General features: G+C 34.2%; 1 protein-coding gene and 1 long non-coding RNA gene across 4 annotated transcripts; one reads left to right on the top strand and one right to left on the bottom strand.

Annotated features, from left to right (window-relative positions):
• Window positions 1–3,050: 3,050 nt before the first annotated feature.
• Window positions 3,051–7,383, bottom strand: LOC124353920. Of its 2 annotated transcripts, none has more exons than XR_006921643.1 (2): window positions 6,793–7,383; window positions 3,051–3,648 (listed from the first exon to the last, which is right to left on the bottom strand). It is a non-coding gene; the product is annotated as an uncharacterized LOC124353920 (long non-coding RNA). The 2 variants fall into 2 exon arrangements; XR_006921642.1 differs by having other exon boundaries at window positions 7,124–7,383.
• Window positions 7,384–18,155: 10,772 nt separating this feature from the next.
• Window positions 18,156–60,774, top strand: LOC124353919 (fatty acyl-CoA reductase wat-like). Of its 2 annotated transcripts, none has more exons than XM_046803975.1 (11): window positions 18,156–18,285; window positions 43,017–43,136; window positions 45,000–45,188; window positions 51,928–52,176; window positions 52,792–52,937; window positions 53,576–53,685; window positions 54,933–55,125; window positions 56,044–56,283; window positions 56,994–57,114; window positions 58,452–58,588; window positions 59,875–60,774. In XM_046803975.1, the coding sequence occupies exons 2-11, from the start codon at window positions 43,017–43,019 to the stop codon at window positions 59,963–59,965; spliced, it is 1,596 nt and encodes a 531-aa protein (XP_046659931.1). In that variant the 5' UTR covers window positions 18,156–18,285; the 3' UTR covers window positions 59,966–60,774. The 2 variants fall into 2 exon arrangements, with proteins under 2 accessions (XP_046659931.1, XP_046659932.1); XM_046803976.1 differs by lacking the exon at window positions 18,156–18,285 and adding an exon at window positions 18,320–18,398.
• The last annotated feature ends 11,315 nt before the right edge of the window (window positions 60,775–72,089 follow it).

The raw sequence follows: 72,089 nt of genomic DNA, 5'->3' as shown, positions 1-72,089 counted from the left end.
TGTAATTTGCTAAGTAGAGTTGAACTGCTTCGTTTGTACCAAATCTTAGTGGTCTCAATAAGTCGAGTCTTGTTCGAACGTTACATCCGAAAAATTTGTCAAGGGTTTTCCTACAAGCCAGAGGAGATACTAGATACTTCTAGAGTAATAAACCGAGTTCCTGTTTGAGAGATTCTTTCTAACTTTTCATAGATGCTAATTTCTGTTTGAATATTTGAACATAACGTTTCGCTTGTCCATTAGTACCAGGATGACCAGTAGCAATTAACCTTTGTTTATTATCATCCCGATTACATAATACTTTGAATTCCGACGAACTTAAATTTATGGGATTATCACTTATGAGTATTTCCGGCAAGATATTGCACAAAATGCTTCACAAGCATCTACTGTATGCTCAATATTCCTGTCAATATTTTTCCAATAACAATGTCTCCGAGCAAGAGCCTTCATTTTTAAAATTCCAGGATGAGTAATATGTAATTCAGAAAGCATTTCAGGTTGCAACTTTAAAGGTTGCAACTACTCTTCCCAAGAAAACTTGCTCCCTCGTGATGATTAAAAACTCGGTGTTCCGTTCTCATCCAGATTCTGTCTCTTTTAAAATTGGATCTTCTTCTGTAACTAGAACAATAATATCCTGGGTTCTCGTTGAAATAGCATTTATAGTGTTCTTAAGAGTTTCTTCATCGGACTTTTCATGTTTGCCAACCAAAGGTGATCTAGATAGTTAGCATTGTGATAATCTAACTGCCTGTGTACAGATGCGTAATTAAACACATTTAGTAGGAATGTTTTATAGTGAAGTAAGCGTGAAGCTGTTGATGCTGGCAGAGTCTTGTTATGGCAGAGTTTTGGATGAAAAATGGTAGGTATTAGTTCCACAGCAAGTGTAAGCTTCCTCCTAAACAAATATTGGTAACTTTTAAAAGGACCAGAAAACAGACGTACACCGTTGTCCATCCGTGAATAGCCCCTTTCAGGTGATTGACAGTAATCTTCATATATACAATTTAAAATTTGAATTCAATTTGAGCTGTAATGACTATTATGTAGGCTGGAGTGTTTCTATAAATAGTACCTTTGCTAATATTATAATTTAACTAACTAAATTAAAACTTCATCTTATATTAGTAGATTGGTTCTTCGTTGTTGTGACTAGGGGTGTTGGTTTATAACTATTTTTTATTAATATTTTTTTTTATTCTCTAGTTATATTATACGCTGCATTATGTAAGTACTTATAATACGTAGTATATGTGTACTTTTATATTGATTTGAAATATTCGGACAGCTTCCCCACAACAACCGATGAAAAAAACTTGCAGCTCTAGCACAATTGCTGTTTTAATTACATGAACCTTGCTATTTAAATATCAATACATATGGTGTTAGAATTACAACACTATTTCTTGGTAATCAATTTTTTTTAATTGCTATCGTCATTGTTTATTTTTCCTTGTGTGCTTCGCTTTTCCATTTGCATCTTTAAGTCGTGAGGCTCTCAGATTTGTACATGACTGAATACTGGATTTCCCAGACAGATTTATCGTCATTGCAAGGGTTAGGCGTAATGGAAATTGACGCATGATGAAGGAAAATGTATTCTTTTGTTGTAGTTATTTATTAATTTATTATTGGATGAAATATTTATTGCCCTTTGTTTTTGCCAGTACATTTTTCCAACTGTAATGATTTTCAGGCGTGGCAATTAAACAAAAACTTAATTCTTTAACAATTAATGTTACTCCATTTATCAGTTCAGAAGACAGAGTAACATATAACAATAGCTCCAAATTTTATTTCAAACTTTTATGGTGGTATTCAAGATAGTCTTATTCAATTTAAATAGTCCAGAGGTATGTTAACTTTTCTGTTTCATCATCAGATATTATCGAGTCTAATTAAGTGAGACTGTTCTAATCCAGGAATCATATTAAGAACTAACATAGAAATTCTTGGCCGATTAATAACATAATTGGCTCGCGTATTTAATTTTTTCTCTCATGAACTTTGTAGCTGCCGTTCCCGCTGACGAGAAACACCTCGCGCGGCTTGTCCGTAAGTAAAATTTATATTTTCGTATTATATATTAGCCCTTTCATTCAAAACAAAAGGGCTGTTGAATGTAATATAAAGTAAAATTGTAAATAGTAAAGTAACTTACCTTGGTTGATGTTTTATTTGGCAGATTAATATTGGCAATATTGTGGTGATGTCCTTCTGACGAGACCACGTCGTCATGAATCTTTTATCTCGATACATGGCTAATACCGTCGTGGTTTTGTTTTAGGCTTGGTTAACTTCGAGTGTTTCCAGCATTCATGCTTTAGACTTCTAGTCTACTAATCATCAATGTTTTCCGACTACAACTTTAATATCGAGCCAAGCTGATGCTCGCGCTTTTGAGTCGACATCAACGTGAAGGGAAGTAAATTTTACAGTTTTAATAATTATTCAGTTCGAATGCAAAATTCTCATTGAACATTAGAACCATTAGACCCACCCCCATTGTATCATTTAGTTCATTATCACTCTATTTGGCAGCGACGTGGCAATACATTGTTTTATTTTTAACACCTAGAAGCGATGGTTTATTTGCCACAATTAAACATATAAGTAAACTTTACAAATCGAGTATTCTTTACTACGACCTCTGCGGTATCCAACTCCATGTATTTCGTCCATTCGTTACACGTTTAGATCATTAGTGTTTAATATAATCTTGCGTTGTGCTTTTACAAATTAACCTTCAAATATATTAATCCACGTACAAATTCCCATTTCAAACAACGGTCAGACAAGAAATATATTTGTCTTATGACCAAATCAGAATAGACGTTTACAAAATTTATATTATTTATAACATCAGAATACTGTAGTACATTATAAAAATATTTTTCTGAAATGCCAATAATATTTACAGATTCAAGTAGTTTGAAAGAATATCTGGTGCAAAATTTGCTTTTACAATAGTGTAAAAAGTAATTTGTATAAATTGCTATATACATATTATACAAACGTAACAAGACATGTAAATAAAGGTTTTGTGTGTTGAATAACAATTTTATTGGTTAAAATGTTACAAAGCATTGTAAAATAAAACTTGAACATTGGTTTTATTTGACTTTGTTTGTGTGGTGTAATATAAGTTTTATTTTGATGCGCGTCTTTTGGAAGATACTAGGCTACAGTATTTACTGCAATAGCGTGACGGCATTTGTATAAACACCTGTAGGGACGAATTTATTGTCTGGTTTTCTTGTACACACAAAACAATAATAACTGAAAGATTAACGTTCTTGAAACGTGTGGAATTTTATAGATATATATTTTTCTGTGCAGTCTGGATTATATAAAGTTTAACACAACAAGAACATGTACGCATAGGCGTCATTAATATACCTTGTGTATTATATTAATATGAGTATCTCCGAGTCTCGTATATCGGAAATTTCAGGGTTCACAGTTTTTGTGCAGCGCTGCTGTCTCTGGACCAGTGAGGACGCCAACTCCAAAAACAGTGGTCAGGCATTGATCATACAAGGTCATTCTCGTAAGATTGGGAGCAAAGCGTGGAGGCAACGATGAATGCCCGAGGAGCTTCACCTTCCCGTCTAGGCTGGTTGAACGTGTAGTATAATGTGCCTGTACAATAAATATCTGGATATAACAACATATATACTAGGTCTTGAATAAGTCCCATCATAAAATCCTTTTGCTCTTTGCACAAGTATTGAATAATTCCAGACCGGAAGCGCCCCGTGATATGACAACATCCCAAACTCAAGGTATGGATCTGATAAGTTCACAAATGCTTCCTTTCAGATCCACAGGTCAATACAGTTAAACTCCCGTTTTTATTTATTGTAACAACAACAGTTAGAGAACATTAAACAAATTTAGAAGGCCTTATGTTGAACGACTTTCTTGAAAAACTAGGAGTTTTATTAAAAACTTTACGTTTTTAGAGAAGTGAGTGTTTAAACGTATAAAACATGTGCTTTTAGTTATTGTTATCTGTTTTTTAAAATTCTTGTAATTATAGTAAAGAAAAAGATTTAAATTGGTTTGTTTTCTTTTATTTTGCTTAAAAATCATTCTTAAGAAATTGGAGATTGTATGTTGAATGTGCTCTGTTGGCGGAGTGTTGGAGGGATAGGACAGGCGTGCAGTGAGACAACATGTGTATAATATCATAATGCCCTTATAACGAAAGTGAGAGGGAGACAGTCCCGACAACAAAATCAAGATCTTGTCCACTGATCTACAGAACTGAATGAAGGAACTTACAATCAAAAGAAAACCACGTAAACATTTTTATTTTCTATAATACAAGATAATTTAATACCAAATTAACAAAGTTGCAATCCTTCAAAAAAATATTCTTTTTATAGTTTGTTTCAATAGATGTTCTTTATTTCAAAGTGAAAACCCACAGAAGTTTTTGTGTTAAAGAAACGGAAATGTTTTAACCCCACCAAACAACCGAATTCTTCTAAATTTTTATCACACGTTCAAGTAATTTATTAAGTTTTCTAATATTTATGTATTTCGTACACAAAAGCCTATATACTATTTGTAAGACTATATTTTACTGACAACATAGAATTATATACAATTTTTAAATAACAATGGCAAACATTATTTTATTCCAAGTTATTTTTATATGTCAAAGACTACCTTTGTTTTTACTTGAGAGTGTTATAGAAATAAATATGTATTTATCCATGGAAACATAACAAAAATTAAATATTCCAGTGTAATAATTAATAATTATAATAATTATTTCCAAGGATACCAGGTGTAATTTTAAAATGTTTTTCACTACTGTGGACGTTCTTGACTCTCTCTTGCTAACACTAGTTTTTTTTTAAAGGAATCCAAGTAGCAAGGACTAATCCATCAGCCGTTTTTCGTTGTTAGTCCTTTTTGGTTGAAGAGACAAGTAAAGGAAGTGCAGTAAAGGAAAAGGACATTTCTTAAAGAGAGTCACCACAACCGTAAGTGTTCTCCAACCACTCCTACATCGCAAAGACCGAAGGGTCTACATAGATTCCAAGAGCGTATTCCTGAACAGCAAACCCTAGAGACTTAGAGGAATCTAATCAGATCTGTTAGCTGTCATCAAAGTCAACCTGAGTCTTGTGCTTGCTGGAAGAATGCTGGTTGTTGAACGGCTGTAACAAATCCTGGGAGCGATGCTGAATTTGCGAGAGGCTGACCGCTACCTAAGTCGCGTTGGACGGAGCGGGATACACTGGGGGAGGTCACACTCCCCCACAACAGACGCACACTCACCCATTGAACACTACCTATTTTCTTCACAAACTTTCTCGAATTGTCATTGCTAATGGAATTTGTCAACAGTAATTGAACGTTTTCTATTATTTTATAAAACAAACTCACAATTCTCCAATAATTTCTATATTTTAACACTAAGAACACTAAGAATTGTGAATTTCTTTTATAAAATAATAGAAAATTGATATGTCCAATAAGAAGAGCTCCTCCTCCTTCATAGTAATTGAAAAGTTCTTGATCTTAGATTCAAATGAAACTTTGTGTATTTTTAAGATAAAAGTAATAAATTGGCCGGTCATTCAACTGAGATCGGTTATTTCTTTTAGTCTGATACATAGTATAGAACAAAACTATAAAATAATTTACTGAGACTAAATATAATTAACACCTTTGTATGAAACCAAGTAGCACAATGTTACTCAAGAATTTAAGCTGTTAGAACAGAGATAAAGTAGCATTTTATTCCTTCCTCAAACATTTTTCAATGTATTCACTATATTCAAAACTTTATCTAGTTATTAACTTTAGTTTGAGAATCCTGATATATTTTAAGAGGGTTTTCATCAAATACACAGTGTTTGCGAACTCTGGAGCGTAGTCTAAGGATTTAAATAGGACTTTTACTTCCAGTGAATGTGGGTCCACAATCGATTTCTTTTGTAATCACGCAAGTTAACTATTGAAACGTCATTTTGATATCTGGAACTATTTTTGTGTAATTCTGCTTATAGAATACCAGAAAGGAGGTTTGGGAGTTCCTGTTGGGCGGACGGTTTGGACAAACAAAATTAAAACTTGGTTATCATATTATAAATAATTTATTACTTCCGTTGTAGTTAAGAAATATAGTTGTTGCAGATGGAAAGAAAAATCTTACTGAGACTTCTAGATTAAAATACCATGAGCTATCATACAGGTTTAAAATACCGGGTTTTGACTTATTATTTGTATGAAAATTGTTACTAACTATGTCAAAAATCTTTGGAAAGTAACAAACCGTCTACATGGTCCGTGGTGTAGACCTTCAAATTGTCAATGATCATCAATGGCCCAGTGCGGCTCTAATCGCACCACCATATACGAAATCACAGGATTAAAGATACATTACCTATTAAATAAAAAAATTTGATCGAAGATCGACAATCATCATGTCAAAATAAAGCCCTTTGATTTTAGATGTGCGTAAAGGGATTAGAATTTCAAATTTCTTTTATAAGAAGTTTTTATACGGGATTGAGGGATATCGAAATCTGAACTGTAAAGAGTTCTCATGATTGTCATTTTTCGATCTACAACAAATTCTGGAACCCCTTCAAGACATCCGTATTGAGCTTTGAAAACCAAAGCAGCATCATTGGTAGATTGTATCGGCACAGATATTTGTTTCTGTCAGAGTACATACACCTCACGATGTACGCTAGGAGTTTCTCTGAGGACTTGACTTATTCAAATGGTTTAGAATACTCATAGTATACCTCATCTAATTACCTTATAAGTTGGATTACAAACTTCATTCCTTTTGCAGCAAAACGCATCTTTGCCCCTTGCTCTGTATCTTAAAATTAAATTTGCGCAAATTGATTGTTTTCATTGCCTAAGTTTTTATTGATGCCTGTTCGATGGTGAATTTATCCATTGACAATGTACATATAAAATAAGTCTCAATCAATATACTAGTATATAACATGTCTTTACTGATCGGCAACCATCGCTAAAGCATTATAATGTCTGCCTTATTTTTTGTAACTATTGGATTTTGTAAATTATTGGTGATCAGTTGCTTCAAAACTTCATTTGTACGGGAATTTGGGATACTCACCTTCCTGTCATAACTACACGCAGAACACGATAAACTCCCCTAGGTCACTTTACACTATTAAAGTTCAACTCGAAACAAAATCTGCCGTGAGTACTGAGCTTACTTCTTCGTTTATTCCTTTGGGAGGTTTACTCTCATTAGCTCACAAACCACTTAGCCTTATTTTATTTTCGATGTTTGCTCTACCCCTTGGCATCTTTCAAACGTTATACAATTTAAATAACTTTCATAACTTTGACAAACACAAGCAGCAAAATACCTATGTCACCCTACAGATGTTAATTGTTTACATTAAACGTTATGCAATTTCAACACATGTTACTTTCAAATAATATTCTGTTACGAGTAAACTCCAAATCATATTTTTATTGTCGTCAGCTAGATGGCACGAGGGTCGTCATCGTAAAACATGCAATAATTTATGGAATATTATATTCAAATTCAACAATCTCATAAACTACATGTTCAAAATTCCATGTAGTTTCAAAATAGCCCTGTCCACTTTGGCCGTTTTCTAGAAAATTGAGAAAATCCAAATCAATGGCACCGTTACCATTGTAGTTACACCCTGTAACTAACCCATAATAAAATAGTTTAGGAATTTAAATTGTATGTAAAGAATTTGATGTGAGAAAATTGTATGTAAAATATTATTCAACTTATGATTGATGTGGGTTTTTAGAGTAGTTTGCAACGTTAGCTTTTTATTTCTTATATATATATATATATATATATATATATATATATCCTTATTTACTAGTATATAACATCTTGGGTAGCTAATTGGTTAGAGTCTCAGCCGTTTACCTCAAGGATCCAGAGCTGTTTCTCTTTAGGCACGGTATATTCGTTATCCAATAACCATATGAGCCTAGGTGTCTGCCATTAACCTGGTACTGGTACTAGACGTAGGCTAATTAATTAATCATGAGCATTGTTCATACTAAAAACAATTTCTTACTGGATAGAATTGATAAGAAATATTTACTATATTCTTTGTTTGAAGGTTATTTTTGACGATAGAAGGATTGTGAAGGAAACAGGATTTTTCCGGACATTTGCCATCGTTCAGTGAAACAAGAAATCAGTAACACTACGTTTCGAGATCTGCAATCTGATCTCTTCTTCAGGTAAATAACTAACCTAATACATAATTACAAACTAGGTTAAAATAAACAAATCTTACCAAAGCGTTGTGGCAGCCCTTAGTCAGGAATCACAACCTACATGTTGTTTGTCATATTCACTAACTCTATAAACATGCACTTAGTAAAACACTATACAAACAACACACACACACACACACACACACACACACACACACACACACACACACACACACACACACACACACACACACACACACACACACACACACATATATATATATATATATATATTATTTATACATTTTTCCTAAACATATTTTTGCTATACAATAGAAACTACGTAAAAATTACTTAACATTTACTTCATATTGGAAGCAACTACACTCATAAATCACCTAACTCAAAGCCTTAAAAGTACGCTTGGTTTAAAGTCTTTACGTTATATCCTTTATAATTCTCGTGAAATTTTAACTTTTTGTCTATTCTCTCTCACTCTCTTTCTATCTCTCTCTCTTTCTATCTCTCTCTCATCTTTCTCTCCTCTATGTTCTTGTATGGTTAGGAGCAGCAGTGGCCACGACAACAATCCACATCTGCATACATTAACACGTGTTATGGTGGGTGGGGCAGATTTTAAGGCACGGCTCTACCGTTTAATGGCTTTACACATTGTCTCAAGTTTTCAGCCCGACTGCGTACATTTTAAATAGTTTTTAAAACGTCTAGAGGACCCCGTGTTCAGTATGTATTTTTAGAAAATCTTCACATTAAATTAATATAAAAAATAGAGTTAAACATTTTTTTATAGCTTTGTAAACAATCCCTCTCTTAGAATAAATATGAGTTTGAAAAAAATCCACATCTCCCACTATAAAAAACATCCATCTCTTTGTCTTAAAAAAATGTGTAAAGTTTTCAAACTATTCTATGAATAGTTTGGCTAGTCATGTTGATGGTGTTTTGGGACGCGTAAGGTGTAGCTTTGTGTTTATCTCGAAGAACAGCGGACAATATACTACCACTCAAATATGTTTTCTAAGAAGTTGAAGCAAATCATGAGATAGAAACGTCGTGAATTTACCAGCGTACCTGGAGGAGGCATTAGGTGGGAATAAGGTCTTGGAAACGAGGATATCATAGCATCTGTGGGAACTTAGCTCAAACTACAGACAAAGAGTTCTTTGGAGCCGGTATAAAAAGCTAGTAAACCCGTTGGTGGACATTATATTAAAAAGTAAAAAGTCCCAATTCGTAAAAATAAACGGGGCTTCTCCAGACCAATCTTTTTCCTTAGTATTTAAACATTTACAAATCGTTTTATTTGGATAAAGATTTGTTTACCTTCACAAACGACAGTAGTAATTTATCTCAATTCTCTACTAACACGTCTCCCTATTATTCAAATTTCGTTTTCACATAAGAAAAAGAAACATACTTTGTTAAGAATTGTTATACAGGTATGGCTTATAGCATTTCTAACGGATTAATGGACTAATTAAAATTTACCTGGAGATGTTTATTAATAAGATTTTATCTATACGTATAATAATGAAACGACAAATAGACAATACGCATGATCTCTATTGCAGTTTAGATTACGTTTTCTCCAAAAATACATTTACATAGCTTAGAGTACTTTACCTTTCTGTTACGAAGGATTAGAGATATAAAATTTATTCCAGTTCAGTAATTATTTAATGGTCTATAAAAGTTAAAATATATTTCCTATTTGTTTTGGCCTTTTTATGGATCATCTTTATAAAATATACTATAAAAACATTTAGAAAGTAAACAATTTGAAAATATAAATTCAAAAACTAAAATATACAAATAGATTAAAACAATAGTATGTTTTGTTGGACCTACAATATGTGTTTTAGAGTATGTAAAGTGTTGTATAGGAGCAGGATAAAAGCAATACGAGCGGGATGAACTAATACGCATCTTTACTGAGACCGAAAACTGAGCTTAGCGATTTAAGATGTCAGTGCATCAGTTACCTTAATTAAATACTTAGCTCGACTTCACTTCAGTGCGGTAAGCTCAGTTTGTAGGTTATCTTAGCTAACCTTGGAGAGGCCTCGGTTGTAAGTGGAAGCGAACTTCCTCGCCAGGATAAAGTGAAATCAGTAAGTTGTTGGCTTTTAGCGAAAGACAAATACTTTCATAACGTTTACAGCGTTTCCTCACACACTGCTTGCTCAACAATCTTTCCAGAAGAGCACGGACGCATAACATACTAATTGTTTACATGCCCATAAAACTTTCTTTTGCCCATTCATCATAGCCTCTTGGCATTCATTGCCCACCAGCTGTTAAATCTTGAATTCAATGACCAGGAAGACATTATCTTTCAGAATGAGGCAATCCTGACAATTAGATTACTCAAGTTCTCATAGATTCATTATCAAAAACACTATCGTTATATTGTGTATCCATGTAATAAATATATAACTTAGCATCCCACGACATAAAAGTTCCATTATTTAATTCCCTAAAGCCATATAATTTTAGTCTATTTGGCTACAATATTTTAGATATTGCCGATAGACGTATGGTGGACTGCAAGTAAATGTGAAATAGTAAATAAAAGAGCTACTTTAGATTTCAAAAACGAAGCTGTGATAGATCGGTAATTGGCAAGTAATATAACCCTAAAAAATAATCGTAACTAACTTTCTTCATAATTCATTTTCAATTATTGCTAATTTCAACTATCTATGTAATAGACAAACAGCATAATAAAAGAATAAAATAGTTTACAAATATTGAATTTGGTAGAATACTTTACAATAAATAGTTTTATATTTGTTTTTAATAATTTTTATCTGTGTATGGTTTGTTTCACATGGATAAGTAGAATCTAGCCGCACACTCTCAATTAACAGGTAGCGTTTCGGGGGAAGGTTAAGAAGGGAACCATAATTATCAACCAGGGATGCCAACATGGTAATTATGCATTATAAATTAATATAGAAGGGTGAGTACAATGCATGAGAGATTAGGGGTAATACAATTTAATGACACGAGCAATAGTTTCGGAAACGAAGGTAAAAGTGCGACAGGGCGGTAGTGTGCCAACTGAGTGTATCGCCTTCCATCAAAAGTAGGCCGATCGTAGTGGTGCTAGCGCTTACATAACCCCGGTCACCGACGACTTTCCCTGCAAAGTCGAACCGGTCATTCCCAGTCATAGTGTTAACTGGGTTGTGTTTACAATCTCAGATTCAGACTCACGTCGTATACGAACCATATACTCTCGAGCCAGTGCTTCTGGCAGTACTGACACTTGAGCTGGCACTTCCTTGAACAGTCCTCGCCAGTCTACTGTGAGACCTACTCTCTATTTTCTAAATGATTCTAGGCAGACAAATGTGATCGAGCGTACTTTTTGATGATTCAAAACTTTGCATAACACACCTCAAAGGAAGGACTGCTTCCAGATCAAAAGACAAGGTTTTGTTGTACACGTAGGATATAACTTAAAACTAATACGATTGATGTTTTTACAGAAAGGTTGACGTATTCGTGTGTTTAGAGAATGAAGTTCATAATTTAATTAAAACAATTTAAAAATTATCAAAATTCACATATACACACATTCGGAAAAAAGATAAATATTTGGGGTTGTGTTTTTCTCAGGTAGATAGATGTTCCTGAGTCTAACGCCCTTTATAAACTCTTGAAGGCACGAGTCTTCGTGTGTGTACGTACTCTTGCTTTAGAGACTGTATTTCTCTGATTTCGCATCCTACTAACATGGGAGACGTCTCATAGAACTGAGGACATTTCTTGGCTGCTATTGGTTATTGAGCTATTAAATAAATGGCTATTAAACTGTCGTTAAAGGTATAGGTACACATGACATTCTTCATTCATATTTAACATAAAAAAAACTCCTAGACAATTCTCTCATATTAGTTCATCTATATTCAGTGCTTCCCAAGAGTATAGGAAAGTGTAATATCCTATAATTGCTTGACATAAAATTGAAACTCATCTCATAATTAATACCTTAAACGCCATCAAAGGTCCCTCACGTACCTATGGATAAGGATAATTTGTGAAATTTTCAACCTAAGCAAAGGTCAGTAGCATATTATTCTGAAGGTCTTAATGACATATACAAATGTCTTAATTAGTATCGTAATAAGAGAAACTAAAATTCTCACTCTATACACACACACACACACACACACACACACACACACACACACACACACACACACACACACACACACACACACACACACACACACACACACACACACACACACACACACACACACACACACACACACACACACGCACACACACACACACACACACACACACACACACACACGCACACACGCACGCACGCACGCACGCACGCACGCACGCACGCACGCACGCACGCACGCACGCACGCACGCACGCACGCACGCACGCACGCACACACACACACACACACACACACAAAACTTGTTTATGTCAGGGTGTTTGTTAATATCTCATATCTAAGTAGGTGTCATTTTATAACACAATTAATTATACTGTTATTGTGATCATACTATTTTGAGGGTTTAGTCATAAGTTTTGACACAAAATACTGAGTATTTACAAAGAGATGAATTCTTTAGATCTTTATCTTGTTTTATTTTTAGAAAAAGAAGAAGCGCCCTCATTTTTCCCGTCCTCATGGGCCACTGGCCTGTGCGAGGGTCTTACCACTCAGAAAGAGGGTCGCTATATAGCAATCTGTAGAGTTGCAACAGTACAAGGTCGACAGTACTGAAAAAAAGTGTTCAGTCACAGACATGATTTAAATCAACCTATCACAGTTTTACGTTTTAGACCGTGCGGCGACATGCTCTCTCAAATTCTGAAAGTTTTGCTCTTCTGATTATTTTAAGAAGACATATATTAAAAAATATAAGTACTTATATAAGGAGTTATTTAAATAAGAAATAAGTTATTACAGTGTTAAAACAGAGATTATACTTTACATTATTTAATACCATATCGCTTCAGAATTTTAATACTTAAATTAAAGACAGTTCAGTGGGAAATTAACTTACATTTTTGTATTAGAAAGAGTTTAATTACTTTATAAGAAAACAACTTTATAATTTGAATCCAATGTTTTAAAATATTTTGGGTTTCCTTTCTATTGAATATCACTCGGGTAAATACAATTGTTATGTTACGCCTATCTTGGCTAATCTATAAAAAGTGTAAGGTTTTTTGAAATTGTCGAGCTCCACTAGTCTAATTAGAACATACATTTTTAATTGATAAATTTTTTAGATCATCACGAATTAAAAAAATATGTTGGAACATGCGTTCTTGTAGTAATGCCCGGGCGTGAAAGGGCGAAATGTGTACAACTCGTATATCGTAAATAGAACAAGCCTTGAATAGTTTTCAAATCTGTGACCATGCATATATGCATGCATGCAGGTAAGCGTGTGTGTATAATCACAGAAAAAATGCTGATATACTAAAAAAATTGTTGGAACATGCGTTCTTGTAGTAATGCCCGGGCGTGAAAGGGCGAAATGTGTACAACTCGTATCGTAAATAGAACAAGCCTTGAATAGTTTTCAAATCTGTGACCATGCGTATATGCATGCATGCAGGTAGGCGTGTGTGTATAATCACAGAAAAAATGCTGATATACTAAAAAATTGAATAGTTGGAACATGCATAATGCATGCATGCCGGGGCGTGAAAGGGCGAAATGTGTACAACTCGTATCGTAAATAGAACAAGCCTTGAATAGTTTTCAAATCTGTGACCATGCATATATGCATGCGTGCAGGTAGGCGTGTGTGTATAAACATACCAAATACATCATGTCTGTGATATATCGTATATGTATAATCACCGAAAAAATTCTGGTATACTAAAAAAATGCCACACTCCTGATTTACATTGAATCCGAAGAAAAAGTTCAAGTATAGTGGAGGTTATTTTTTCAGTTTCATAGGTTTTTGGCCATTTTTAAGTTTGAACAAACGTTTAGCCTGATCGACTAAATGAAACAAAAAAATCAAATATGTTTCAATTCCTTCAGTGTCTCTTTGTTTCAACAACAAAATTGAAACTGAATTTTACGCTGCTAGAAAGGATGTGGGCTGCATGCACTCGTTTCAGAGGACCATAAGCTATTGTTTCCTATTTGAAACAAAAATTAATAGGATTTCGAACAGTCGCTCGCTCCTATGTCACAGTCCAAAATAACTTAGGAGCCAATACAGACATTATTTGGAAGTTGCTTCATTCCTTCAATGTTTCTGATCTGATAGCCTAATGATTTCATTTTATATTTAATCATCCCCCCTTCCACCTCTGCAAACTTTGACAGTGTACTGGATTCGATGAAACACTTTTCAAGATCAAAAACTCCAACCATTTTCTTAAATCAGCAGCTGCAACAAGCGGCTTCCACATAGTTCAAAACAGACTTTTACTTTCTCCGGATTTCAAGCTCGGGGAAAGTCTGGTATCCGAAATAGCTGACGGCTTTGACCTTGAGATTTTGCGACAGCTTCGGTGACGATTCCAAACTTTCCCCGGTAGTTCTCTTCTTCTTGTAATTGTGTAGGGATGAAAGTTATGTCAATCTAAGAATGTTTCTTGTATTAAAATAAACAAAAAATATTTCTGAGAACATAATTGTACATTTTGACGTTTTCGTGCCTCTTTTATTTGAAAATGCATAATTCATAAACAAAATTCATTATTGTTTTAATAGTTTTAACATTAGAACATTACAGTACTGTATTTTTCTGCATTAAGAACTAACTAAGAAGAATGCTAATAATTTATGGTTTCCACTACTAAACTTTGCTATCGAATGCCACAAAAATCAGCTAAAAATTAGAAAGTCAGACAAGAGACATACAATTGCACAGCAAATAGAACACATTTTACCTCTTGTTTATGCTAAAATTGGACCAAAAAAGTTTTATTTTTAAAGTGCCATTGGACGATTCAGTTAGAAGGAGAAAATACCTTAAATACATCTCCTCTGGTTTCGAATGGCGATTATATTAGAATGTTGATGTAATAATGTCATGTCGAAAAATGACTAAAAAACATACACGTTAATCAAAGCTAAGTAACCTCCAAAAAAGATTAACTACTTGATACTTTATTTATTAGATTTATGTGAGAAATAAACCGGAGCAACTGAGTATAGATGAATCCGACAGGACGTAACGAGAGAGAGAGCGAGTTTCGCACTGAGGACGGACAGACGGGTAAGACTCCTTTTGACATTTTTGTCCCAAAATCATTAGAGTTCTTTCTTGGATCAAGACGAACCTATATGGCAAGCTTCAAAGCTCAAATATGGCAAGCCTTTATAAAGTGTTAAAACACACAGACAGAAGTGTTAAAACACACAGACAGAAGTGTTAAAACACACAGACAGAAGTACGGACAGGCATACAACGACATGATATTAAGAAGAAACTCCGTGTATTTAATAATTGACAAAATTCAATTTTACTATTTGTAGCACCAAATTCCCCTTCACCACGTTTCTAGTCACGTGAACACTGTGTGGTGATCTTGTATGTAATATGGTCTCTGGTTAGACAACCAAACCACCCCATAGGGACTGGCATTATATGTTAGACAAATCTATAACATGTGTACCGTACAGTCAACCAAACTTTGGTGGACTTCGCGTTTTTCCCTAAATGATAATATAAATGTTTAGAAAGAACAAACTTAATTGAAAATACGCAGTGAAGGTACATAATTCATTTTCTATTTTACGACTTCGATATTGTAATGGGCAATAAAATGTAACGCTTGTTAATGGTGTAATATGGTCTCTGGTTAGACAACCAAACCACCCCATAGGGACTAGCATTATATGTTAGACAAATCTATAACATGTGTACCGTACAGTCAACCAAACTTTGGTGGACTTCGCGTTTTTCCCTAAATGATAATATAAATGTTTAGAAAGAACAAACTTAATTGAAAATACGCAGTGAAGGTACATAATTCATTTTCTATTTTACAACTTCGATATTTTAATGGGCAATTAAATGTAACGCTTGTTAATGGTGTAATATGGTCTCTGGTTAGACAACCAAACCACCCCATAGGGACTAGCATTATATGTTAGACAAATCTATAACATGTGTACCGTACAGTCAACCAAACTTTGGTGGACTTCGCGTTTTTCCCTAAATGATAATATAAATGTTTAGAAAGAACAAACTTAATTGAAAATACGCAGTGAAGGTACATAATTCATTTTCTATTTTACGACTTCGATATTGTAATGGGCAATAAAATGTAACGCTTGTTAATGGTGTACCAATGAGAGGTAGAAATTTATTAGAGGATTCAAGCTAGATTAATGCGGTCACACTTGTGCAGTCACACCCAAGCCCGCCCGTAACGGTCAAATGTGGGCCGATCCTTTGCTAGGGTGTAAAATAATTTTTGAGTAAAATCATTATATGAATCCCATACTCTCTTCCCCCATCCGGATTTCACCATTGCGCGAACGTATCGAAAAAGGTTAATATTGAAGGTGAACAAAATTAGTTTAACACTACCGTACCTTAAAACCACACACGCACCAAAAAATGCACTAAACATTTGACACAAATAATTCTTTCTGAATTCACTGGGATATCTGTAAATTGGCGAAATCGGTTTTGTTTGTGTTATTATTGGGTTAATCTGTCAGATGCCCTAAGTCCCTAAGTGATATTCCCTTAAGACAGGGAAAATAGAGGGAAATCATTTCAGAACCTCACGACGAATAAAGGTATTTAAAGTAATCATTTTTAGTAATTTTGTAACAAGGCCTAAAAACAAAGGGCTGAATTAAAGGATATGATTTTTATAGTATGTATATGATTGGTATGATTAGTATATACTAATCATTTCGCAAGTTATTCCCGAATATGATGAGCAGTTGATATTTTTAAAACGAAAATAACTTAATCAAATGACGTGTTGTTATTTAAAATTAACTTGAAGAATTATACTTTTCAATATAAACAGTATGTTAATCGCTTCAATCATATTTCAGATTCTCAGTGGAAACATAAAAACTTACTTTCACCCTTGTTCTGTGAGCCTTATTTCAAAATGGCTTGCATTATAAAGCTATTCCTCGTGGATTGATCGTACTCTTTCTATTTTGATCTTCAGGGAAGTTACGTAAAAGACTGCAATAAAACATATTTATATATATAATTTACAAAATTAACCCCATGTAAATTTACTTTGGATGTTGATAAGATTTTTTCGCTTCAATAGTTATAGGCCTACCTACCACAAAATGAAACAAATTGGAAACTTATTAGTCCTTACAATATCTTTTTAAATTAAACGTTCTTGGAAAAGTGAAGATACAATTTTTCTTGCCATTGTTTCAAATTAGAAAAAAAACGGATGATGCAGAGCTGGAACAATTGCTCCGAAATTGCTCCACAACTATTCCAGTTAAACGGTGCAACAAAAGTTCTCGGAAAAGTGAAGATGGACTTTGTACTGATAAAAACGGAGAGGGACTTCTTGTCATTGTTTCAAATTTGAAACAAAATCGGATGACGCACAGCTGGCACACTTATTGCATCGAATTGCTGCACCTGTTATTGAGGTGTAACATAACAGGTAAATCACTAAAATCATTGAGCACCTTTGGGTTGCAAGATGGATATGTTATTTTATAAAGTAAACACAAAAGTTCCTGCACTGAACTCTGGCAAAAAGTAATGGGCCTTGATTTGCCTACGGAGCCCAAAACAAGGCGAACCGCATCGACTGAAATGAACCGCGAACCAAACCTAACCGTAACAGATCCTTATGGGAATTCCGCGGTCCTGTGGCGACCCCAAGGTTAATCGGAGGATGTGCCGTGGAGGTGGTCATGTTTAGGTAAGCTCCTAGCCATATCTGCCAGGCAGTAGTGTGGGTAGGGTGAGAGGGGGAGAAGAGAGAGATAGCGAACAGTTCAGTGTAGTCCGCGCACACGAGTGCTTACAACACCTGCACACTTAGGCTAGCACTGTCTTGTCGCCCGTATACGAGGTAAGGATGGCATATCAGTCTCATATTATCCTTAGTTACATTCTACCCTCACATACGAGTGCTTACAACACCTGCACACTTAGGCTAGCACTGTCTTGTCGCCCATATACGAGTTAAGGATAGTATATCAGTCTCATATTATCCTTAGTTACATTCTACCTCTCACACAGTTTAGTGTTGTCATTGTCTAAAGAACAGTCTTTTGGTATCAATAGGAATGCCTGTTTGGACTCTCTATTCAGAAAAGTTGTTTTAGTAAAAATATCTGTACATAATTGTAGTATGCGGAAGTGCATTACCATACGAACGTTTGTGAAGATATTTGTTTTCTAGGTATAATTTGCAAGTCCAACATATGTTTTTTGTTTATCAGAATGTTACATCTTTTACCTGAAAACATGTTTTACCTGTAGGCAATAACAGAAATCGTGAAAAAGAAATATAAAAAAACTATTTAAGCACTTTATAGCCAGAAGTTTGGTAAAAACTGCGCAAACTGCATATCTCTTTAAGTTTACTTCAAAGATTATGAAAGCCAAGTTTTATTTTTCGAGGGGATTGCAGTCCAAACAACGGTAGACTTGATATTTTGATTTCATTGATTTCTAATTGCATGTAAGTATTTTAAAAAAGTAATGAATGTGTTATTTGACCAAGTTACGTTAGGACTAAAAGAAGCATTCTCTCACACTTAGCGATGTTTACAGGTGCACATTGATGAGACAATGAGAACACCTCTTCACCTAGATTACACTATGTTTTGTGGTCTAGGTGTCTCTCTGATGTCGAAACAATGTAAAGAGTTCATTTTGAGCTTCATCATCAGTGACTTTTTTTATCTCTTCAGACTAACATGACTCCAGATTCCAGGAGTCAGGTCTGTAAGTGTCAGATTCCAGGCGCTACTCTAAGAGGATGGTAAACGGGAGCTAAACTCTACATTCACATTGTACTTGCCAACCATATGTACGTCAAAATATTGACATTGATCTAGCAGTTTTAGTAACGAGCACGTTTGGAGTAAATGTTTAAAATTAGATATTACAGAACCCGTTATAGTGTGAAACCCTCAGAATACCATGTGTAGTGTGAACTGGAAGGGAAAGATGTCATATTATTGTATTATTTATTTCTTATTAACGAATATCATTTTCCCACAGAACCTGAATTACTACTAAAATGATCCTTTGATTCTCGTTTTACAAACCAGTGACGTAGTCATGAATTCGGGGGGGCCTTCCCAAAGCATTTGACAAAACATTAAAATCCTTTTGTAAGTCACGGTTTGTTTAATAATTGTAATAACAAATAATATTGCATATTTTTGATTGTCAGTTTAAAATATTCCAATAAAAAGATAAATTTTGATTTAGAGACTATTTGAAACATACTTTCTCCTAACAACCCTATCCTCTCCCATCACAAATCGAGAAGCTGTAAATGCGATCGGTTAAGAGGTGAGTGCTCCCTCGGAACCAGACATGACACTTGTACAGTAGTCAGTATAAGTTTAGTCATCATGAAACTTGTAGTCAGTATTACTGTAGTCGTGATGCAGACTCTTTTGGCCTTATTTAGACCTTCTTGTCGTTATAAACGCAATACTATACATACCAAAAGAAATATATACATAACATTGGGGTTTAATTTTTATAATAAGACACCAATTTTAATCTAGTGGTTTTCATTGCCTGCTTGGTTAGTGTAATATTGATGCTTAAGAATTTTTATTATCGTTGTTACATAGATATTTCTAGTGAAAAATTACGTTAGATACTAGATAGATACTTGCAATTGGGTAGTGTTATAATATTTCTTAGAAATATTTTTTTTATTAGTTTTTAAGATATTACTAATCCCTGAAGACAGGGCAACATTAGAAAAACTATGACTGTATGAGACGTTATACAAACGAAATATACTGATCATTATGCGTGGTGTATTTGCAATAACAGTCACATTGTAATACTATTAGCAATTTTAAGGTTAATGCGTGATATAATGTTAGCCTTTGCATTTTGGTTTAATTAAAGTGATTCTGATAGATCTATATTTATTTAAAGTGTCAGGAATACAAGTTGTGTGGATCAATTCGTCCAGTAAATTTGAAGAAAAGACTTCTTTTGAGACAATATTTAACATTTTGTGAATCTACGTAAACAGTGAAATTTAAACGATTTTGGGTTTGGAATTGAATTAATTAAGAATTTTAACTGTTCAAAAGATAATGACATGCATAATATAATTTTGGTAATACAATTTATCAAAAGCTGGTTCCTTACATAAACCAAGTTAGTGTGACAGGATATTTCTTGCTCTCTTCCACAGGTTCGCCTTGGTGACAAAACCTGTCAAGTAGTGCATCGACCCTAGGCGGCGGAATGCAACTTTATCACACGTTTGACCTCGCAAACTTTATCAAACTAGGGACAATTATAGGTCAAAGTCTTACAGGACTTTGTCGTCTTGTAGCAAACAGTGAGGTAGATAGTTTGTGTCTCAGCTCACCAGAGTTTTGGATTGCAGGACTTGACATTGTGTTCGAATGTTAATGCACTTTGGATTGCGGGACTTGAGCAGGTGTTCGAAAGTTAACGCACTTTGGATTGTGAGACTTGACCAGGTGTTTAGAAAGTGAATGCAGTTTGGATTGCGGGACTTGATCAGGTGTTCCAACGTTAATGCACTTTGGATTGTGAGACTTGACCAGATGTTAGAAAGTGAATGAAGCTTGGATTGCGGGACTTGAGCAGGTGTTCGAAAGTTAATGCACTTTGGATTGCGGGACTTGATCAGGTGTTCCAACGTTGACGCACTTTGGGTTGTGAGACTTGACCAGATGTTAGAAAGTGAATGCAGCTCGGATTGCGGGACTTGAGCAGGTGTTCGAAAGTTAATGCACTTTGGATTGTGGACTTGACCAGATGTTAGAAAGTGAATGCAGCCTGGATTGCGGGACTTGAGCAGGTGTTCCAACGTTAATGCACTTTGGATTGTGAGACTTGACCAGATGTTAGAAAGTGAATGCAGCTTGGATTGCCGGACTTGAGCAGGTGTTCCAACGTTAATGCACTTTGGATTGTGGACTTGACCAGAGGTTAGAAAGTGAATGCAGCCTGGATTGCGGGACTTGAGCAGGTGTTCCAACGTTAATGCACTTTGGTGGTGAGACTTGACCAGATGTTAGAAAGTGAATGCAGCTTGGATTGCCGGACTTGAGCAGGTGTTCCAACGTTAATGCACTTTGGATTGTGAGACTTGACCAGATGTTAGAAAGTGAATGCAGCCTGGATTGCGGGACTTGAGCAGGTGTTCCAACGTTAATGCACTTTGGATTGTGAGACTTGACCAGATGTTAGAAAGTGAATGCAGCTTGGATTGCCGGACTTGAGCAGGTGTTCCAACGTTAATGCACTTTGGATTGTGGACTTGACCAGAGGTTAGAAAGTGAATGCAGCCTGGATTGCGGGACTTGAGCAGGTGTTCCAACGTTAATGCACTTTGGTGGTGAGACTTGACCAGATGTTAGAAAGTGAATGCAGCTTGGATTGCCGGACTTGAGCAGGTGTTCCAACGTTAATGCACTTTGGATTGTGAGACTTGACCAGATGTTAGAAAGTGAATGCAGCTTGGATTGCGGGACTTGAGCTGGTGTTCCAACGTTAATGCACTTTGGATTGTGAGACTTGACCAGATGTTAGAAAGTGAATGCAGCTTATGTCTCAATAAACTATTGTACAGTGATTAATACTGTAGTTCCTTTTTATCAATTATTGTTCAAAATTCATGGTTAATAGTCCCGAAACTGTGTAAATAACTAAAAAATATGGTCCAGTGGTAAATAAAATGTTTTGGAACTTATTTCTCTTTTTTGTCTAAATATGCAAGATTTATTAGCGATTTTACATTCAGCGTTTTCTCCATTTGAAAACACATATACATGAACATTGAAATGGCGGTATTTGCCATAGTTATTTAGCGTAGGTTTGTACTGCAAAAATGAGGTAAAGACATTACTTACTTGAATATCATCCAAGTTTTCGAGTTGAAACCTCGTTCAACTAAACAATTAAAATAACACAATTAAAATCATTAGATGTCCGGCCTTAGTGTGAAGGGCCATATTCTGCTACAGCTCTTCAGTTTTCGAGATACGAGATTCTGTATTACAAAGGCGAGAAGTGTCGACTTGTACTGCAACCATTGAACATTGAATAGTTATTTGTACAATATAACGACAAGTTTGGAGATAGCCGTAGACAAAATTACTTTTTATCATACAATTACGTAAATTATATGCACAGTTGTATGTATTATCGATACAGTAGGTGATTATTCCATGTTTATATACATGATATAATTTCCCCTAATGTCCTGTAGGTTGTTTTGTAACAATCGATGACATACTTAAAATTGTTCTTTGTTACAACCACAATATTTTCTGAACTAGCAGTCCCTGACGTCGGTCGACCAGTCGACTACCTCTACTCGCACTACTTGTTTATACCTAGTTTCTTCGCTTAATTACTCAACATTCATCGTAGCGTATCTGAAACTGTCTTTCGTGTCCTTAATGAGTGCGATATATGGCGTTTTAAAATATGTAAATAATATTTCAGTGTCCGTTGCGTGTTGTGCATTGTCGTGATAAACTTGCTGGCGAGGTTTGTTACTGTTGGAGTTACTTAGTTTACTACACTATATTTAATATTACTCTTTTATCATGGGAAATTAACTAATATTGTACTTATTGATTTTGCTTACATACTTTGCCATATTATGCAAACTAGTATCTAATTAAAAAAGTACTTCTGTTATATTAAAAAAAGTATACGTTGCAAAACTAAGTTGTACGTTTGACTATCCGACCTTGTTAATCGGACAGGTTAAAATTATAATAACCAACAAATAAATAAAATTTTCGTCGTAGCTATTAAATCATTTGTCAGTGCAATAAATATGAAATTACGTGATATTTTAGTATAAATAAAATGTTTTAGAAATAGAATTTAAAAAAATGATATCAAGTAGATGTAATCAAACATCAATTTACATGAATCAAACGTTATCATACCTTGAATTTATGTAATTTGAAAGGTAAATGTATAACAATGTTATAGACAGTTACATTTTTCCAAATATCAAGTTGTATGTTCAAAACACCAGGAAGCTAAAAATACGGTTACGTCTATTTCAAGTTTCTTTTTATATTTTAGGAGACATAAACAAAATTTGACTTTCGCGTTTCACTTCTTTATCATTATAACATTCTTATACTTTTTTTACATTTCTATCTAAATTTTAGGAATTCTAACAATTTAGTACTTTTGAAGAAAAATTTAGCCCCTAATCAAGAAACAAGTCTATTTACAAGTTGAAATATTTGGATATTTCATATGTAAGATAATACTTTCCTAAGTCAAAATTCAGTACTTGCAAAATTTCCAAATTTCTGCACTGACTGACAAACCCGCACAAAGAGGTTGAATATTTTAACGCGAGCTTTACTGTGGACAGCTAATGAATCCTATCATTTGTAAATGTTAGCCTAACATTTAATTTTATAGGCTAATATTTAAGCTTTCATGTATTATGTATTTATAATATTCATTTCCTAAAATATAATTGTAACGAATTTTCGAATGAGCTCCTTGAAAAGTGTCATTTTTCACATAAGACAAGTTTTCACTGCCTCAATAATCATATACGTAAAGTGTAATTAGTAATGACTCATTGCCAAATACAAAAAAAATTATGAGAATAGTTTTTAATACTTCTTTTATAAAATCAACATAAGTACAAACGATTCTAAGATAGGTAATAATAATCCAGTACTTTCTCAGGAAATGTAGGATCAATTTGAAATTGATACTTGCGTCTTGACAGTATACCCTAATGATAAACGTATATAATATCATTACATTTCCAATAACAGAATGCACATAAATTAACAGTAAACATGAATGAATATTTATGTAAACTCCCACGGATTACATCCCTCATATTAGCACCTTGGGTTTGAGTAGACTTTTCCTCAACAAAGAGAAAGTTTACTCAAGGAAATACCAACGACGCGATTGATATACACCTTCTCTTTCAACATCACAAGAGATATTTGCTATTCTGCGGCGCTCTCGGCCACTTGGCCACTAGTCCAGACAGACGGGTTGCGGGGAGTTGGCGACATGTGTACACAAGCCAGTGGCGTCCTACTGACGGCGCGGCGAGTGTGGCGAACATTATTTCAAAACAAAATAAATTTTAATGTAAGTTAAAACGTCCTCACGTTTAAATTGTTAATACAATTTAATTGGATGTGAGATTTGTTAACGCGGAATTGTTAAAAAAATTACCAAGACTTAGCTTATATATACGCTCAAAATGAGTTTTGTGAATGTTTTCATAACCAATCGCGAGAACTCGTGGAAAACCCCTCACTTGAACTCAACTCTTCGTAAATATCGTAAATATACCGGAGCCATATATACAGTGTTCCAAATTTTTTACACACTAGGGATCTTGAAACCTATAAGAGATACAGATAGTTGCGTCAAACATTTAATTAGGTTGCTAAATTAGTTGTATATGATTTTTTATTATTGATAAGATTATGAAATGTGATACAATTTGAAACTAACGTGCTATTATGCTAATCATTCACAAAAACTGTAGGTAACAGTTATTTTTAGATTTTGTTATATAATTTCTGTTTCACTAAACAACTAATTTTTACACATGTACAGAGAAAATAATATCAGTCAGAAGTACCTACCATCCTAATAATTTATAAAAAATTCTCTCCAAACAACCTTACAAAAACGGGTTTATATGAATAATTTAATGAAACCTATAAGGAAAGTATATCATACATGGTATTCTTGAAACCAGTAAAGAATTAATTTCTTTAAATTAAGTACAACATTGGTCGTTGCCTTAAAAAAGGTAACTTGAATCCTACACCACCTGATTCTTCATATATTAAAAAATATATTATATACAAATATAAAAATTGTCATTATAATATTTAAGAAACTAGAAAAAATTTCATGCAAAAACCTCCCATTTAGATACAGATAAGAGACCTGTGACAGTGAAAAAGTTGACCAAAACAGTTTTTTGAGCGCAGCGCGTGAACAACGCAACCAATTATTAACTTAACCAAATTGATTTGTTGGTTTTGTTATGATGCACAATTAATCTGTGATTGTCTAGCCGGTTTTTCATTGTCTTATGTTTTGTTGTTCTGAAGTAATTTATTTCACTATACTAAACTATTTATTTCACTGAAGTTTATTTATTTTATTAAACCTCCTGTATGATAAATAGGATTGCTACCATGATTAATATGGAATCTATTTAGAATCTAAGAAAAACGACTGAACAATCCTACGTATAAAAATTTCAAAATCTTAAAACCAGGACTGATTCAAAGTGAATTCCTTGTGGTAGTCCAATTACACTTAGAACAATTAAAAGGTTCAATCAGAATGTGTTCAAAGAAAATATTATTGGTCCCAAGAGTACCAAGAGATATTCCCAATGACTAAACGTCTAAGATTTACTTTTCTCTAAGGAGGAAACACTAGCACGTATTTACGGCCGCTCGCCAGCCCTATTCATTATCAGAGTTCCGCATTCTCCCTGTCTAATGCCCTGCAGAAGTCAACCAAACATCAGTATGTCTAGACTTGCACAATCGGAGCAAGTGCGGCCTAATCACCTCTGCTCCACTGAGAGCGAAACTAGACCGAGTGGTTATTCTAAGCAGACGAATTCATGACCATAAATTACCAGGGAAAGTTCACAGCAGCGTGATGGTGAAGGCGCTCTTTGACATTTCGCGTCCGTTATGTCCACAGGCGATTTACTACATGTATTGCAGTACATGGAAGTGAGGAAGGGTGTGAAAAGATCATTAGCATCAGTTACTTTCACTTAATTACGCTCTCACTATTCGGTGGTCTGGTTAGCAGTAATTACACACTAATGTATAGCTGTTTTATTTCATTTGATTTTTGCACTGTCGTTACTATTTGACAATGTGTCATCGTTTTTATAAAAAAATATTTTATATTTTTAACATAATGTTTGTTTCTACCGAAATGATACATTCTTTCAAAACAATTTATCTAGTATAGAATTATTTACACGATATTACTTCAAGAATCCGTACTCAAATAAGCCATGCGATGATTCATAGTCAGGAATCTCTGTTTTACTTCAGTGTGTATGAAGTAATATTATATATTGTTAATTTAATCGTTCCTGTATACAAAACAACGCCATAATTATCGTCATGTATTATTATTATGTCCCTTGTCGTGATAACACAAAGGGCGGAAAAAAAACATGGAAGTTGCTAGACCTATGATCAATCGCAAAATCACCAATAATGTTAAAGCTGATCTTAAATATCTGTTGGCGTCGAATATAAACCCCAAATCAAATATGTTGTTGCCTTTTACTCTGTGCAAGGTATATTTGATTTTCGCTGAGAATATTCATTAGCGTTAAAAGAGCCTGAGAATAGTTTGTGATTCATGACTTGATGAGTCGACTGTTTTACGTATGTACGTAGGTTAGTATGGTACATAACAGTGTGTTTATTGAGGTTTGAATCATATACCTTAGTAGAGTTTTTACTATGGGTTTAATCAAATAAATTGAAATTATAATTATTTAAATATTTTTGTCCAACGAAAATTTAAAAAATATACATGCCCAAATAGATTATTATAGATCTAAATGTTTTGACCATCTCCTTACTGATGAAAATATGGATATCAGCCAAAAGTAGTTTAAACAATAATGGTTTAAAAAGTTTTTTCACACCACCTTTTAAAAATGTAGAATTCTTTGTCCAGGAAAGAAGGACATTTTCGACTTTTATGATTATTTTTTGTAAAAACTTAAAAATAGGCCTTTCCACAATTTTGGAATGTTGTGTAAATTTTATTATTCTGCACACGGAGCATCTACATTACTATTTACCAGACTACTAAGTATAATATTCGAGGCTTAAACAAGGGTTAAAATATGAGTCAGAAATATAATTTAACTGCAAGATATATATAATAATATGCAAATTTAATTCAAATCATACCTTACTGCCGCTGTTTCTGAGTGGACGCGGAACGCTTGAAGGGGAGCCTAGTTTTCGTCCGATTTTACAGCGTAAATCGATTGCTAAAATTGCAGGCCTCAGTCACTTATTATAGAACATATGTCGGACTGGTATTTTGTAAAAGCGCCGCTGTAATCAAAGCCTATACACTGACATTATAATACGATGAAGAGCAGAAACGCTGTTTTCCTCTCACTGGAAATAATATTTCAAGTTGTCATTAAATGGAAGGAACGAAAATTAATGGCGCATCACATCAATTATTATTCCGGTTTTGATTTGAAAAAAGGTAGGTTGCTAATTCCCAGTGGCAGATCTAGACATTTTTAGAGGGAAGTTATTTATAGCACGGGGGATCTACCATTTGGAGGACAAATTTTTAATTTTTTTGCTAAATGGTGTGATAGTAAGACGATTAGGTTTGAATTTCCATTGAATTTAATTTGTGGATGTGGATTTGAGCTTTAGATTCCTCCACCTGTTTACCACTGCTGGTTCTGGCCAGTTTCATATTATTAAGAGCTATTCAGGTTAGCAGTAGTAGGTTAGTCACTGTATTATCATATCTGATAGCATGTGTTGGAAAGGATTTGGTACCAATACAGCGAAATCAAGAAAGGGTGTAAACAAGGAAATTTCAATGTACAAAATTTCCATTTTAGGCTCAACTATACTTATTTTAGATACCCTAGTATAACTAAGTAATCTTTATCTCGCCTCTGAATTTCAACTGTGTTAATTGACACGTGAAAGTTCAAAGAGTTAACGATCTTTAATGAACATCATATTCTGTGATCTCTGAGGTCCTTTTATGTTGGTAAACGTTTATGTACTTTTATATTTTTAAACATCTTCAACATTTAAAACAATTTTTGTTCTAAAACAATTGTTTATATATTTGTAAGTTTGAAAATGGTCGTCTTTCGATCTTTTGAAACAGGACAATTTTATCTCTACTACTCAGTGACACAGAGTAAAATTTAAAAGTACTTTAGTATTCTTGGTATTATATAACTTATACACTTGTGTAATATAAACACGATGCTACCTTAATTCCCAGTTAGTCCAAACCTAATCTGGTATAGAAGTAATACTTGCCCATTTCTAGGATAGCATCGTTTGCCAACCTCATTCATTGAAGGTTCTCAAGACGACAACTTATTTGCTCCAATATTTCACATAGCTAATTAAAAACTATAAAATATTAATTTAATAGTTTTAAAAATAGTTAAAACGTTCTGTACTTGTTAGATAGGTTGTAGGGCTTTGCGATAATGAGAATATTGGAAAAATTTTATGGAATCGTAAAAAAATCTCAAAACGCCCCAATTTGTATTCGGTATGATATTTCATGATAAATACCCGTATTCATCCAGTGACTATTTCATAGTCATATTTTCTCCACCTGCTCCGTACTGCAATGATTGTGAACATCCTGTCCAGTAACATCTAAAATGTATAAATGTTGGATGGGATGGTGTGAGCGTCGTTTAAAATCAAGTTGGCCTATTTGTGTAACGAGAGTAGTCATGGTGAAATCTGAGTTTGGTGTAACATTGTTACAGGAGGAGCGATTAAATCTTGGTTAGGTTTTTTTTAAATTTCACAGCCTCCAGTTTTAATATAGCTTCCCTGAATACATGAGAAATAGAACAGAGTTATCGATCACTATGTAGTTAATATCGTTATTTAGGGCACTCTTATAACCATGTGCACTGTTAAAAGGCTTGAGGATAAATAAGAGCAAAATTGATTTTTAAACTGGTAAAAAAGTTGTGGCTTCCATTCTCTGGGACCATTATCAGTGCTCGGTCGTTAGATTTCAAAACCAAAACAGTATTGCAGAATCAAATTTGTTGCATTATATTTCTAATGTGGTTTATAAAAATTTGAACTGCCAATATCAGACTATATATTTACGTATTCGCTCCAAACACACTAAAGATTCTGATATTCGTTATGTATTAATTGGTTTCTCTTCCTGTCACCTTGTTTGTCGCCCACAACACCTCAGGCGGAAGTAGTCCAAGCGCTATCGTTGTCGTCAACATCACTTATCACCACTTTGAACGAAGTATGGCGGATATAAAACACTTCTTTGAAACACTTCTTCTGAAGTCTACTTCAGAACCCTACATCATAAAAATTAAAGTAATCATTTATATGATGTAGAAATGAAAACTTATGTAGACATTACAAAACTCTGTATCATTCCAAAAAGCTATATGACACGTATTAAAAAAAAAAAAAAAAAAAAAAAAAAAAAAAAAAAAAAAAAAAAAAAAAAAAAATAGACACTCATACGAGAATTAAACTTGGGTGATCCAAAATGACGATTACTTGAAGTAACTTTGCTTCATTGCTCATCCTAATAGTTGTAATTTAATATTTTGAGAAATTTTCGTTGGCTTAGCATAAATAAATGTTTATATACATTTAATATTATAGGGAGGATAAGGTTGAACTGCAACAATCTTCATTGAAGTAAAATATAATGTTTCGTTTCTCCATGTTCATTTTTTTTTTATCAAGACGTGAAATCTGATCTATGTTTAGGCTTTCCCTCCAACACACCTAAGCTAATTAATGAAGAGGCATAGTCACTGGAAGCGTGGTCCTTGAAGCAATGTTCTTGGAGGATGGATGCTTTCAGATTAGACTCTCGTAGAATCGACCTTTTTGTGTTCCCTATTGCCGAGGCATTCCTGGATGTTTTGGATGAGACTAGTGGAGTGATGTCAAGTAATTTCCGTGGTTCACATTCCATATACTACTAGAATATGCCGTATTCTCATAGTGGTAATTACAAAAGTTGTGTTTGGTTATAGCAAAGTTTTACATATTTCCTGTTCAAAACAACTATTACTCTGAGTTTGAACGATTCTTTTCAGTTCTGAAATTGTATCCAAATTCTCTCAAATGTAGTAATAACCCAGACTAGAAACGTACACCAAATTAACATCCTACAACTTTCTTAGGAATTGTTATTGCCTTGCCCGAGGTGTTATTCTCATGTTTACCCTTCCCCGCCTGTTATTGTCGCGCGAACAGTCTCGGTAAACACCGAGAGCAGGGCGGTCTCCAGTTCTGGTTCCAGTTCCAAGTCCAGCGACAGCTAGATAGACGATGCATCCCTCTTTACATCACACACCTGACGGTCCCTTAAAATACGTGAGTTACACCACATAGTCATTCTATTTGTTAGAATTGTTATAATTTGATGGTTGGGTTATGTAAGAGATAGTTACATCTCTTCTCGTAATTCCGCTAAAACAAGTTCAAATTGATCTTAGAAATATCTTGACTTAGTTCATTGGCCAGTTTGGTACGCCATTTTATTTCTGTATGGTAGCCACTCAGACTTAAAACGAATTAAAAACTTCGTTATTTGTAAACCTAGAAATGTTCTGTGTTGCTTATAACATAAAACTCCGTTGTTATAAAGAATTGTCTTTGTATATTAAACAGTTTTCTAGATATAAGGTACATGTAAATCCAATGAGGATAAATTAATAGTGTAATATTTCAGTTGTCACGAAATCTACCTACTTCCGACCTAGCTGTGAGATCTAGGTATAATAATATCGAAATAACCATTTATTAAATCCTTTTATCAAATTTTGCTCTAGTCCTAAATACTTTTCTCCAACAATACAATACCGTTAATTGAAATATTTCAATTGTACTCGTTGAAAGGTTTCGAACCACTGAGAATAATTCAATAATAAGTATTAGAATAATTTCGAATTGTAAAAAGGTCACCATAGTTCAAATTTTCTGAATTGCCTCAACTAATAACCCAATTAGTATTAGTTTTCTTGAACAGAAACAATCAAATTTGTCAAGGCGTTACAACAGTTTATTCGAAGGTGAGAAATAAAAATCTGGAATGGGAATTAAATTACGCCTTTAAAGATTTGCAGCTTCTAAAACCCTATTTTTCTCAAAAACATAATACACCAACTTCAAAGAAAACGTAATTATTATTGAGACTACAAAATATGAAAAAGTTCTATAAAAATAGAGACTTTTAAATTAAAAAAAAAAACGAATTATCTCTTAAGTTCGAATTGCTAGGACTTAACTATCAAATAACCTTATTATAACATTGAACTCAATTTGGAACAAAAAAGCTCAATTGATTACTTCACAAAAAAAGAGAGAAAGTTTGTTGCTGATGCTTCTTTTTTGTTAGTGTTTGTAATATTTTAGAGGATAGAGGATGATGAGACTTTTCACGACGTTGCCTAAAAGACACAACGATAGGAGAAAACAGGAGCACTAAACAGATAGGGGAGAAGGGAACATAAGGTAATTAGAATGTTCTCCTGACTATGCCATTCACAGCAATTAAAGTTCATAAAACCTGTGACAAAATCATGACAACAGGTACAGACAGCAGGCGACAATGGAGATATGCGGAAGTTAAGACACCTGGTTGCTTTGGTCAGAGCGTAACATTTTCCACGGTTCACCTTTCGTGTCAGTCATCTTCTCGTGATGCACTCAAGAATCTCACGCCAGGTTGTCACTTTCCCCCTTCCCTCATATTTTGAAAAGTTTCCAACCAACTCCTCTTCTAACGAGTCTACAAAAGGCCACGATTTCTACAGTATACAGTAGTGTATACATGATTTTCGTTGACTTTTTAGTCTCATCGACTGTGGATTCGTGTACAACAACTAACTTCTCATAGGAAAACCCATATATGTGTTATTTTCAGCTCGATTTCACAACGCCTATGTTGAACTCTATGTCGCACGAACTTTTAAATTTGTCCTGTAATTCTTGAAATTACGGGTTCGTGCTAGACATGGATGTTTTAAATCTCCGAGCTTTAATTTTAAGATATTGCTATTGAAAGAAAGTTACTGGCTGAGCATTAGAGAAGCCCATCATTCACGGGGCTGGAAAATTTCATTTCTGTCTGTCAGAATCGGAATTGTGCATTAAGCTTCATTTCTATATCAGCAACACTGAGTTATAGACTATGGTGTATGTCATTCCATGAAATTTGTCTGAGGGCTAGTGAGTATTTTTACATTGGTATTATGGGTAACCATAATAGAATCGAAAAATGACTTTGAAACAGAATAAATTAATTTATAAAGAAAATCAGATGACTTACTGAGATTTTAACGTGTTACATATTTACTTATGTTTAAACAATATTAACGAACAAAAATGTGGATGTTCATGTGGCAAGATATCTCGAGAATGATTTAACCTGTAGATTTGGAATTTTGGATGACAATAATGGGTTTTAAGATAATGCGTGTCAAAACATGGAATTTCACTGAGCATCGTTAGAGCCTAAATCAATTTCTCTTTTGTTTGAGACAGGATTTAAAAGTTTGCCGTATGGTCGTCTATCGTTTTATCTATCAGAAATGAAATGAGCTATAGAATTAGCTAAATATAGCTTTGAAGTTCAGCATGGAAACTCATTGAAGCCTGTTACACGATACGTGGTGTTGCGTACTCCTTTATTTTAATGATGTTTTTATTTTACTTTATTTTATAATTATTCTGCTCTTATTACATTTTTAGAGCTATTGAGCTGGATATTAAGAATGAGATAGAACACTAATTTATTTTAAAATGTACAAATACATATTACGAAACCTACAGAATTTTAAGAATTTTAAAACAATGTTTTACGAATAATATACATATGCGTCTATAGAGACGACAATTGTGCTTGAATTCTACCGATATCATTCATACCTTATTGGAAGTCATGCTGTTCACCTATAGTTTTAGAAAACTGTATCTAATAAATACAAGCAATGTAAATTCCAATTGCATTCTTGGAACTAAATAAGTTTAATTTTAAACTCTGATGAATATTGCAGCTATCTACGAATAAAATAAGTATTAAAGGCTTGACACCAAACTTCCTTCAATCAAACGTGTACAGGAAGTGTGAAACTGGTTCTTGACACAAAATATCGAGAAGAAAAACTGGAAGGGAAGAGGGCGTCCTCAGATGCAAGGTCTAAAACCGGTATTCTTGTTCCGTTGACACATCACAAGATCGTGACTTACGAAATTCGATTGTGGCTGTTGTACTACGAAAAAATATATATTAACTAATACAATCGAACAATTGAATATTTACTGTACAAGTTATTTGAAATATAAATGTAATAAGCACCAAGAGGATGTTTTAGATATTATTCGTAAGTACAAAACTGCTCGTAATTAAGAGTAAAGAGTATGTGTTGACAAACGTGCTGGTTCATTCCAATGGGTCCCATTATAAATGCGACTGAAATTAGAATAAATCGATACATTCTCCCGTTTGCACAACTTTCCCCTGTAAACGAAGACCAATACGAGTGTTGTAATACGAGATTCGTTTCTACTGAGAAAACGTATTACGTTAAAAAGACGTTTAAATCACGTTTAAATTTTAGTCATGTTTTAAATTTAATTTTAAATGAATATTTTAAATGGATAATTTTGTTTGGTATTGTTCTCACTCCGTAGCCTATCTGTTGAATGTCATCGTACTGCTTGTTTGTACATATTTCATGTCAAAATAACAGTTTCATTTGTTTTGCCCTGAGCATCAGCGCTTTATTTTCTTTATTTTAATATTAAAATGTATTCAAGTTAAAATATTTTATTTCACGCAGTACCTATAATATTAATAAGTAATCAAACATAGAGTTAACAAAGAATTGGACCTACACAATGAGAGAATGGTATCGAATTTTAAGTTATTAAATTATGTTTTAATTGACACACCTCCCATTGACAGTGGCACCCAAGTAACAAAAATGTAAAAAACAAAGTGCTCATAAAGCAAGCAATATTGTAACAAATTAGACCTTTAAACAGACTAAGTTTGACTAATCAGCCGCGTACAATCACAGTCACATGGTTCCGCAAGAACTAAAACTTCTTATTGAAAATCCAAACTGAAAGAATTTGCTGTTTCATACATACATTCAGAGTTGGGTACTAACAAACGGTTCTCTCTTAAAATAAAGAAAATTCTGAATTCTTAGTCCTATATTTTCTGTTGTTACACAGTAACCGCCCAGAAATGTATTGAAAAACAACTCTACCACACTTTGCCTAGCTGAAAGAGCGGAAGGAAAATATACTCACATCGCATGTCCAACAAACCGTGCACGAAACTAATTTCCTCTGCAACCTTAGCCTCTGTTTTAAAATATTGATAATAAAATATGTAAGTATGATAAAACTGTTGGAATGCAGTCTATCTGACGCGAACGAAATTTTTAGTTTCTACTTTTGGTTTCATGCTTCGGTTTAAATTTTTAATTAGAATAATAAAACAAAAGTGAAATAAAAATGGACTTAGGATGAAAGATTGTTAAAATAATCGCGTAACAAATTTGATCACAACAATGAATTGTAATGTATCAGATAACAGCAGATCAGAGAAGGGCTCCTACATTCCTTGATGAAAGAACATTCAATCAGAAGACAATCGTTTTTGAAACGCAAACTTACGAAAAAAATATTTATAAATAAGTTAGTTTATGAAAAGGAGTAAACAGATGATATGGATGTTCCCGAATCAGGAACGGCAGGTACCTGCCGAAGTTCTGCACGCACTCTTCGTGATTCGGAAACGTTTTGGCAGGCTTGAATCTGTGCGTACTGGTTTGGAAGCCTCGACGTATAAAGAAAACGTACACTGCAAGTTTCGAATAAAATATCAAAAAACCTACAGAATAATGCCTATTAATATAATAACCGATGTTGACGATATATTAACTTACAGAATAAAGATGAATGCCTGTAGGGTTAACCTGCCTATAACATGTATCTCGGCCTCTAATTAAGAGTTATATGGCATATTACAGTATATCGAAGCCAAGTGACATAATATAAAATCTAACAGCCACTCGCCTCTATGGGCGCTGCTGTCTCACCTAGTTCTACAGATAACATTCTAAAAACTATTGTTTGGAATGGTTATTACTTCTACGTAATTAAAGATTCCGGCTGTTCGAATTCAAATATGAATTTAACTTCATATTGTACTTTGTAGTGTTTTTCCAACGAACCGTTTCTATATTATGCATATATTCAATAATGTATATAAATGGTAACTAGAAAATTAGAGATATTTAAAGAACTAGAACAATATTACTCTAGTTTTCAGCACGAACTTATTCTTCTTAATTATTCTACTCCTAAATATTGCTTCAGTAAAATGTAGGAAAAGTATAGTGTTTAAGTTATTTCCGGGAGGACGCTCTTTATCTGTATGTGTTCCAATAATAACAAACTGCCGACACCGGTCAGAACGAGTTACAAAACATCGTGACAACTTTCTACACGGAGATGTGGAGAGGATGCATTAATTACGTGAATAGTTGAAAGTACTCATAGTGCGCGTCTGAACTAGAAACTCGTGTCTTCATGGGAGGTGGACGGCGTGATTAACGTACGGAAGGCTACACGGTGGTTTAAGTGTGCTTGCCGCGTTACTCTACAATCAGCTGATCGTGCTGGTCACGTGACTCGGGCTTCCTTGTAGTGTAGTATTTGAACATAGATGTAGCTGCAGGTTCTAGACCCTCACTTATTTGTACAATATATTTGTAAATTACGCTAATCAAAAGGTTTTACACATTTATAAAAATAAAAAGTTTCCAAATCGGTCCTATGCCTCAGCATACAACTCTTGAGAATAATGAATTTACTAAAAACAACCAGAATACCACGAAAACAAAAAACACATTTTATTCCGCCATAAAAATGTCCAAAGTGGGTCTCGGAAAAAACAGAATTCTTAAAAGTGTTTGTTAAATGTATATGTTATTATTGGACCACATTGTTCAATATACTGACTAACAAAAGGATTTCTCATTAGAATGTTATATCCCCAGATCCTTATTTATACTTCCACCTGGTTCTACATTCGTTACAATGCTGAAGTCTATAGACAAATAAGTCTATTGCACTGCGTCGAGTTGGAAAAAAAAACATGTCTTAGCTCCTTTCGTACATTTACTCTAAATCAGTATGAGGAAACTTCCGGACCATCCTGAAATATTTGCCATTATGTTTTTATTTGGTATTTCAAATAGTTTGGTCATTATTTCGTAATCACATAATAAATTCCGTAAATTCCTAATTTAATGTGATTACGCAAGTTATTTCATTCACTTCGTTCTGGCCAAAATAATTAAAATAATTTTTAGAAATATTCAGTCCAAAATTTCCTTTTTCTATACAAACTACTCTCATTCCAAAGAGTTGGTGCAGTTGGTACAAGGAGTTGGTGCAGTTGGTACAAGGAGTTGGTCAGTGTTTGTTAAGCGAGAAACAGTTTAGGTTAGGTTGTTGGGGGGTATAATTAACAATGGAGTGTCCTAACCTCAACCGCAAGGTCGGGCTTATTTGATGAGCTGTTAGAATAGTTTAAATCAGGTGACTGTTAATTGTTTTCGTTTCTTCCCAATGCCATTACAATCTTCACTGCGTCATCGTTGCTGCTTCATCTAATGAGCACTATATAATGACAGGTTGTCGACCACAATCCGTGCTTGTGTTAAAATAGTCACAGAGATGCTTGAAATCTCGGGTTAATTTCTCTTTTTTAGCAATTTAAGGAAACTTTGAGTCTAAGAATGTATGTAATCGAACTATCTTTGAAACTGATTGTAAGATAAAAGATTAGGCATAGCGAAAAAGAAAGTCGTGTTAGTGAACTATGTTACGACATTTTAAAGTATTATTTTTTAGAGCAAGACAAACCCCGCAACGTATCATGTAAATACTTCTAGGGCATGATTTGTTTACTGTATTTCCCTTTTTTATAGAAAACTCATTAAGTATGGTTACTTGGAAATCTTTATATTGGATTGCTCTTGTAATCATATTATTATTAAAAATTATTTATAAATCTTCAAAATAAAAAAATCAGAAAATAATAAGGAGTAGTTTTATATGCATCTCATTTTACTGCTCGTGAATTCAATTACGGACTACTTGAGAAGTTTCCAAAAAAATCTGGTCTGAAGGGTTTGTTAAAGTTCATCTGCCACAGCTACCTGATGCCTATCTACAAGAACTTCTTCGAGGGATTAACCCTTTAGTTCTGACCCTTTTTCGTTCCGAGAGTCAGAACCCCAAAGAAAAGAAGCACGCCGTAAACGAGTTCCAACCAAAGCAATGAGGAGTAGGTTTCATTACAAGAATATGACGCAAAGTAGTACTTAAGGAAAAAATGAAAAGCCAGGAGTCTAATTGACATAGGGAACCACGTCAGAATATAATCCAGTTGCAGTCCCAGACATCTGTCGGGATAGACACAGATTTTTACGTCTTATAGACTTATAGAGATATATAGGAATAAGTAGGCCTACGGGTGAGTTGGAATTCAATTAAAAACTTAAGAAATTAAGAAATACTGTAGATAGTGTTTTATTCCTTAGAAAATTATAAATTATACATTTTATTTTAATTTTACTTAGCATAGATCTTTAGTAGTTGTCTTTGTCTCGCTAAGAAGCTCCTCAACAAGGTGGAGTTTGAGGGGCAGCGAAGCGTTGCCCATTCGTGACCGGAGTCTTCACAGACGTTCGCGGTGTTGCATCATTGCCGATCACCGGTGAAAGTTGGGCCTCACTCCTGTCGTGTCTAGAGTGTGCACAATGTTGTGATGTTGGCCCATACACTCCACATACTACAAGCCCGGTGATGTCACTGCTGGCTGTGTCTCTTTTCTCTCCTTATAGTGTCAGGTATTTAGGGCGATCAAACAGTCCGTTCCTAATAATGGTGTTGAAATCGTAATCCGGTAGTACCTTTTTTCCACTGAAGGGAAGAATCCTTCCCCCCACGGCAACTCAGCATTTCCAAAAGCACAAATATCTGTCGTTTGCTTTTGTTGTTTGGAAAGGGAATAAAAACTATAGAGTATAGAATGACCAAAACCAAATCACATTGGTAAAACAAACTACATGTTTGTCACCATTCATTATACAGATGTTTGAATTAAAAACTTCAAATTGACACATGAAACAAATCGATGTCATAATTAAATATTGGAAAAATCAATCGGTGTGAAAAATGCTCAGAGTTCAAATAACCTAGAGGTTTCATTGTAGGTTTAAACTACAGACCGAAAAGTGTTACTTCGAAAAGTTATAAAAAATATGTAATACCTCTTTTGGAAATAAAATTGTCAATGAGGGTTTGTTTTTGTTTTTGGGATTGCAAGAGTTTGTATTTGTATTTGTGTTTACAATGAAATCTGCCAAAAACACTTGTCCTTTTTACGAATTTAAAAAACGAATTTATAAATTCCCTACGTGTCAAAAAGAAATTTTCATTTTTATCAGAAGATCTAGAAATAAACAAAATAAAGATGACCCTAGATTTGTGTTCTTAGAGTTAGTGCTCTCAAAGTTATTACTCCATTTAAAAATTCAACTTTAAGGGAAATTTTCCTTTGAAGGGTACTTTTGAATAGGAACCCAAAACTATTAGTAAGGTATTTTTTCTCTAATTGTTAAATATGTTTGACACATTTTCCGTTGATATAATTCTTGTCGGAATATTACTTAGCCTGAGGCACTGAATTTCTACAACATGTCCTTTGTGTTAAAAAGCCTTAGTGTACGAAATAATTTCTGTAGAACACTGATAACTAAAATCACAACATCGAGACGGTAACTGCAAAAAGTTAAATCAATAAATATGAAATAATAAAATAGCCATTAAAAGTATGTATCATTGTTGTTCTCATAAAAGTAAATTAGTATCCTAATTATTTATATTTGTTTGTTCGTGTTTTCCTCCAACTACACCAATATTATATTATTAATCCATAATAATATCACAGATTATTCCAGTTAATGGAACAGTCCAAACTCCTTTGCGTGAGCCGATTGGTGTGTGAAATGAGTGTCGATGACGTATCTTGTTTGGTTATTAGCTAGTTAATTAATAGGCTAGGAAGATTAATGGCAACAGTTTAAAATTGGTTCCATACCTTAAATAGTGAGTTTATTACTGACCGAGTGATGTCAGATTCCATTAAAGTTAACCATTTTAGTAATTCATTTGTTTGCTTTCTGACCTGTTTGTTACGTAATCGTGGCTGAACTTGTTGGGATTTAATCTTTAAGTTTAACTTAGTTAAGTTTAATCGTTAGTCTTTAACTTGAAGTTCTGTGGTTTTACAATTTGCTTCAGGAAACAAATTGTAAAACCATAAAGCATTCATTGGAATATATATGTAGCGGCTAAGAATAATGTGTAACTGTGATCCAGATTGACATTGTTAGAAACTACTGATCCACTTATTTTCTAACCTCCTCTACGTCTATTATAAGCGGTTCACGTAACATACAGTGCAAGAAGAAATAACATGGCTTTGTGATAAAATTACAAACCTATAATGAAACAAATTTAGACACCACTATGTTTTGAAAATTAAATTTTCAGCCTTATATGATTATAACTAGATATCTGTCCATACAATCCATGAGTTATTTTGGTACATGAATTCACATTGAAGTTGATTATGTAAAATTTATGTGTAGATTGAAATCTTCATCGACCTTTTTCAAAAACATAAAATTGTTTCATCAAACCAAACGTGGTACTTAGTATCAGGAACTTTCCGTAAAGTAAACGTAACTGTGTTGCTCCATATTAAAGCTTTCACAACATTAAAACATTACATTAGACGACGTAAATTGTCCATATTTAAAGTTTTGGCAAATTATTGAACAGCGTGCAGTGAACTAGTTAGTTCCGCCATGAAGGAATCAAATTACAAAAGAGGAAACTTGAAACCTTAGTAGCATTGGCGGCCAGCAAGAACGACCTGAAGGAGGAAGTCAGAGTTGGAGTTACATACCTGGATCTGACTGTTCGAAGGCCTAACACCAGTTTGAGAGCAGTTGCCATTCAAGAAACCTGACGGCTGAAACATTAGAGCTGGGTTTCCGCTAGAGCGAGCTCAAGATAGTCAAGGGTCATTCCATCCATGGCTTAAGATTCGAACAACGTAGTACGTATATATATTCGCTTTGGAAATCAGGTTGATGAACAGGATGACTATAAAATCCAAAGTCCGGTCAGCAACCGGTTGCGTACGCGGTTATAACCTGTGACCACAACAGGCAGTGAGATCCTACAGCCTTGACACAGTCACGCGAACCGGTTTGTTTTTCGTACATTCACCGGTGCGGTAATACTGGTAACAGACGGAATGTCAATCGGAACTTTCTTGAGTAGTTTGCCATCAGGATGACATAATGTATGTCCAGAAAACTGTCATAGTGAAAATGAGCTACTGGGGTCACCATAGTGGGAGCTCCTAACCCATGGTCTTGAAATATACTCCGATCATAAGCCCTTGGATCTTTAAATTTATAAAGTTCTTGTGATATTGTGTGGTGTATTTGTGTAAAATAAATTAGACTAGTTCCTTTTAGGAATACTTTGACACGCAAAAGAAAAATCGTAAAATCGCAATACGATCCTACGTTATCTCATCAATCACTCATCATTATAACAGCTATTCTATCCCGCGCAGTAAGCGATATTGCCAAAATAAATTTATTAATAATAATTTTACGTCTTATAGAAGTGAAACCAGTCATACAACTACGACTACCAATTATATGGCAACTACTGATATTAACAAGACAGATAAGAGCTGTTGGGGTTTAAATGTATTTCATGGGAATAGCCAAAACCATTTCTGTAGTTTTTGCAAACTGTTGATTTAATAGTTTGTAAATACCAGGGATAATAAAGGTATCAAGTCACTATTTGCAAGGCATAAGTTATGAACTTTTCTTTTTATGTTATAATTTCACTTAGCCACTCGTGTCATCGGAATACTGCGCGGTATGTTGGTTAGTGTGCAGATTTAGATCATTCACATAAACGAAGAACAACAGTGGAGCCAGGATGGAACCTTGAAGTATACCCCTTATTTATTGACATAAAAGTTTGATATGAATTTACTCAGAGGAGTTATTACTAGAAAAAATTGAAAACAATGATACAAATAGGACTTAAACCAGTGGAGGGTAATATCTCTGACACCGTGTGATTCCAGTCTATAAAGTAGAAGCCGCTAGTACACCGAGTAAAAATCTTTGCTCAAATACCTGCAGAGAAAACTGTATCGTTCAATGAAGAAAGGGTGTTCACCAGGAAGTAATTTATAGTTTTCGTAGTTGATTGACTTTGAGGTCCGGTTTGTGGTATTGTTTTCTAATAACAAACCGCTTTAATAAGTTCCAATGTACAACTCAAACTATGTTTGCATTTAAGATTTTCAAGACTTCATCTGAGTGGACGTCACTCCCTAATGTGCTGAAAAGCCAAAAGTTGCTTGAAAATGAGGATTGTTTGGTGTAACACAGATAAACTGGTAAACATATAAAGTGGTGTATTATTATCTAAAATAGTTCGACAGCTGGGAGGCCAGTTCCAGACTTAACTGACTCCCTTGTATATATCAGTGCGCAGAATTTTTATTATAATATCAGTCATGCTTCTGCTGGCGCCTGTTACAGGAAGGAAATTTGTTTTCACCTCTTAGTACACGCTCCAGAAAGTCAGAAATACTAGAATTCTTTTGATATTTTTAACAACGAAGTTAAATTAAAGGAATTTGTTTTTCAAATTCTAAAAGTACTTTTGCGATCAACTAAAATATGTGATTGTAATCATAACCTATTTCAGAAAAAATATAGAAATAAAAGTATTAATAAACAACAAAATTAAAATCAAAGCTAGCTTAACCCAAAATCAGAGTTGAAGGCCAAGGAAAACACTTGCACATCGAGCCGGGGTTCCTCTAGGAATCAATCTCCAATCTTCAATTCAATCAGTACAGAGGTAGTTCAGAGGAAGGGATTCTGTAATAAATGAAACGTCAGCTATAATCTTCTGGGGTCAAACAGATATCGTATATTGGGGCAAGGTCTGACCTTCATTTTATGGAGCTTAATGTCTAATGATGTATTAGTGGTTTGGAGATTCCTTAGTAAACAGGCTACGCTATTACTGATATTCCCGCATTAACTGCGATTGCGTGATATGGAAGATACACAATTTAACAAAACAAAAGAGTTAAATTAAGCTTATATAATTGGTTCATTTGTCAACTAATCGCACCCACGTACTGTGGATTATCCACACAAAATCCACCAATTAATAAAGATCTGTGGTTTTTTAATTATGTCTAAAACCTTTGAGAATGGTATATTTTTACACTGCGACTATTTTCATTATAAAGGTTCATTAAAATTTCGGTGAATTTCAAATTGTTATTCGGAAAGTACACTAACATTTTGATAATGTTTAAACAAATCTTATTTTAAAATGAAAACACAGGTTTGTATGTGGACCCATGCATAAATTAAAGTTAGATTTGGAACGGTTGATTTAGGACGATACCCCCTCCCTGAGCTTTTACTGAAGAATTTGTAAATGCTGAAAAGGCGGCTCCAAGTACCCTGTTTCAATTTGATTTCTGCAACCGACTAAAGAATGGTACATAAAGGAGCTCTTTGATCACCCAGTACATTAACTGATATATTGGGAATGACAAGGGAATGACAAGATTGGCTGTATGTTGCAGATGGTGGTGGAAGAGCTGAAACTGCGCAATGCTACTGTCCCGTATCATCTCCGGGACCCCCTGGAGATCCTGGGGGAGAGGGACTTCAAGCCGGCGCGGCAGATCCCCGAGGACGTCAAGGTAACTTGCAACTTACTCTTCTTCCTTCTTCAACTTCTCGTCACCTACTGTGTATTATCTATCTTGTGATCGCCCTCGTTAATGTCAGTGATTATAAAGAGTACAGTGTTGCAACGTACAGTTAAATTAGACGGCACACACTTCTAAATGTGTACATGTTTGTGAGGTTTAGAATTTACTTTGGAATTTATAAATTTATATTGTTCAGGTAATGGCATATAATAATCTTCCTTCATACAAACAAGACCTGTACATATTGTTTCTGTAAACATACAAAATTTCAAATTTTATCATAGGTCGAAATAATATTTTCTACACAGAAAAGATGCATGGTATGTGTACACTTTGGCCTCTTACACAAACAGAAATAATAATACTAATATTACAGTTTAGTGTTCAAACGTGAAACCAACTACTCTTCTTTTAACGTGTGCTGGAATCAAATAGCCATTATTTAATTCCTACTGGCAATATAAGTTATATAATAATATATTAAGTTATATTAAAATAAAAGCAAATAACTTAATACATTTTCTTTGTTACAAGATTATAAACAATTTTAATGGTAGTGTATAAAAAGAGAGGAGTACGGAAAACAGACAAAAACCATGTTTAATACTTGTTCACTAGCAATTTTAAATACTATGCTACTTTGCTACACATAATACCATACTCCTCCCAGTATTGTAGTGTATACAGGCCTTAGTATAATATAACAATTTATAACGTTAGATTACAAACGCTGCGTAATATAATAGGTAAAAGGTATATTGCACGACTTCCTTATAACAAGTCAAATAGAAAGTAAGCCATCCTGCAAGTAAGTTGCATCATAATCTTGTTTACCATCTACGCCATCTAAGATCTGACACTAAACTGTTCGACAACATGTAGAAAGCAGTCTTATTTGTACAAAATATTGCGTCTATTCTGGTACACTATTACATAACACACACTACAGACTATTACATAATTGTAGTAGTGTGCGGCTAATTTGACTAATATAATAAAATCGATAAAGAAATATAATTAATGTAAAATCAATTACAAAGATCAGTTATACTTTACAGAATCGATTAATTAATAACATCCCCCCGTAATGTTGTACGAGGCACGAATATAATCGAAGAAAAGTAGAGTAATTTGGAAAACTATCGATGTCATAGCAATCAAGGATTTGCAAATCAACTCAATTTGGATTATACCTAACTCATAATAGTTTTTGCTTGGGTTTTTATGTTATTCTCTGTTACAAACATAGCAAAATTAGTGCACCTTAAAATTTATCATAATCTGTTTACTTTATCAATATTATAATAAAGTTGTATAGTGTTCGGGTAGCCTGACTAATATAATAAAACAGATGAAAAAATATAATTATGTAAAATCAGTTACATTTTACATAACCAGTTAATTAATAACATCCTCCCGTGATGTTGTACGAGGCACCAAAATATAATCGAGTAAGTAATCGAAAAGTAGAGTAATTTTGATAATCAGTCGATGTCATAGCAATCAAGCACTTGAAAATCAACTGAATTCGGATTATACCTAACTCATAATAGTTTTTGTTTGGGCTGTTACGTTATTCTATGTTACAAACATAGCAAAATTAGTGCACCTTAAAACTTATTACAATTTGTTTACTTAATCAATATTATAATACAATTGTTTCGTCAATTTGTTTACTTAATCAATATTATAATACAATTGTTTCGTCAATTTGTTTACTTAATCAATATTATAATACAATTGTTTCGAAAGTTTTTTGGTTCATGTATTTGATTCCAACACCGAATTGAAGTTTTCGATATTACGGGTTCTGGATTTAGTACCTAATCCATGGAGAACTTTTGATTCCAGGGTTCAGATATCCAGGAGTTCCTACGGGGAGCTAAAGTGTTACTGACAGGAGCGACAGGGTTCATGGGGAAGATGGTTCTTGAGAAGCTCCTGAGAAGCATCCCGCATCTAGAACACATCTACCTTGTGATCAGACCCAAGAAGGGGCAGGAGGTGAACGATCGTCTCAACGCCATATTCGAGGACAGGGTGAGTTTTAGGTTCCGACCATCCAACCCATTAGGTTGGCGAGGTTGGGGTAGAATGGCTTTAGTGTGTAATGGTACTACCAGTATCAATAATATCAATCCTTTTATTGGATATTTATACAATGCTAGCAATAATGAAAACTTTCGTAGAAGATGGCGAAAATAATTTCCATACAAATCTGAAAAGGTTAAATATTTGTTTCATTTCAGTTAGGGCGGTAGTAGATAATTAACATCCATTTGGAAATAATTAGTCTCCAATGTAATTTCCGTCTACCTTTAGTTACTTTACTGGGATATCCTCGGACAACGTATGTTGTATGTTCATCCCAATTATAGATATTTCTGTTATAGTCAATCTCGTATATATAAGATACCTACTGATCTTAGAGATTCGATACGTAGGTGAGAGCTTAAAACGATTTTCTGATAATTTAAGATTCAATAAACCAAATAACTCTCTGATAGGAGAGTTGCAAGGTTTAAAACTTTTACTTCACCTCTTCAAAATTAAATAAACGTAGATATATCATATTTTATTAGATGATACTTACCAGATACTAGACTATTTGAAATATGTCTGCTATATAAAAACGAATAGCTAGATGTGTTGCTAAGCGCTAATCTCGAAAACGGCTGGATCGATCTGGATCATTCTTTTTTTTTTAAATATTCGTTGAGGTCGGAAGCAGGTTTATAAGAAGTTTATTATAAGAATATCCTAGGATCCAAAGAGAATTGACACATAACAGATGTTGACACTTTCAGCTGTTATCAAAGAGGCAGAAACATTTGTTTACATTGAAATTTTATAAAATATAAAATTATTATACAGGATTTGATCAGTAGTGTCATGCAGATTGCAGACGAAGTTATTATCCAATTTTTAATTTAGATTAAAATAACCAGTGACGAATAAACCATCTAAACCAATGAAATCTGTACAATTAAACTCTGTTACAAAAATACCTTAATGTACAAAGCTGTGATTGTTTTTCACATTAGGTAATCTAAACTGGTTGGTTCCCTTGAAATTATGTATGGATGGCATTTCTGGGTGCAGTTAGAGAAAAACAAATGAATAACACTCTTTTCTTATACCAAAAGCAGAACACAAGCGACTGAAGTAGATGCTTTTGACCTTAGTAATAGCTTTTTCGATCTTTTAAGCTTATATATTTTTAGCGATATATTTACAAGATATACGAGATTTACGATATTTACAATATATATATATATATATATATATATATATATATATATATATATATATATATATATATATTGCAAGAGCTGGCAGTACACGCTTTTTGACCCAATAAGGTCTTGAAAAGCAACATAAGTATTAGTACATAATTTATTAGCCAAGTAAATAAATTAGACCATGAATTTAATCAGCCCTAGGGCCCTATTTGATCGCAGTGACTTTTAAGACGGAATTTGATTCTTTATAACCAAAAATTAAGTTTTCGAGATGTTTCTATATAAAGGAAATGTTCTGACTAACTGATATACGCATATCTATAACCATGAAATATAGAGGCATGAAATTTGGTACATACCTCCATATTGTGCTCTAGAGGCTCATTAAGGAATAACTTTTCTCTCTGACATCAGAACTCGTGATTAAGTTGAGAAATTTCCATAAAAAATTCATTGCAGCAAAGATATTTTATTGATTAAAGAACCTGTCAAAAGTAATCAACTATTCTATGAAAACATTATGTATTACAACAGAATCATAGGTTTAATTAATTTAATAAGTACAATTTTAAATGTATTTCTATTTATAATCTTGAAATCATAGAGTAAGCATCAAAATATCATCACTTATTATTTTATACTTCCTGAAATAAAATCGAAGTTTTAGTAAAATATAAGTTTGACTTAAATTCTTAGTAAATATTAAGTATGCAGCACTTTATAAGTAATGTAATGCAGGTATTAAAGATATAGTTACTATCTAGCTTTTGCCACAGATTTAAACACTTTTATAACACCCAACTTAGATTTTTTGCCAAGTAGGTTTTTCAAACCATTATAGGCTATTTGTATATTTTCTTGCCAACAAAGCAAGCTCATCTGTGGCACCGGAAATATTTTTAGGCTGGAAGTGTATAACAATGCCGAAAGTACACTTTTTATTGCCGAAATAGGCTTCTCAGATCTGAGTATGTATATACGAGGTACCAAATATATATACATATATTTGGTATAGGAAACAAGACAAACTTAAATATGCACTAAAATATCTTAGACCGGATTAAACTACAATGGATGTAACTATACACTTTTTGACATACTTTTTGATCGGGGCAGCATGGCAATGGTTTTTCAACCATGGCGTAGAAAATATAATTATTTCAAATCCGAAGTACTCACCTACCCGTAGAGCCTACAATAAGAGCCATTAGCAATTTTGCTTATCACTTGAAGCTGTGAACCATGGACACTAACATAATACATATCAAAGATAAGCTTACTTCCATTCCTAAGTAGCACAGAACCCCACCATTCGTTATATCATTAACTGCCATTCCCTTCGGATTAAGGATTCCTCCACACTGGCCTAAAACAGTTCAATTGTTACTGAAATCGTCAGAGTAATCCAAGCAATTATCGTGAAATGTTAGAGTAAAGTTAGAAACTTGTTTTACTGTACGACTTCAGGGTCCCAACACACTATTTTTTAAACTTAAATCTAAAATTAATCAGGAGATTGTAATAGCTTTGAGTGACTATGAATTATCTCTGGAGTGTGTTTAGAATGCCATAGGAAAGTAATACATGGATTATAGTGTACTGTTTAGAACAGGAAATTGCGTGCGAAGCCGGGGTAACTGCTGGCCATAAATAAAAATGAATCGCAAAATAGGTTGCTAGGCGACAATCTCGAGAACGACTGGTCCAATTCGGCTAATTCTTTTTCAAAAATATTCATTGAAACTCAAGGAGGGTTTATATGATGAAAAAAATTAGAAGAATATTTTGGAATAAACAAATGTAGTATTAATGTTTTAAAAATCAAAATTTAACTGGCAGCTGTTGACACTTTCATCTAAAGTGTGACACATTGGCTGAAAAATCTGTTTACATTTAAATTTTATTAGATATTAAATAATATACTGAGTTCATTATTTACTACTGTTAATGTTATGCGTATGTAGAATAAAAAGTAAATATGTAACATTAATCCAGATTACGCAAGTGACGAATTAAAAACATCTAACGCATTGTAATTACTAATTAAACACTGTTATAAAACCAACCTTAATGAACAAAGCTGAATGTTTTCAGATAAGGTATGGTCTTGTTTACTGCAAACCGGTGGCCTTCCTTGAAATAGTGTTATGGCATATTAACAGTGGAATATAGAAAAACAGATAAATGAACACTGACATGCCTCGACGATCCATTCTTTCGCAGACAATCTGAAAAACAAAAAGACGAAAAACCTTATAACAGATTATTTTGGAATGTTGAATGAACTTAATAAGAATTTCTCCCTTATACCGGAAGTAGGTAGGATTTACCCCTGCTGGGAAGCGGCTGCTCAGTCCTACGTATGTTTGTATATTTTCTTCATCGGGACAACAAGGCAAACTCAACTATGGCTATGGGAATATTTAAGAACGAATACAGATTACAAGAGCCGGAGGTAGACGTTTTTTGTCCGAAGTAGATTTTTGAGAGCTACATAAGTATATAGTTATTTGATCGAGCCAATAAGACAAACTAAACTGTGGCACTGGAGATATCTTAGACCGGAAGTATATGAAAAGGACTAGAAGTAAACTCTTTTTGATCGAAGTAGGTTTCCGAGACCTGTGTATATGTATTTTCTTGATCGGGATAACAAAGTAGCTCAGCTTTGACTTAAGAAATATAATTAATTAATTTGAACCAGAAATACTTCTACATGTTATATATGTTGTATGTTATGTTGTTATGAGTCAGGTTACTATTAACCATGTACACTTAAATAATAAATAATACCTGTTGTATTCCTGCAAGGTTTGAAAATTTCCGTAGGACTCCATCATATCAGACGATAAGTGCTTTTCTTTATAAGTGCAAATAGATGATTTCGTTTTTGAAAATTGCGTGCGAAACCGCGGTTAACAACTAGTCTTATAAATTGTATACGAATTGATACATGTGTTGCTAAGTGCTAATCTCGAGAACGGCTGGACCGATTCGGCTGTTTCTGTTTTAAAATATTTTTTGAAATCCGAGGAAAGTTTATAGGAAGAGAAAGAGCGGAAAAGTTTCCCGGAATACTTAGAATTTGGAGAATAGTACAAATCTGTATGTTTTTGTAATAAAGTTTAACACGAAACAGTGCAATTTTTCTTCCTCTGATTTGCCATTTGGCTGGCCTTATTTATTTACTTTATAATGTGGCATCGATGTACACTTGCTTTACGTTTCTTTTGACCATATACTTTTATTTATCAATTTAATAGATGCCTTGTGGGTACCTGTAACAGTAACTTAAATTGTTAAATTATTGCCATATTTTAGACAGATACAGAGTGGGTTACCATGTTGACAGTTATACATTACTGGTCATACAAATGTTATCTATGTGAATTTATATGGTTCTTTTTGCTCTGATTAAAAATGTATTTATTACTTTATAAATTTGAGTGTCTCAGGAAGATACGAGCATGCTTTCCAAAGTCTAGATTGATAGAATGTACTGATTTATTGACTTTCTTGAATAAGTTCTCTGGCATAACACTACTTAGGGCATTCTATTAAAACAATGCTCCATTGTTTCTTTTCTTTTAAATTTGAATAGCATTCACTTACATTTCCATGATTCATTCTCAATCTACAGGTATTAATGTTTTTCCGTCTGCTAAGATTACATGATTTACAAGCCATAGATATTTGTAAAATGCCACTGTATTTCTTTCAATCACTTAGCTTTTGTAGAATGTTTTTAATTTGTTTACTGTACAATTTTTTCTGGTAGACTTATAATCTTCAATATGGACTTAGAAGACACTGTTTCCCATTATTTGCAGTTTTCTAATTTGTCCAACTTCTCATTTGCCTGAATACCTACTTGTCCAGGTATCCATTGGCAATACATTCTTGTCTGTGTTCCCACTAGCTTTCAGTCGAAGTTCGCCAAAGAGGTAAAAACATTAGTTTACAGTGCTTGATCAATACTATAATTGAGACAGCAAAGACAAAGTTAATGTAATCTGTAGTGCAAGATATCAAAGACAAAGTTACTATGTAACTGTTACTCCGGCCAATTATGTTTAATTTTTGTATGAACTTAGAAAGTAGATTTTTTTACCGTAATAATCGTCTCAGTCCTACGTATGTATAAATTATTTTCTTCATTGTAAAAGCAAATTCAACTATGGGACTGAAAATATCTACACAGTTTGACGCTTTTTGACCGGAGTTTGTGTCCGAGATCTATGTATATATGTTCTTAATCAGGGCAATAAGGTAAACTCAAATGTGGCACCGTAAATACACTAGACCTGACTGAATTCAAACGGCCGGAAGTAGGCACTTTTTGACTGAAGTAGGCTTTTGTAGGTCATGTATGTATATATTTTCTTCATCAGGTCAATTAGAGATCCTCAACTATGGGAGTGGAAATATTTTAGAACGGTTGTTAGATTACAAGTTCAGGAAGTACGGTAATAGTCCTACACGTGCATAGTCCTGTATATTTTCTTCGAAAAAAGAAGACTAACTTCACTGTGGCACTGGAATATCCTCAATGGAATTAAATTACAAGGCCCGAAAGTAACACTTGTTAACCGAAGAATATCCTAAACCTACATGTGATTTTATTGTTCGGGACAAGATATTCAGCTGCGGCGTCTGAAGTACATTCGTTCGAACCAGTAAATGATCCTACATGTGCTACACCAGATAAAAAAATCTGTTGCAGTTTTTATTATCCACTGATCCTCTAATCATAAATACTGAAATATTATGTACCTCATATATGTCTATTTCTGTTTAAAAATATGTTAGAGTGCCATCATATTACAGCATTATATGTGCATTCACTTAGAAGACTACGGACTTCATATTTTGAAATTGCTGGCGAAGTCTCGAGTTATTGTTAGTTTCTAATAAAAGTGGTCAAATAAGAAAGCGTTAAAAAAGACATCAAATTCAGCAAGTGTATCATCTGGAAATTTCGGGAACCAGGAATTGCTTCAATTCTATTGTTACAGTAGTTCATTGTGTTTCTACAATGTGGTCAAACATTATTCAAATTAGAAGTCAAGGCTGGAAGCGCATACAAATGTGAGACAGAGGCAAGTCATTGCCTTCTTGATGCGCCCTTGAACTTCTCCCTTGTATAGTCTCATCGTGATAAAAATTGGAAAATTGCTCATCTTTCTCACGATTATTCTCAAATTGAGCTATATAGGATAACTCCAAATAGCCGTCACTTTATTTGTGATTTGGATGGGAAGGAGTTTAAATATAATTGCAAAAAGATGGCATCCGTATTTAAAAACTATGATGTCATGCCACAATTCTTTGCGTTCTGAATCATCTGCTTGTAACTGTGCACTTGCATTGCTTAAAAAGCATTAGTCTTAAAAATATTCGATTCTCTAAATTTCTTACTGTTTCATGATTTGCTTTCATAAAATTCTAAACCTGATATTTTTGGCACCATTTTCCAAATCCAATCAAATAATAAAATCATCTATAAAACACGTTCTTTTATGGCCGTGGTGTTCTAGGTGTACCGAAGGCTGAAGACCGAAGTGCCCTGGTATCGGAGCAAGGTGACAGCCGTTGAGGGTGATGTCTCTCTGCCAGGACTGGGCTTGACTCCTCAGGACCGCCAGACCCTTGTGGACAATGTCACAGTGGTCTACCACGGCGCCGCCACAGTGCGGTTCAACGAGCATATCCGCGCCGCAACCGCCATCAACGTATTGGGCACCAGGGAGATGCTGGCATTAGCCCGGGAGATGACCAATCTCAAGGTAGGATAATCAGGAATACAATTCTGGGTTACTTTGGGCAATCTCTACAAAGGGACACTGATTCGTAATCGTAGCAGTTTCACGAGAAAATTTTCTTAATAAGTTTAACTTTGTTATGTCTACTTGAAATACCTCTAGCGGAAACATGATCAAAATAAAGCAATTCAAACAATTGGCCTAAATTGCACCAGGTCCAGTAATTCATATCTGATGATTGATGACATCACTCTGTGTCTCGCTTTAGCGATATGTATAACCTAGGATATAATATTGTTTATGACTTTCAAACAAATAATATAACCCTTGTTCATTTTCTTCCACAGCTCAATAATTACTTTGGTATGCTTAAATAAAATTTGATTTTGTAATATAACAAAAAATTTAAAAATATAAATGATGAAGAAGGTTCCTTCAGTATATTTTGAAAGCACTCTTTGGTTAGGTTAATTTTTGGACACTGTTATAAAATAAGGCTCATAACTACAAGGTGGAGGTAAATATAGGGTTATACAAATACTGCATGAAGATTATGCGTCAAAATGTCGAGCTACGCCCAAATATCCCAAGAATGAATTCACCAAGTGCCTCAAATGACTAGTTACGGCCATGTTGCAGTCAATCATCCACGTATCGACAGCGTTCGCTAACTGCAACCACCTCCACATAGAGGAGAGGTTCTACGACATGCCGACATCATATGAAGAGATCATCCAACTTCTGAAGAGTAAAGATGACGCGGAACTGGATGCTCTGACACCTAGGTATGTCCATTTCATACAAATATTAATTAATTTTAATTTAGAACACGCTGAAAATATACATTTTTTGCTTCATTAATTAAAATTTAATTTTCAATTCTTAATCAAAAGATCGTTAAGATAAAGTGCGGCCGAAACTTAACTCAAAATACCATAAATAATGGGGAAAACGTTGTCAAACACTTCTTTTGTAATATGGCATAGAATATAGTCAAAGATTGATTACTCACAGGTTTCACTAATCTGACATGTTGGACTATGGGATAAATTAGATACCTTTGTGAAAATGTTCATCGAATTTTAAGATTCAAAGCTAGAAAAATTCAATTATGAATTGTGGGCAAATCAAGTCAGCACTTGGCGACTAAAATCAGCAAAGCTTGATTAAGAAAAAGAAGGAGGATGGTAATCAATATGGTTGACGACTACTGCGTATACTTTTTGACACCCCACCATGATAGTTGACATATTTCAGATGTTACAGAAAACTATTAAATAAGTTAAATACATATACGATTGGTAATTCCAACCAACAACTTCAGCGTTTATGATTTGTGAGACGATAGTTTACTATCGAAAACTCTAGAATCTTCTGTTTATCGAAAAACGTAGAGAATAAGACCAATTTATTTATGTTGCAGCCTGTTGGGCGACTGGCCCAACACCTACACTTTCACGAAGGCTCTGGCTGAACAGGTAGTGTCCAAGGAAGGGATAGGCCTGCCTATAGCTGTGTTCAGACCTGCAGTAGGTAAGTGTGATTCTTTGTTTGTCACGATTCCTTGCTACACTATCTGATATTAGGTTCACCAAAATATTTATATGGAGAGATGAATCAACTGCGATTACTTGAAGTAATGTTATGTCTTGTTCAGACTGGTTTCATTTTGACTAGATGAACGTTTTTCACAATGTCTTGTTAAATAAATATTTATAAGTCATAGCTTGTTTTGATACTAATTGTACAATCAATATCTTACGCTGACGTGCGATAATTTACACACAGCAATGTGACTGTGCCATCAATATGGGCGAGAGCTGTGCATCTTTGCGCGATGTGCTCACCTTGCGGATCCTTCTGTTTGAGATAAACTTAATCTTCGCTTAAATCTTGGAAGGTAGAGGTAATTAATTGATTCCCTATCTCACATTTCTAACGGTTTCATGTAAATTTCCACTAATCTTTAAAGTGAAATTGTGTTTGTTTCAATTTGTGACTAGAAGTATGGTGGCTCGAATTGTAGCATTTTATATTACACATAACAAAGTCTGTCAATGATGATAGAAATGTCGTAGACATTGTTAGGATATGTTTAAGAAACATTTTAAAACATAGTTTTACATACAATTAAACAACAATAGAAATCCTGGGTTACTAGTTATACACAATATACGATATTAGTATAATCGGTCCAGTAGTTAAGCCTACAGATCTACTTACAATGTATACACAAATACAGATGTATTCATTCAAGTTTTTCAAGCATTAAAATTGTATTTAGAATATCAAACAATTCGGCGAATTAGGCCACCACAAAATATACGTTTTGGTGGTGAATTGAGGCTCTGAATGTAAAACTTATTCCGAGATTATACTAATCGTGATAATCGATGTATAAAACCCAGGTTTATATGTGGTAATTGGGCTTATTATACATCAATGCTCGTCACACATACTTGTTTTTTTATTTTTATCATATAGTTGTTATAAAAACTGTGTATACAATGGTAACACTTATGCTATATTCTATAATCATAAGTTTTAGTTAAGCTGTATTTTTTCAGGCTAGTTTAAATTTAAGTTTTTGTTTTTACAAGTTTCAGGACCGAAGCGTCTCTAATAGTATGAAACTATATTTTCTTAACATATGATATGTCAAGCTCAATTGAAAATTAAACAATAATTAGAAAATGGTACCAGACTGTTTGACAAACAGTCCAATGGGACTCTTTTCAATCGTCTAAATCATAGTCTCACGTGAAGTGATGTTGTTACAGTTATATCCTCGTACAAAGAACCGGTCAGAGGGTGGATAGACAATGTATACGGACCCACGGGCCTGATGGTTGGTCTCGGCACGGGCGTCATTCACACGTACTTCGGCGATGAGACACACATCACGGACATCGTCCCTGTCGACCTGGTCACCAACGCTCTTATAGCAACTTCCTGGAGGGCCGGCACACACATGTGAGTAGAACATGCTGTGCTTGGAGGCTCACGATGATTTGTCATGATTTCTGTTAATATTAACAGACAAGTATGTTGAATTCGATGTCATAAAACAGCAAAGAGCCAAGAACTGTTCCTTGAGGCACGCCTATTTTTAAATAATTTGATATTTCACCAATAGTAATGGGTATTTAAATACACTTAAGACAATGCAATTAGTAGGAAACATTTAATCTAAATTCATTTTGATAGAGTTCTAAACATTAAATATTTGTTAACGGCAAAATATAATCGATGTAGAAAAATGTGCCAGTATTTGTAGTATCAAACATATTTTAACTGAATAAAATGTGACAGTGAATCATTAAATATAAATAGACGTGAATTGTATCCTAGCATTTATGGATTTTATCAAAATTAGTTTACAGAACAATATTAAATTTAAAATATTATATTTTGTATAAAGCTCCCAAGTTCATTTGAATACTGGCTTACTATTTGTTTGTTGATAATTACTTAAACAACTTGTTGATTTATGTTATCTATTTGAGAAGTATATGTATACTTGGTCTGGATACAGGGAAACCTAAAGCCTTCATCCACAATTTTTATAATGCAATCAAACATATTTACAGAGAATAAATCATATTTAATTACCAAATCCGTGACTATCTTTATATTTAAGTGCTCACTTAGATAAAACAAAAACATCACAGCGTCTAAGATTAATCCTTATGGAACCTTAAGCAATTTGATACGCTATGGTGCATTTCTTTCCTTATGATAATGTTAATATCAGTGCCATCAAACCAAAGATAATGGAAATACAAAATAAGACCTTAGAGCGTTATCTGATAGACAGTATGAAACATATTAAAGCATTGTAGTGAATTCTATTACAAACATTTCTAACCGCACTTTTCTCTCGATCCGTAGTGAAGGCGATATCCCCATCTTCAACTTCGTGAGCTCCACCCAGAATCCCATCAGTTGGAAGACATTCCACGTCTTGGCTCACCGCTACGGTCCAAACTGGCCTACACTGCACGCCGTATGGTACTATTTCTTCATGAGCTTCGAGAACCCATTGTGCTTCACCATTGCGAACTTCTTATTTCACACCTGCTTCGGATATATCATGGACGGACTGGCAATATTAACCGGCCGCAAACCTATGTGAGTATTGAAATTATCAGGCATGTCACTAAAGAGAAATACAGGGCTGAGTAGCCTCCCACCAAGAAATTAAATTAATGTTTTCGTTGTTCTTTAGAAAACATGTAGGGGCTTGACCTTTGGCTACCAAAAAACCTCATACCTTCCTTACATACACCCAAATAATCCTTAGTTTGTTGATGAGATAGCTAAATCTTCCCACAAATTTGTTATAGCTACGTCAGTCGAAATTGGTATACATAGATCCAACAAATACATCACACTTTTGTTAATATCTGAATGACGAGCACAAACGTGACTGTTCATTGAGAAGATTTTCCTTGCACGATTAAAGTTTAATATGTAGATTATAATCTTTAACAAATAATTACTTAATATTTTAACAATATTTAACTCTTTACAAAAAAATTATATTTCTTGGCGTGTTTAAAGACCTGAAAAGATATGATTGGGCATACACAGTTCAAAATGATGAGATAATTATCACAGGATTATAATTATGTAATAGTAAGAGATTTGCAATACACCACACATTTAACAGCTTCCTTGTACTTTTAGTATATCAATAAAACATAATTATACTATATTTTTAGTATGACATGGTACATTTAAAAGTAATGAACAGTAATTAACAATTAAAACACATTTGTGTTTCTCCAAGTATTATGGATATTTATAAGGTACGTGACCTTGTTATGTTACTGTTGCAGGCTGACAAACATCTACAGAAAACTGGACAAATTCGCAGACACCATGACGTACTTCGCCAATCGCATTTGGACATTCAAGAACGATAACACACAGATGCTATGGCGGTCGTTGAGTGACAAGGTTGGCCCTTCTGTTGTTTGAATACCAATATGTTTTACTCGGTCAGGCCTAAACATTAAGTATCCAAAACTGAGCAGAGTGGATCTTTGCATGGCGCTCACATACAACTCGAGAGCCAACATGAGTACGTCACAGATCGAAAGTGGCCTTAGATTAGTTTTATTGAAAAACAAAATATATAACTAACTTTTGTAACGGAGTGAGTTAGGCAGGTTTTCACATTTTGATGAGATGTCGTTAATGTCGAAATATAGTTTTGTATGTGCATTCATATTACCTTGCCTACTCTAACTACTATGCTATTGCCGGTCTCTTCTGTTTTCACGCAATCGACCAGAGGGTAAAGAGACAAGTAAAGGACAGGAAGGCGACGCTAAAAGTAGCAGGTTGAGTCTTACAATGGGCCCAGCAGATGACCGATTGTTGTTGTCAAATGAGAGAACGCTCTTGCCCGCTTCAACTTGTAGATGTCATCCATTTCGAACTGAAATAAATTTTAAAAACGTCCATTAGCATAGTTGATATTCTGTCATGGGCGGTTATCCTGACCATGATCCATTAAAAATCTTCAACTACAGTTTTATCGGGTTTGTACACTGTCAAGGCGCGTTTTAAAGATTTTCAAAGCCTTGGCGCAGACGTTTATAAGCAAATTTTAGTTTTAAAAGTCCTTCATACCATTGGAACGTATAGCTCATGCAGACTGTTTTTGTTGCGACTTGGCGACTCAAATTTTTGATTCCGGTGGAAGCAGGTAATTATCAAAGTTGGTTGCCAACTACGAACGGCAATGTTAGTTGCTTGGTCATGAGTTTGCAACTAACCCCACATCTTATCCCGCGTTTCGGCATCAACTGGTCGCACAACACCTCCACTAATCTAACGTCTCCTGTATAAATAGTTGCTGATTCAGTAGCAGACACAAATAAATCGAACTGCAAACTTTTCTCGGCAACTAGAGCCTGAACTCAAATTTGGCAATTCTTTGTTGTCAACGGTGATTCGGTGTAAAAGTATATTTGTTAGGTATAGGTTCGGTTTATGTTTGCGTCATTATTTTTTTAATTTCTGAGTCACGGGTCTTTAAGATCCATTCCTCGATGAAAGGAAACATGGAACAATTCAATAAACCCAATTTAAAACAGGTGCGCCATGGGTAATAAATTGTTTTAACTGGCTTCCTCACCCAGTTTAATTTTGTTTAATAGTGCTATATTTTATAATGTATGGAACATTTGTATTCCAAACAGTTTTTTACGAACAGTTGAAGTATATAAAGATTGGTTCATGATTTATAGACCTGTATTAAGAAAACTTTCTGACCATTAATTTCGCAGGACAAGAAGCTGTTTTTCTTCGACATGGCGCAAATGTCCTGGGAGTACCACGCTCAGGCTCTGTGTCTAGGACTGAGAGTGTACCTACTCAAGGATGACGTCGACACTCTGCCCAAAGCTCGCAGGAAGTGGAACAGGTGAGACAAGATCGTGAGACACGAGACAAATGTTGGAAGTATAGCATGAGTATAACAATTTGCCATCGTTGTAGTGCAATAACAAAAACACTTTTTTAGAAAACCTGATATTACTCTTTTCTTCAGTTCTATCTTAAAAAAGCGTGCAAAAGTTAAAAATAATTAATAATGAACACATTAAAGTCGACTTAGACAACAAATTTGTACGTCATTGACAAAACATGCCTCTAAGCGGTACAAAAAAACAGGAAAAATACAAAAGGTTTCATGCTTAACCTTCTTTTAAGATGAGATCTGAATAATAAGAAGATACATAGCCTACTAATTCTTAAAATGTGTTGTTTTTATTGTTGTAACACATTACATAGCAAATGTCCTGTTATCCTTTTATATATGATATATAATCAATGTTTAGTTCATATTATACTAACTACATTGCTGTCAATGCTAGAACGTTGTCATTATGAAATTCTTGATAATACTAGAAACATTACATTTAGGACATTGGCGAAATCAAGATTATAATTTTCAAGGCGTTGGCAACATTAAATACACTAACTTTTTTATTACCTTTTAAGCCTCAGCTCTTAGGCTATGCTGGATTGATTAAATAACTGTCGCTATTATTCCTCTCATGATTGGACCTCCCCGAGATTTGAACCCGTGATCTCTCAGTTAGAGAGCCGTGACTGTATCCACTAGTCTACGGAGGAGGACATACACTAACTTACTGAGAGACGTAATAATATATAGTTAGAACTAAGGTCATATGATAAAATGTCAACGACATTTAAGATTAAGGCTTTCTAAAAGCTAAGACATTAACAGTATCATGCATGTAGGTGTTTTTCCTTGATAAGTAATAAACGATACTTGATAATGTAAAAAATGTTGTCAATGGCAGATCTTATAATAACCAAGACCCGATAATGGCAAGGAACTTAAGTTTCTGTATGCTGCCACGTTAAAGGAAGTTTCTGTCTCTGTGACATAGTCTTTGTTAGGATTGTTTAAAATATTACAGGCCTAGAATATTGAGAATGGCAAAGATATTATAATTATCATATTCAAATTATTTCCTTGAACATATCGGTGATATTATCAGTATTAAGACGTTGACAGTGTCAAAATGGATGCAGTGGTCAATAAATCATCACTATCTAAGAAATTGTCAATTACATTAATGCTGACATACTGGTTGCTGACCACCTCGAAGACCTTCAAAGGTAAAACTTCAAATACATCAACAGACAATCGATTTTTAACAAATTACTCTGTGTTCACAGGTTATACTGGCTCCACATAGCTGTCACTACGATATTGTCCCTCATAACCCTCAAGATCGTCGTCACAATTCTGCGATACATACCGCTGTGAGAAAGCTCGTCTATATTTATTGCACCTCATCCATGTTCGTCGAACGTATCAGTAAAGTATTACTGCTTACTGCCAATCACAGTACTGTTTGATACTAGCTGAATACAGTTAGTATCAGTATATGACACAGACTTTGTATTTATGAAATGGACAGTTTGTTTCTGTAGTGATGCCTTTCAAGCATTAGTAAGAATTCAAAAGGTCAATGAAAACATAACATTTCTCGTCCTCAATACAAAGAATAAATTAAGAAAATGTTAATCACATCTACAAATTGAATGTGAAACATGTAAATCAAGATCTACAATCATGGTTTTTACGAATAGTTCACTATTTCGATTATGCTGTACCTTAAAAATATGTTAAGAGTACGGTACTTTATTTGTACAAAATGTACCCGAAACGTACGCTTGAGAGGTGGAATGTAAGTTATTGAGAATGTACCGTTCAGTTGAGAGTAGTCAAAATGCAAATGCTGACGTGGCAGTAATTATTATATCTTTACTGTGATAGACTATAGCTATAGTGTAATCATCTCTTGCCAATATTTAGTGTAAGCCGATCTTCTGTAAGACACATTATTTTGCTAGCCAGTCAAAATAAGCACTACATTTTGTAAAATAGATTTAAGAGCTGTACAATGTATTCTAGTACCAAAATGGAACCTAGTGAAATAAAAATTGGTTTACAAAAAAGGTTCTGAAACTTGAAACAAGTATACCGATTTCAACAATCACAAAATTAACAAACTTGTTCAATAATTATGTTTTGTACTATATAATTGTAATAAATAAATGTATTAAGTATAATAATGTGGTATTTTTTTCATTGGTCTTATCATTTTACTGTACATTACTTAGCTTCACTGTTACGGTATTTAAAGCGTTTTTTTTTTTTTTTTTTTTTTTTTTTTTTTTTTTTTTTTTTAAGAAATCTGTATATTAATGTTTGCATCAGTTCACGAGAACTGGTGGAAATGGCCGAATAATTTAGGTGTTGTGTGAAAGAAAACATATTCCACACATTATGATAACTAAACATTTGCTTAGTAAAGTAGATTTTTAGCTAAATTGTTCAAATTGAAATTGTTATCGAGTACAGTACTACCTAAAATTGTATAGTGGAAGTCAGATAAAAATAAGAACGGAGAATGTAAATTTAAAAAAAAATTAAAACAATAATAATATAATAGGAAACAGGATGTTTCCGGACATTTGCCATCATTTAGTGATACAAAAGTCAGTAACACTACGTTTCGAGATCTGCAGTCTGATCTTCAGGTAAAAAAATTAACCTAATAAATAATTGCAAACTAGGTTAAAATAAACAAATCATACCAGAGCGTTGTGAGACGCATAAGTCAGGAATTACAACCACCATGTTGTGTGTCAACTTCGTTAACTTTAAAACATGTATTTTATAAAAAAACAAAACACAACACTAACTATTAAAACTGAACTATAGAAAATGAAATGAAAATATCTTTATTCCTTCTGCAACATTACACTTCATGCATCATATAATGGTAGGAATATACTCGACCATCCTTCACAGTTTTGATGGCCGGCAAACAAACAATATACACTATTATCAGTCACTACTTTTATGACACTGAGAATTGGCATTCGGCCTCTGTAGTGATATCACTTTATTAGCTTACAAACTACTGTGGATAATCTTAAACCTTACTTATTAATATAAAATTAAGCAACCAAATCATAATTACTAGAACAATTATACACACTTCTTATTAAATACTGCTACTTTTGTAGTTTATTTATTTTATTTTAACCCATGAAACCTAAATTTTCTCTATACTCTATGTACTCACAAATATACATTCAGCAATATTTTATTCAATTATATCTGTTAATTGTTTGGTTTCCTCAGAGTTCATCAGCAATTTTTTTTAGGTGGGCTCTAAATGTTTTATTAGATTTACACTTTTGTATATCAATTGGTAACATATTAAAACATTTTGGGCATAAAAAACACACGATTTAAAAAAAAAGGATTTTTTAACTTTTGGTCTTAAAACTGCTTTGGTTTTTACGTTCCGCGCGTCATGTACGTACCTGTATGCTTATATAAATGTTCTGTTCTATTGTTTCCGCTTCTTTTGAAAAAAAAAATTGTAATACTTTATAAATAAATAAATGTTGGATTGGTAAAATATTCAGTCTTTGATAAAGGGGAAAGATGATTCTCTCTTGTTTCTATATAAAATTATACGCAAAAGCTCCTCCCTAGCAGTGAATACCATATTGCAACCTAAAATATAGGTCACCAGTTGCATTCGCCGACCACTCACCTATGACTGACCAGAAGCCAATAGCAAATGGCAATCGTCACGGCAGAAACATGATGGTGTTAACATTTTTTTAATAATTAGTATTGTGTTTTGTTGTTTATTAAGTGCATATTTTAGTGAAGTTGACACACAACACGATGATTGTGATTCCTGACGTATGCGTATCACAACGTTTTGGTATGATTTGCTTATTTTAACCTAGTTTGTAATTATTTGTTAGGTTAGTTATTTACCTGAAGAAGAGATCAGATTGCAGATCTCGAAACGTAGTATTACTGATTTTTTTTCTTCACGTTGATCATAGACTGAAATCAAGTTTAAGCAAAATGTATCGAATCAGAGGCCTTTATTACTTGTATATGTGGTCTCTAATCCCGGCTTGATTCCATGCAAGAGTTCAACGAACTCCTTGAGGAGGCGGGGTGGCAGTACGATTACAACTGGAATTTTTCCCATTGAGGCAGGAGTAGGGAAGTACAATTATAGACCTCTGAAGTCGTGTTGCACTTCTTTCCTCCTGAAAAAATATAATCATACAGTATGAATCCAGTACAGTGGAGTCCCCTTGATATAACGCACTTTATTATGAGGAATTCCCTGAAGTAACATTTAGTAATTCCCTTCAAATGTATGTAACACGCAATGTTAAAATAATATCTCTCCATTATACATTATTTAGGTTTGTAATTTCCACATAAGGAATTGTTTATAATCTGAGGAGAGGATATAAAACCTCTTTATTACATATATCCATGGTAAAAAAACCTCCACATAACACATGTAAACTCTAAATAACAATCGTGTTTCCAGCCCTGTTGCAACACTATTGTTAAAATAGTGTGGCTTGAAATCAAGTCATGATATGAAAAAGATGTTACGTGCTTCCTACTTCTCTCCTCCTTCAACAATCAGGTTCTTTCCTGCCCTAAGAACTATTGTTTAACGAATATTAGCTGCTTTTAACCTCAATACAATAAACCACATTTTTAAGTTAGGTAATTATTTCTAGAAAATTTGAAATTTGTTTTATTGAGATTCCGCTTGTATTGTATAAGATATGGTTGATCAAACCACTTATTCCTGATTTTCGAGAGGCCTTGCAAGAACTTCGTTACTTAGGAACGCTCATTCTCTAAATATTATTAAGTGTAGCACTGTTATAAACACCATATAAACAAACACATTAGCCAGAGTTTGACTTTTATATTTGTTATAATATATTAAATACAATTCGATTTACTAAGGTATGCATCAAAATGCCTACATTTATACAGGGTGATTCAAAACTAAACGGCAATCTCTCGAGAGCTTATTCTATAGCTAAAAACAAGTAAAAAAGTTCATATAACCATATGCCCGGAAACGCTTCGTTAGCGAGTTACGCCTAGCGAAAGATTTCGCCCGGATTTCAGAACCCTTGGTGAAGTCAGGCCGTATAAAAAATGGTAAAGGTAGTTACAAAGATACAAATACGATTGTTTTTTATGTTTTTATATCTGACAAATTTATTAAAATTCGTCCCAGAGCTGTAAATGCAATACTGTTCAGAGATATCTTACGTAAAACACAAGAATTGGTGCAAAGAAATAACACATTTTTTGTGTTTAACGTAAGATTACTTCCATAAATGTTTAAATAAAGGTCATTTTTTTTCTTAAACAGATTTGTAGAAACATTTAATTCTGAAAAGATTCTTGTGAAATTACTTAGGAAAAAAAATTAATAATAGGTATTGAAATTTAGCTTTATTTAAAAATAAAACAGACGCACAAAAATGCATATTCTTATCTGCATAAAATATTAACTAATGTTTAGGTTGTGAGTAACAGCTGATCATTTATTCAACACTTTTTATCGTCATATTTTCTTTTGCAAAGGTTGGCAATATCAGCTGATCAACAATTAAGTTCATGAAGTAATATTTTGAATAAACCTTTATGAGGTTTTTTTGTATTGTGGCGTGTAAAGATTGTATTTTGTGAGATCCTGTGATTATTTGAAATATTTTATACAAGTGGTATAAAATATTTTATTAAATATTTATTTTTAAAATATTTTATTAAATATTTTTATAAAAGTGTATGTAATTATCTTAGTAAATAATGGCAGATAATGTAAATGGTATGTATTCGTTTGAAGAGTATACGGACATGATACTGATTTACGGCAAAGTTAACAAGAATGGTTTAGCTGCAGTTCAGGATATCGTGATACTTTTCCACATCGAAGAACACCTGATCGCAAAACATTTGAAGCTGTGGAGAGACGACTTAGAGAAACTGGTAGCTTTAAACCGAAGCGAATAGATACTGGTCGTCAACGTAGCGCAAGGAACTATAATAATGAACAAGCAATAATAAATGCTGTAGAATTATCACCAACCACAAGCACCAGACGATTATCACGTCAGTTAAATATTTGCCAGTCAAGCGTATGGCGGACACTTCATGAAGCACAGTTTGTACCCATTCCATATAACACGTGTTCAAGACTTATTACCGCAAGATCTTAATAAACGGAAGATGTTCTGCCGCTGGTTAAGAAGAAATTGTTTTACGACATCAGTATTTTCTTCGGCGTATTCTCGTTACTGATGAATCCTGTTTTACTAGAAATGGAATTGTAAATTTTTCGTAATACCCATACTTGGGCGTACGACAACCCACATGAAACTGCGACGAGGCATTTTCAACATACATTTTCAGTCAATGTATGGCTTGGTGTTCTGGGCGATAATTTGATTGGTCCATTTTTCCTCCCTAATCGACTTAATGGAGTAAGCGTTCTTAAATTTTTTAAGAACAAACCTGCCTACCCTCTTGGAAAGATATTCCTGTTCAAAACAGAATAAAATGCATGGTTTATGCACGACGGAGCACCTCTACATTTTTCTAATGATGTGAAAAACTATTTAAATGATACATACGGTAGACAATGGATTGGTCGAAATGGACCAGTAAAATGGCCACCACGTTCTCCTGACCTCACGCCAGCAGACTTTTTTCTTATGGGGTTGGATGAAGTCAATTGTTTATTCAAAACGGATTAACACCATAGAGGAGTTACGTAATCGCATTACAGAGGCGCAGAAACTATCAAGAATGCTCCAAAACGTTATGAAACGCGCTAGAAAAGAAGTGGATTCGTCGTGCGAAAAACGTGCATTGCTAACAACGGAGGACACTTTGAGCAACTATTATAGGTGATTATTACAGTTTTATAAAGGTAAATACATTTTATGTTAATGTTCAGTCTAGAATAAATGATCAGCCTGTTACTCACAACCTAAACATTAGTTAATATTTTATGCAGATAAGAATATGCATTTTTGTGCGTCTGTTTTATTTTTTAAATAAAGCTAAATTTCAATACCTATTATTAATTTTTTTCCTAAGTAATTCACATGAATCTTTTCAGAATTAAATGTTCTACAAATCTGTTTAAGAAAAAAATGACCTTTATTTAACATTTATGGAAGTAATCTTACGTTAAACCACAAAAATGTGTTATTTCTATGCACCAATTCTTGTGTTTTACGTAAGATATCTCTGAAAGTATTGCATTTACAGCTCTGGACGAATTTTAATAAATTTGTCAGATATAAAAACATAAAAAAACAATCGTATTTGTATCTTTGTAACTACCTTTACCATTTTTATACGGCCTGACTTCACCAAGGGTTCTGAAATCCGGGCGAAATCTTTCGCTAGGCGTAACTCGCTAACGAAGCGTTTCCGGGCATATGGTTATATGAACTTTTTTACTTGTTTTTAGCTATAGAATAAGCTCCCGAGAGATTGCCGTTTAGTTTTGAATCACCCTGTATATAGCGCACTGTGTGATATCATCAAAACCAGCTATGCTGAGCGTGAGTTCGATGTGATATGTGTGTAGCAATATTTATTATTTTGGTCTTTGATGTTGACTGCACTAGAGTTCGTCGAATCCAGAATATTCGAAACTTTAAATCTTGAAAATTCCATGTCCGAATCCTCATAGCTTTTTTAGCATTGATTTAAACGAAACCATCAACAATTCTTCCCACTAACCTTTGGATAACGTTCGGTAACACAAAAAGTAATTCCAGAATACCACTCTATTTTAAAGAGTTTTCCAGATTTTTTTGGAATTGGTCATATTGTAAGAGATACTGTAATTCATATCCTTCTACTTTAATTTGATAGATTATAATACGAGCTTCAAGAAAACATTGTCATGCCATCCCTAATCATGATAAAGATAAGATATTTTAATATTACCAAATAATTTTTGATGTACGGAAAATTTGTAATCCTCCTTATTAATTACTGCTAAGGAACTGACGTTCACGCATAGACGTCAAGAACACGCGCGGCTGGTCAAGAACAGAAACAGAAAATACGATCTCCAAACAAAATATTAATTATAAAATTACGATAATTTCTATATATATATATCTACTGGTTTTCTTACACAAAATACGCGAAAAACAGGTTTTAGCAATCGGTAATCGGCGTATTGCTGATCAGCTAACCTCAGTGTATTAGAAAGAACAGACTTTATTTGACTTACTGTGAAAATTATATGCCATTATGGCTATCGGTTATTCCTTTCTGCTTCCCAAAAGTAAACGATGTAGGCGAGAAGGCCACTCTGTCCTTTTCTACTATTTGATATTGAGCTATAGGTGTACGTAAATACACACCTAGGTGTTATAAATATAAAAAGTTAACGAGTGCTCACGTGATCTGAGCTTGAATTTATGTACTATCTCAAGGGATGTTTTTCTTTTTTTTGCCAGAAATGCAGGATAGCGCCGAAGCCCACAATGATGGCCAGGGGTATCTCCGATCGCTACTTTCTCAACCTCAGATCACGTGCCAGATCGTCCAAAGAGTGATCTGACGTCAGAGAAGTTGGACGATCTGGTGCGTGATCTTTGGTCGAGAAAGTACCGATCGGAAATGCCCCTGGCCATCAGTGCGGGCTTCAGTGGCGCCACCCCGCACTTCTGGCGAAAAATTCCCTTGAGATAGTACCCAAATTCAAGCTCAGATCACGTAAGCAATCGTAAAGATTATTTTTAACTTTGGTGCAGCTAGTAACATATTTATAACCTAACTAAACCTACTTATATCGCGTAATAACAAATAGTAGACTAGCTAAGGACATAGTGGCCTTCGCTGCTCACAGTGGACTCGCGTTCTTTTGGGAGGTAGAAAACAAGAACCAATCGTCATAATAACATGTAATTATCACAGTAAACCAAATAGAGACTGTTCTTTCTAATAATGTAGTTTTTTAGGTTCCCCGTAAGAAAAACTCTTCCAAAAATAATGGTCTCCTGCTAATACCTAAGTGCCGAAAAATGTTATTTACAAAAGAGCAATAATTTGTTAATCAGGTTATCTATCTAGTTTTCAAACACATAGTATGGAGAAACATGTATTAACGATTTGTATTGTGCGTATTGCCGATCAGCATATGAATTAAATTTAGTGATCTGGCAAATATTTAGCTCCCTTCGGTGGTAAAATGTCTGAAAAGCTTCTACATATGTTGCATGTTTAGTCTGTAAATTTTCAAAAACGTTATAATCAGACACTTTTAATATGATTGAAAAATGGACAAGAGAATTTATATTAAATTTTGATCGAAGATTGGAATGGAAGTGTAGAATCGTTTTTAAAATGTCAATTTTTGTGAGTCAGTTATAAGTAAAACAGAATTTGTCTAAGAGTGGTATGAGCTTACAACCGGTTATGTTTAAAAGAAGGCCATGAAGACAACAATGCCCTGGACTCTCTAGCATATCAATAATGATGTAAATGTGAAATTATTGTTATGGAGAATCAAATAGCCATAGGTTATTGTCATCAAAACGTTTTTGGATGTTTTGGATTTGAAACATGTGGCAGCAAAATCCGTTTTAAAATTGTTGAATTTCTCAAAATTTACAGTTAATTTTAAAAATAAATCTTGTACATATTGTATTATTATATTGTACATATATTCGAGAAGCCTGGAACTACCTTAATATTTTCTTAATTAACCACTGCAGAAGAAAATCTATCAACTTTGCCTAATTGTCCTAGGCGTAGGGTGACATAATAATTTTCGGGGGGGGGGCACGGGGTACTCCCGGGGGAGGGGGGGTGGTCCCGTGGAAACCTTTTTTGAAAACTACCAGCTTAAGAACTTAAAGTCATAAGTATATGATGTAAATTTTTGTTATAACATCTGAGTTTTTAATCAATTTTTACTATATTGATGGAGTGTAAAAAGACTCAATTGTCTAAATTATACAAGGTGTATTCTATTCTAGACATAACTGCAAGGACATATTATAACACAAAAAAACAAAATTTGTGTACAAAGACAAAGTTTTTTAAGGTGAACAGAACTACAGTTAATGGATTTTCAACGAACCCTAGTTTTCGTTACTTCTAAAATGATGCATTACAGCTCCTATCGGCTAGAATTTTGAATAATCTGTCAAATAACAGATCTAGTTTTTTTATCTTTCATGTATTTTTACAGACCGTCAAATTCTTGCTCAATAGACATCATGGGCAAGCCCACTTATGCGGTCCTTCTGGTCCATGGTGCTTCGAAGAAAATGTCTTTTTAGCCTTACGTAAAGTGGTAGAAAACAGAATCTTTCTGACGCTTGCTGTTGTGTTAGGCCAACGAAAGTGGATATTTCTAGTAGCTGCCAAACATCTGGTGCACTGGCTTGAAAGATTCAATTCTCAATAAAAAATCAGTCCAACTCTTGAGAACGTTATTTCTTGTGGTTGCCTTTGTCTGTTTTGACAAGAATTGTTCTTTGCATAAACAGTGAAAAAAACTTAAGATGTACAGAGAAACTTAAAGGACAAGTTATAACAACTTTTGTGATTGCCATAACAGCGTTGAATTTGTCTCAATTTCGGCTCCAACTTAAATAGTAACCTGGGCAATGCAGTTGAGTTTTATTATTAAGCGTTCTTGGGAAAAAAACTACGAGATTGCAGGTTTACAATTTACTGTGAGTCTAAAGCAGCAAAGTTTAAATGACAGTCTTGAACATCTGTTTCAGGGTTTCTGGTTTCAGTGTGATTGATGAAATGCAGCATCTGAAGAGCTACTACTAGCTTCAAGTTTTTTTCGGAATCTTCCGTTTGCGTGGTTTAATGAAGGCCTTTCTAACTGACAAAACCTTTCATACGCATATTTGTTACAACTGTTACTTCTGACTCATTTCCCACACTCTGAATAAAGCCATCATCATTTCTGTTCCAGTTTTTTTAAAACTAGTCACATGACTGAGTTCAACTTTTGCATAAAAACCTTAGAAATGTCAAAGAGATTTCCCTCTCTTGCAGTTCTTTGTGAGAGAGTATATCAGTCTGACTCAAAAACGCTGTGCAATAGTTTTAAAACTGAATACATAATTCAAATGTGCTGATTTGTTGTGGCTAGACCATCAGCTGTTCGAGCCTGCCAATTTTACGATTTGATACATCGTATTGCAATATAACTTCCAAAGTTTCGTACACTTCAGGGAGCTGCTCTAGAATTTCATGGATTGCTCTGGTGTCGATAACTGTCCATCTAGTTCGAGTCAAGCTCATCAGTCTTTTCATTTTTGGTTTCTCCGCTTTGCTTACATATTGATTCTAATATTGAAAACCTGTAGCATGAATTGCATTAATTAAGTGTTTTATACAGGTGATTTTACTATGGATATAAGCAATTCCGAAGCTGTCTTATTTCTTAACACAAAATCTCTGAACAGCCAGGATCAAGCAAATAGTGGGCATGGCAGGCTGTGTGTACAAAGCTTTTAGGCTCTTCTTCTTGGAACCTTGAGCGCAACACCTTTGAATTTGGGGCCGCCTCATGTTACTAGCTTCATCATATGCAATGGCCGTGCAATTTTATTTAAGCTTATACCCAACCTGCTTGCATGATACTGTTTAATAGTGTGATGGAAATTTTTCACCAGTAGTGTCATGACCACATTCAACGAAAGCCCAAAAACCTGTTCATTGTATTTTAATGTGTCCATTCTTATTTTAAGTAATGTACTATCGAATGCAAATGCCTTAAGCTGTTTCAAGGGTTTGAAATATCCCGTAGTTTCATCACAAATAAATTGAGTAGGCCAAAGCCTCACTCCACCTCTTGGACAATTTGTTGAAGCATTTAACTTTTTATGCAATCTATTATTTCTCATTTTGTTACCTGGGCACTTATGTTTGAATGGACCTGGGGATATTAATTAATCGTTTGGATTACATCTCCATCCATTTGAGGTAGATCTCAGTTGTAGCAGTTCTATAAAGTTTCCCCCTGTTAAATGAAGCAGTACTCTCTTCCATGTCCCTCTTAAAGGAGCAAGATTCATGTTTTTCCAAGGAAATAGGATGTATTTCAATTATGAATTTTAAATACCCATCCTATTCTTTCTCAACCAGATTTTAGTATGTGCTGAGCGACAAAGAATCTGCTACCGTGGGGGGGGCTTTCCTGCTTTTCTATCCCTCACCTCATTGGAGAAACTGTGTAGATTTTTGATGCATTTCACTATTCTCATGTTTCCTGAATTTTTTCCAAAGCTTTCTTCCAATTGGGTTTCATAGCCCAGGTGAAATGACTCCTCCCCCGCGACCAGACTTTATGTTGGACAAATATGTCGGCAATGGGTAATAAAATGCAGAGTCATTTAATGGGGCTTTATTCGACACCAATTATATTCACTGTACCAGGATTCTTTGAATCTGCCCTCGATTTGGATTGAATCTTGCTTACCATTAAAACAATCAACAGGCTGAAATGCTCCTTTTGCAATATCTGGCACATTTGGTACTACCAATGAATGGATCTCTACTTTAGCCCTGGAATGTAGTTCCAACGATCTGAATCAGAATACAAGATGGCAGATTCATCACCAACGCTACCTCCAGTGCTACTTCCCGCTAAATGTTCTATCTTCATTTACACTTTCACTTGAATTTCCAAGTTTTTTTAATGAATGTTAGTACCTGAGGACATGTTTCTTAGACATGATAACAAACGAACATCCCGCAATAAATTAACAACAAACCAATAGTCAGCTCCAGCTAGTAACAATACGTTATTGAACGAATATAAAACGTGGCGACCACCTACACAACACAACACACGCGCAATGAGCTGGTCTATGAGTATCCCTCCGCCAGGCTTGGCGTCAAATGCTCGGAGGCACTCGGCCGGCGTCGGCCTGGGCTCGGGTGCCTTCGATCGTAGGCTAGCTCCAGCTCGGGCCGCCCAACCCGGCCAGAGTCCGGCTCACCCGGCACTTGTTAAATTTAGATTGTAACACGCGCATAACTTTACACACACAGAAATCAAATTAGATGCCATACAGAAAAAATTAGACTAACCCCCGGAGGAATCTATATTAGTTATTCATTCGTAACGTTTTAGTGTATACATATACGTAAATTTAAAGATTAATTTATATTATTTTTTTCATTTTTTTGCCATAATGTTGGGGAGGGGGGGGCACGTGCCCCCCCGGCCCGACGCCACTGCCTATTGTTAGCTATTTTAACAACTTTTTTTATGTAATAACCATCACATAAGTATTTACATTGTGGGGGAAGGAGTAACGTGTCTTAGAAATATTAAAAGTAAGCAATCAGTCGAGCCTTACTTTATTTTAAAGGTATCTTTAGGTAGAGTTAAATGCTGCAAACAGCACCTCAAAAGGTGAATCTAATTAGAAGAGGCAGCATATAATTATAAGTAAATAACTATCAATTCACAATTACTGTTGAAAACATATGATACATAAGCTTATACGAG

Source organism: Homalodisca vitripennis, chromosome 2 (genome assembly GCF_021130785.1).
Source record: "Homalodisca vitripennis isolate AUS2020 chromosome 2, UT_GWSS_2.1, whole genome shotgun sequence".
Classification (NCBI taxonomy): domain Eukaryota; kingdom Metazoa; phylum Arthropoda; class Insecta; order Hemiptera; family Cicadellidae; genus Homalodisca; species Homalodisca vitripennis.
This window is presented reverse-complemented; position numbering and strand designations above follow the sequence as displayed.

What these genes read in the sequence shown, in the direction of transcription:
- LOC124353919 (XM_046803975.1), top strand. Translation starts at nt 43,017, where the DNA reads ATGGTGGTGGAAGAGCTGAAACTGCGCAATGCTACTGTCCCGTATCAT. An exon ending in CTGGATGCTCTGACACCTAG is followed by an intron (nt 52,938 to 53,575) that starts GTATGTCCATTT and finishes TTTATGTTGCAG; the next exon opens with CCTGTTGGGCGACTGGCCCA. An exon ending in TGGAGGGCCGGCACACACAT is followed by an intron (nt 55,126 to 56,043) that starts GTGAGTAGAACA and finishes CTCGATCCGTAG; the next exon opens with TGAAGGCGATATCCCCATCT.